This window comes from Oryza brachyantha, chromosome 5 (assembly GCF_000231095.2).
Source record: "Oryza brachyantha chromosome 5, ObraRS2, whole genome shotgun sequence".
Classification (NCBI taxonomy): Eukaryota; Viridiplantae; Streptophyta; class Magnoliopsida; order Poales; family Poaceae; genus Oryza; species Oryza brachyantha.
The window spans coordinates 17,627,655-17,695,114 of NC_023167.2; the positions used below are offsets into that span (position 1 = coordinate 17,627,655).

A 67,460-nucleotide genomic window follows, 5' to 3' on the forward strand; every position below is an offset into this window, starting at 1 on the left:
TATCCCAATGCTAAAAACAATTGAGATGATATGACTTAATTTATACCGTCTTGATATATCATCCTAAGGCTAAAAATAATTAAGATGATGTGGCTTAATTTACATCCTTAATGTATTACCCTAAGACTAAAAATAATTGAGATGATATAGCTTCATAGAGAAGATAATAGAGAAGATAGAATGACATTAACTTTATAGTAAAGTAGGGATATAAAATTATTTCTTTTTGCCTTTTATATTTAATACAAATATAACATCAATAAAGTGAGAACACGATTATATTAACCATACTTTTGTTTTAAAACTTATTTTAATTTACATTATTAAAATTAGCTTAAGCAGCAGGTGCAACTCACGGACTTTTTTCATAGCGTAAGCAAAAGCGACGAGAAGATAAAACTGCGGAAGTTGGTGAGAAGTTAGTAGCCAACGGTTGGCACCTGAAAATCGAGACCGTCCAAACGTGATCGAACGGTCACGGATAGCTCACAAGGTATCAGTTGGCGGTTTGCGAAATTACGTGAGCGCAAGGCAGAGGCGTAGAGCTTTCAGCGAATCTGGAGACCGGGAGGGGGAGTCTCTGACGAGGCCGGGCCCACATCTCCAGGCTCCAAATCTCTCTCGCCGCCGCCGGCGATGCCCGTGGCGATCCCGTCCTCCTCCTCCGCCGCCGCCGCCGCCTCTGTCGCCCGTATCCGGCGGCCGGTCCACCGCCTCTCTTATGTCCCGGTCTCTCCCTCTGCTACTACTCCATTCCGCGCTCTGTTCCAAGCCCGCGCCGTCTAGGCTCCTCTCTTCCTCTTCCTCGGCCGCCGCCGCCGCCGCCACCGCGGCCTCTTCTGGTGCACGAAGCTTCGGGGCGCATGGAGTCGTCTCCGCGGTGCTGGAGATCGTGGGCCCCATCCAGCTCCTCTTCCCGTCCTCCGAGGCGCGGCTCTACGTGCGCCTCCTCCGGCGCTGCGCGCGCGACGCGCTCGCCGCTGGCGCGGCCGCCGTCCACGGGCACGTCGTTAAGCGCGGCTTCGAGTCCGTGTCGCTCGTGTCCAACGTCCTGATTGATACTTATGCGAAAGGAGGCCTCATGGCTGCCTGTCGCCACCTGTTCGACGAAATGCCTAACAAGGACGTCGTGACATGGTGTACCGTCATTGCCGCGCACGCAAGCCGCGGGCGCTGCTTCGAAGCTGTTGCGCTGTTCAAGGAGCTCTTGTCCTCTGAGGTGAAGCCAAATCGGTTTATCATCTCATCAGTGCTGAGTGCCTGTGCCCGGTGTGGTGTCGTAGAGCAGGGGCTCATGGTGCATGGATTGGTGGTCAAGTCTGGATTGGGTGATGATAGATTTGTGGAGGTTGGATTCGTCGATATGTACGCGAAATGTGGCAATGTTGGCTATTCGTTCCGGATGTTCAGTGGAATTCCAGTGAAGAATTCAGTTGCTTGGAATGCAATGATTTCAGGTTTTGTTGAGAATAACTGTTTCATGGAGGCTGTGGAGCTTTGTCAGGATATGCATCGAGTTGGCATGGCAATGGATTTGGTGACATTGAGGGTAGTTTCTGGCATCACTGCTATTCTGGGAGCATTTGAGCTTTCTAGAAACATTCATGTTTATGCACTCAAAGCAGGGTTGGGAAGAGACAGTTTTATTGTGTCTGAACTGATCAAATCAGCTGGGAAGGCAGGTGAGACTCAATACATCAAGAAGCTTGTTTCCACAGTTAGAAGGCATGATACGTCTTTGTATACTTTGGCAATCTCAGGTTATCACTCAAATGGTTGTCAGGGTGAAGCTGTGAAACTTGCAGAGGTTCTTCTTTCTTCAGGTCTCAATTTAAGGGAAGGAGATTTGGTTACTGTGCTAAATATTTGTCAAACCAAAAAGGAAGTTCAACAGATACATGCTTACACTTTCAGAGCTGGAAATTTATGTTATACTAATGTTTGCAATTCTCTTATATCGATTTACTCTGAAATGGGGTCACTGATTCATGCGGAGTCAATCTTTAAAACTATGCAATCACGAGATCTCATATCATGGACTGCAGTTATGGCAGGCTGTGTCAAGAACCTACAATATGAAAGAGCGTTTGGTTATTTTTTAGAGTTAAGAAACTCTGGAGAATCATTAGATCAGCACTGTGTTGCTAATATCATAAATGCCTGTACAGGACTTAAAGACATGCACAAGGGAAAGCAGATCCACCTGTTAGCTCTTAAACTTGGGCTACTTCTTTTTGATTTCATCAGTGCATCCCTAGTAAACATGTATGCAAAATGCCATCACATTGAGGAGGCTGCTCTGATATTCTCTAACACATTATTTCCACGAAATCTAGTCATAGTCAATGCCATGATCTCTGGGTATTGCTGGAATTTCCTTCCACAGAAAGCTCTTCTACTCTTCTGCAGAGAGTATCATTCTGGTCTGCGTGCAGACCATTTCACCTTCTCAACTGTTCTGGGAGCATGTGCTGATATAGGAGCAAAGGAGGCTGGTGAGCAAATCCATGGCCATCTTGTGAAGATTGGTTCTGAATACTTGGATGTTGTCGTTGGAAACACTATCATAAACCTTTATGTCAAGTGTGGGTGCATTGCTAGTGCTTGTAGGTTTTTCCATAGCATGAGGAGTTGGAACATTAATTCATATTCAATGTTGATGTTGGGCTATATTCAAAATAGATGCAGTGATGAAGCTCTTCAACTTTTCTCCAAGATGCAATATAGTGGATTGCGTGCAAACCGTGTTACCTTTGCAAGAATCCTGAGGGGTTGTGCTGATCTGCGTTCTATTCGTTTGGGAAGGCAGCTGCATTCTTCCATTATAAAGATGGGCCTGGTTTCTGATGTATATGTGACACATGCACTTGTAGGAATGTACAAGAAATCTGAAGGTTGTGTGGAATTAAAAAGAAACTCTAAAGAAACTTTGGCTCCAGGACAGGATACCAAAGATCATTACGATCCCAAACCTAGAGATATAAGAAGCACACTTGAAGAAATTGGATTGTTCATGTTGGAAGAAGAGAAAGATCATGAACCTTTTTCTGATGCATGGAAAGTATACGGTAGTGCTGCTTCTGTGTTTGGACATGACCTTAGGACCAATTCTATCGTCGCCAATTGGAAGAATGACAGGTGCAATGAAAACAGGATTGTGCTAAATCATAAGAATGCAGAATATCAGGAAACTGGAGGTGAACCTGTTAAGTTGTTTGCGTTGTTACAGCAGGACAGCATAAAATCTGACAAATTCGTCCTGCTTGTCTTCACTGATAGTAGTCGTTTAAATACGAAGGGTGCAAGACTTTTCAATGCAGAACTAGTGAGACGATCTGGCATCGCACCATCCCTTGACTTCCCTCCTTGACAAACTATAGTGCAGTACTGGATCCATTGTTTCTGATGCAGCAAAGCTGAACTGTCATGTTTACAAATTGGGAAGGCATGCGAGAAAACAAACTATGAGTTTGCCTCAGAGTTGCTTCAGTAATTATTCCCTGATTCAATCATTGAACCTATGAACTTTGCAAGGCGCATTTCCTGGGAGTCTGGGACTTTCCAACTCGGTATCTCTTTGCTTACAGCATCTTTCAGCAAACCAAATTCTGCTTTGAAGTTTTTAAAAGGTTGGATGGCTTAGATGCATGGAAGAATAGATCAAGAATGCTAACCAGGTTAGAATAAAATTCTATCTTTCATTTTAATGGCACTTGATTCCAGCTTCTTCAATAGTGTGAGCAAGTCGTTCAGGCAGTTTCTTTCATGCAGGGGATGCCTACTCTCTTCAAGTATTCCAGAGGACACGTAGTCTGGGAAAAATCAGATTAAACTTTGATTTCTGATGTGAGTTAATGAACTTTAGTTTTAGACCTTTGAGAGTGCTTGAACATATGCTCACCAATACCTTGTACTGTAAAAAAATGATTGTCTTCAATTCAATGTGTTTAAAATACAAATTAGTTTCTCAAATAGTTGCTTTGCATGGTTCTATGCACTTCATTGGTCAGGGTGTCAGGCTATCTTTCCCACAAGCACACCCTTAGTTAACCTTTTTAATGAAATGAGAAGATACTGGCTGAAATTGTTGAAGACCTTGCATAGGACCTAGTAAGATTATCACGGAATACTAGTTGCAGGTTCAATCTTGAGCAAATTGGAATTGCAAAGGCTTCATATGGAAGAAATATTCTATCATAATTTTAATAATTAACCACGTTATTACATAATAATTGCTATTTGTAGCTTGTAAGATTATCACATCTAATGGCACGTTTTATTTCTATCTTAGCTCATTTATGTTTCCTTCTGACAGGTGCTGACACTGCACTTGTATGAAACGGGTGCTACAGTATACAGAAGAAATTCTGCGAATCTGTTCTTTTTTTCGCGATTGTGGCCATTGATGGAAATTTGACAAGTTCAATGTGAAATTGTAAGTGTTGGGTAGTAGTTATTGAACTTTTTACAGTTTCCACTCTCCTAAGTAGTATCTCCTTTTTAAAATTCTCTTGTTGAAAACAGTTTATTTCATTGCTAATGACATTGCCAGCATTTGCATTGCCAGATTGCTTTAATATATAGTATCAGATGTGTACTATAGTGCTTTCTGGTCTGCAGATCCAATTAGATGTCTAGATAAAAACTAATTATGTACAAGTTTGCAGCTTAAAGCGATACTCACCAAATTTTTCCTTTGTTTATATGGTAATGTGGCATTTGTATTTCTAACTCAACTTCAGTATTATTTAGTGGGACAAACAGCCAGTTGAACATCTTTTGAGAAAAAAAATGCTGATACCTTTTTTTGCTTGATCATCAGGGTCTGGCGAAGATACATGCTAAATCAGTTCCATCCAGTGAAGCAGCATTGTTTGTTCTCTGTATGTCTGGAGCAAGAAGCATCAAGCCATTTTCCCCTTATATCATCTTTACTCTCATGCACCCTTTTTTTCTGGTGCGACGTGAAATATAATGATACTCCATATAGAATATGAGCTAGAGTTTATAGAGGTTAGTGACTTCTGTACGAGGTAGCGTACGGCATATCCTGGATTCGTTTCCTGTTCAGCTACAGGACATTCTTCAAAAATTAGTTCAAGCAATAATACTGGGATCTCCCATGTTATCAGTCAACAATCCAACTAACCCAGGTTAGTCTTTTTTTCTTATCAGAACTTAGTATTATCTATGTTTCACATTATAATATCTTCTGGCACTAGCTAAATTTTATGGATGCTAATAAATCTGGACACATATATAAAACATATTCATTAATCTATAGATGAATCTAAGTAGCACCAAAGCATTTTATAATATGGAACGGATGGAGTACATGCCTAACTGATTTCTTCTGTAATATTTTTTTCTCTTAATCTTTTCCTGACACTGATATATCTCTAGCAGAAATTCCTTCGGCTGCTACTTTCATCATCCGACGTTGTTACAAAAGAAGCAGATCCATCAGGACATGCATTTGACAGTTTGGCCCTGGTTCATGCTGAAACCGATTGGTCCCATCAACTCGACGCGGTTATGAAATTTCAAGATGTAAAGCTGAACAAGATTGGGACATCAAACTTCTACAGCATCGCACCCAAGAGGTGCTACAAAGTGACTTCTTCTTCTTCTTCTTCTTCTTTTTTGCCACCATACATACAGTTCATCAGGCATTGGCCTCCAGCAAATGTAACCTCTTGGTTATTATAGAGATAAGGTTGCCAATTTTGCCACATTTAACTAACCTACTTTAGACTACTCTTAAGTCTGAACTTCCCGGCAATTGCAATTTTGATGTGAAGACAAGAGGGGCCCTGCGTTTCATGTGAGTGTGATTCGGTCAAATCATTTTTGCTCGATCTGATCAATCTTTTTAGCTGTGGTGTTGCAAATGAATGGAAGAGGAAACTCGTAAAGTCTTCAGTTTATTTTAAGACTCACTCGAAATTGCAAAGAAGTCCCACAAATCTGGCCCGTCGCTTTGAATCGGGCCTGGTCGCATCGGTGCAACTCTTAGCCAGCCCATCGCCTCCTCTTCACCTCCATTGATCGGGCCCATTAATTGGCCCGTTAATAAACCCTAGGAGAAATGGGTCTACGTGGGCCTCACCTTAGCGGAAAAGTTGGGGGATGCGGAGTAGATGTCTTGGTTGGGCTGGATTAGTGACGTCCCTCCATATAAGCCCAATCCGGCGTGACCCATGTATTTCCGGACCGCTACCATGTATGTTGGGCCGCAGCTCACACCTGAGCCTCACGTTAGTGATGATTTTTCCCTTGCCGCTCAGTTACATGAATCATATAAATCTGACAGTTCCACTAACAAAGTACTGTTTCCAGTGATTTCTCATAGCAAATGACGTGCCCTCTACCTAGTAAATTCTCCGGTAATAACTCAGTAGCTTAGGATTTGCATCAGAAAGGAAATTTCTGCCAACTAATTTTAGCAGAGCAACAAAATCATTTTATCCACGGTGCTTTCAAGACAGGAAGAAAGGTTAAAAGTTAAAACATTCAGGGACGAGCAAAATAGGTGAGCATTTAAAATTGCATAGAGTGTTCATTCATACATGACCAAGGTACATGGGTTATAGCCTCATGTTTGTAGCATCAATATTTGGTATTCCACACTAAAAAAAGCTGCTGTAAAATAGCAGCAATCAGCTACTCAGCTTGACAATTAAAATGCATGATTGCAAGCTGAAAATAAAATTTAGTATAAAGAGAAGGCATACCCTACCCTGTCTCACATTCATCATCCATGCAAATTACTTCAAGCATGGTGGGGAAGGCATACAGGTTTGTTTTCAAACCTATCTTCTTTCCTCTGTCATGTGAAAACCTTTTGTAGTTTCAACTCTTCAATGACCCAAGGTATCATCAGACTATAAGTATCAGTACCTATGTGGCTATGTTCTTTCCTGTGTTATGTGCAAGCCTATTGTAACTTCAACTCTCCAACAGCCCAAGGTATTGGTGCTTACCGGTCCTCCATTTGCTATGTAAGAATGGATACGGCCACTAGAAGAACCAAGAAGGATATAAGCGAAAATCTCACTGGCACCACCCTTTCTGAAGCACTTATGATCTGCACTGGAAATAAGCATCCTCCCTGTGATGCATTGATCGTTGTGATCTTTGCAAGGCCTCCAAAAGAACATGCCCTAACATCCTGATCCATTGTTTGGAAATAGATATTGAATGCATATGATATATTGCCATCATGGCTGAGACCATTGCAGGAGGATCCATAGCCCAGAGGTGTACAATCTGCATTTGAGCATGCATAATCTACAGATGCTGCCAAGTCTTTGTACTTATCCTTTGCATCCTTGTTGAAAACACACCACTGTGCTGGCAAGTAGTCCACTTCAATTCCAACCAGATTGTCTAGGCCATCTCCACTGAGATCCATAGAGAACTTTGGTTTTCCATCATAGGTGAGTAGTCCCCAGTGGCGTTCAAAGCGCCCAGGCAGTACACTCTTCTGGTTCTCATCAATCAGTGCAAATAGGTAAACTTCCATCCAACCAGGTCTAAGAGGTGTCCCAATATTGCCGACCATCTTCTTCAGAAAACCATCATAGAACCTCTGTGCATATCTGACATTTGCATTTTTGTCACCATCAGTTGGCCAGCCAACCTCTCCAACAACGACTTTCATGTCAGGCACGCCAGCCTTCCTGAGCGACCAAACAAGGGTGTCGAAGTTGGCATCAAACACATTGGTGTACACCATACCTTTGTCATAAACTGGCTTGCTACCACCATCAAAGAAGGAAAAATTGAGTGGGAAGTTTGGATTCTGGTATAGGCTGAGAAACGGGTAGATGTTAACAACAAAGGGTGCATCATTCATATGGAGGAAATTGACAATGTCAACCATTAGGGCATTGATATCCTTGCGGAAACTCCCAGCCGATGGCACTGGTTTATTCTCAGGAGAGTTGTAGACATCAGCATTGAGTGGGACAACTGCCTTTACCTGCTCACTTAAACGCAGTTTATCTAGAGCTCTTTGCATATTCTTGAGCGCAGGAAAGGTTACGTTGATTAGGCTGCCATTGTAGCTCTTTAGAAAAGGTTCATTCCCAACAGCCACATACCTGAGCAATAACATAACAAGTGTCTCATAAAAAAAAATAACATAACAAGTGAGGGTCACAAAGACCTACTATGAATATCCAAAAATAAGCAACTAGGCAACTACACTTAATATATTTTATATCAACTTAGCACGGTAATTACAAAATAAAATGCTAGAATGCGAAGTCACTGAAATCCAGAGAATCCCTACTGTTCTTCACCGATTAAAACCACAATTAATTTTTCAAAGTAAATTCCGCACAGTTTATGATTAAAATATTCTAAATATCTAACATACAAGTTCATTCAGGCTTCCAGGTTTCCGGAATGAACTAGTTCAGTCAACATCAAATCATCAATGGAAGTATATACACACCGCATACAGAGGGAGCATATATGATCTAAGCACGCTGTATTTCACAAATCAATCAAAGCATATTTCTCTAAAGCAACATGAAAAACGTGTTGTGATGCTATTGAATTTGTACAAACCGTGAGGAATACAAACTCAGCGTGGCAATTGGCAGTACCCACCCATATGCATGAAATAGGGAGCTAGTTGCATGATGCAGGATTCATGTGATTGACGGTATCCAAGTAACACAATTGTACGCGATGTCTAAGCACTAACACTCATGTCTTTCAGGTGACAGGAGAAACCTGACCAAGCAGGCAGCAACAACAGCACGAACCATCCATTTCGCATGAACCGCAGTATATACAACAAGTATGCACGTACATCTCATAGTGCCATTCCATCAGACGGACAACTACACGATCGTGGTCACACGCTACTGCACTGCATGGACATTGGTGGCATTCCATCGAACACTTTCCACGCGCCCTAACAGACATTCCATACACGCAATTCGCACGCGCGCGGTCAGAGTAATACGGATCGCCCTCGCCGCACGCGACACCAAACACTTGGCATGCAGCCGTAAACTACAGTACACACACACGGACACCCCGCGTCCCGCCGGCCGCCGCACCAAACCATAGCAAACTCGCGGAGCAAGCGAGCGAGGTAGGGTAGTACCCTATTTGTGCGATAACAGCACTGCCGCAGTGCGCGCGTACCTGACGTCGACGCCGGCCTCGAGGTAGGCGGAGACGTTCTGCTCGGCCCACAGGTAGGCGCGGCGCGGGTCGCCGGCGAGGTACTCGAGCTGGTCGTTGGGGACGGCGAACATGACCTGGATGCCGGTGTCGGCGAGCGCGAGGGCCGTCCAGGGGTCGGCGTCAAACATCTTCACGCGGTCGACGCCGTTGGCCACCAGCATGGCCACCACCTGACACGGGCTTATCGGGTGGGACATCATCGTGCCCCAGTTGACCCCCACGGCCGCGCGGCCCGGCCCGTCGCCGTACGCCAGCGCGGCGGGGCACGGGAGCAACGCCACGGCGAGGGTGGCCACGACCCAGGCCGCCGCCGCCGCGGCCGTAAATGGGCTCCGCCGTGCCGGCGCCATGGGAACCGGCGGCGACGGCGGAGGTGGCGGGGGATCGGAGCCGGAGAGGGTTGCGGCGGTGGGGTTTGTGTTGTCGCGGGAGTGAGAGAGAGGGTTTGTGGTTGCGGGGGTTTATGGTAAGCGTGTTTGGTGTTGCTTGCGGAGGAGCCTTGGAGGAGGAGCTGTGTCACGAGAAGCAAGAACAAGAGAGAGGCTGTGCTATTTCTCTCAGTTTTCTCAGTTTTTTTCCTTAAGTGAATACATTTTTTGAACTATTAACATATATATATATATTAAAAGAATATATAAATAAGCTCAATATCTTATATTTTAAAATAAATTTTTGATTTTACATTAATAATTTTATTGTTTACACATTAAAGAACTACCAATAAATTAGAAAATCTTTCATCACCTATCCTCTAATAATAATGATTCCCATATAACTGGAGGTGTATGACCCATGTAAGATCACGTTACGGACGGAGCACTGCCGCACTATGCGCGAATGGAGGACTAATGACGCGGACGAGACGAGCCGGTCATACAACTCCAGTCGTGCGTATAGCATTGTTGCTATCTTAAACACATTCAATCTAGCTGGCTCACATGTGGGGGCCACGTGATACTGTCGTGTCGAGCCTGCATAGAGAAGTAATATTTGACCTTTAAACTTAATGTTTCACCTTTTATATTATTAAAACACTAATATAAATAGTTAAAAAATACATATGATTCTTACAATACTTTTAGAGTAAATAAATCATTAAAAATCATTTTAATTTTTTAATGAAAAGATTTGTTGAAGTCCACATTCAAAAATCAAAGCGCCGTAATATAAAAGGGAGGGAATAAAGTTGCTTGTAATATTCAATTAAGCATTTTAGGGGATGATGTTTGACTTTTTAACGACATATTTATAAATAAAAAAATAATTTATGAATAAAACTTTTATTTACAAATCCTTTAGTCCGGGAGTTCTTTTGTTCTAAATTGCGCAAAAGATAGACCAATTAAGATAGTGATCCTCCGTTTCATAATATAAGACTTTCTAGCGCTGCTTAGATTCATATGGATACTATATAAATCTAGACATATATATAAATTATATACATTTCTCGATCGATAAATTTAGCCAAAACTACATTCTTGCGGTATGAAACGGAGGTAAGAGTAGTTAGGCATGCTCAAATCCCCGGGCCAAGCAGGCTTCCGGCCAGACCCGGAGAAAACCCGACTAAAAAGGCCCGGCCCAAGCACAATGATTCAGAAAAAACAATGACCAGCTAGCCCAATCCCTAGACTAATAATTTAACTATTGCAATAATTAATGGGTTACACCTCCGAAATTTTTTATTAAATAAATATTACTAAACTATCGGGCAAAATTTTTTCAAAACCGAATCTTTTGACTACGCTATTATCGGTGTCATGGTAAAATAACGCCGTCACGTAGCCTAATACACGTGGAATGACGTGACAATCTTGTCACGCTATTGTTAATGGCATACCGACAATGACGTGGCAAGCCGTTTTGCCAAGTGACGTGGCCTAAAAATTTATAAGGTGAAAATATTTTTCTCGGATGTTTAGTAATAAGATTATTTATTAAAAAGGTTTAAGAAATAAAAATCCCCTCGTCGGCCTCCCTCTTCCTCTTCCCGGATGTCCATGGCGCCGGAGCAGGAGCGGCGGCGGCGGCGGCAGGTCCAAGCCCGTGGTAAGCCGTCCCTTGGCTCCGTCGCCTCGTCGGCCTCCCTCTTCCTCGTATTGCATTGTGTACGTGGCCCCGCGGCCGCGGCGTGTAGCTTGTTCTGTGTACTGCTGCTGTTCTCGTTCTAGATGAATGATGATATTGTACTGTTGTTTTGGCTCTTTACTGATACGATTTGTAGCTAACTGATTCGTTTAGGCTAGGTAGATTAAAATCTTAAGTTTCACAATGGGAACAAACCGGATTTGTTCATGTGCAGTACACTCCATTATCATCATCCGTACCTCGCATAACCATGATCTGTGTTGCAGTTGAAGATGGATCGGTTGCTTCATTGTCTGGTAAACGGAAGGAATCGCCCTGCCAGCCGGAAGATGATAACCAAGGTGTCAAAAGAACGAGAAATCTATGGACCATGCTTACAGAGGTATACAGACAAAGAAGATGGTGCATAGGCCACCATCATCTACACTACACTGCATTTTTGTCAGTACTTTTGTTTGTAAATGCTGCTTTATCCTCTCAATTTCCATCTAAATAAAGTTCGGCCAACAATAAATCTTTTACATGTTTTCTCCCTGGACCCTGGATTTCCTTTATAAATATATATATATTTATAATATAAAACTTTCTTAGGTTGTTTATTTGCTTTCTAGAATCATAATTTCAGATGAAAAAGCTTATAATACTACTAGATTGCTGTTATGTATGAATTAATTTTAGCGTATCTGGACACTGTCAAATACCTTTATAATAACAAAAAAAAGTATAATGATGTACGCATTTGATGCAAAAGATCACATTTATTTTCTTTAAACAATTTTACAACCTATATGGTTCCTTTATATTTAGCAAATGCAAGGCAGCCAGTTGCAAGTAAAAATACCTACCGTGACTTCAACAAGACAAAAGAAAATGCTCCCCCTACCCATTTTTGTTGACGTTGTAGTTCACATTAGGGCATATTATTGTATGGAGCATTTCTTTTTATCTTATCAACTCAATATACTGCCTTCTTTTGTAAGTAACCAATATTTATTATATGCATGTAACCACGCTAGTTATCTAAGTTTCCGTAGGATTATGGATTCTGTTGTACAAGAAAACATCATCTCGCGCATCCTTGTTCAGTTACATTTACAAACGAAATGCTGAATTTTTCACCTGCTCTTGGGTTTTTAGGACATCTGGTATCATATACATTCCTTCTTGCCAATACAAGATGCTGCCCGTGCTGCATGTGTGTTGCACACATTTCTACGTTCCTGGAGACATCGTCCCAACCTCTTTTTCAGTAAGATAGAACTGGGACTGAATGGCAATTTGCTGGAAAGTGGTAAAGTAGTAAGGGAACTTGACGAAATAGTTGACCACACTATGAAAAACCACTCAGGCATTGGCCTGAGGACATTCGGGCTTAGTTATCATAATTCAATCGACAACTCTTACCTCGACCGTTGGCTCCAGATTGCAATTACACCAGCAATTGAAGAACTCGTCCTTACACTGTATCCAGAATACAAGGCAAAGTACTACAACATCCCATTCTCACTTTTGTTCAATAGGGGTGGAAGCTCAATTAAGCACCTTCGTCTCAGCTACTGTGCCTTCCGTCCAACCAGTGGACTTAATTGCTTGCAAAGACTGCATCTTTGTGAAGTGCGCATTACTGGGTACGAATTAGGGTGCCTTCTTTCCAACTCTTTTGCTTTAGAGCACTTGAAACTCACACGCTGCAAAGAGCTCAATTACCTCAAGATACCTTGCATGCTACAAAGACTCACCAAGATGACGGTTTTTGAATGCAAAGCATTGCAAGTGATTGAAATTAAAGCTCCAAACCTTTCAACCTTCGATTATGATGGTAATCTAGCACGACTATCAGATGGAGGTTTACTACCAGTGAAGAACCTACACTTGTCCTCCTATTATCAGCATGACATTATTCCTTATGCCTATGCCAAGCTCCCATCCACTGCACCAAATATTGAAACTCTCACCATGTGTTCAGCAAGAGAGGTATCTTACAAAACTTAAGATTATATCATCAGGTACCAGCATTCTGCACATAGCAATAGTTATACCTTGAAATTTAATAGATCTGGATATTGTTGCAGAGGTTCGGTATGCAAATTTCACCTTCCAGATTCCTCCACCTCAAGTTCTTAATGATTTCTCTTACCATATACAGTGGGGTCTTTTCCCGATCATATGATTATCTTTCTCTAGCTTATTTTCTCAATGCATCTCCTGTCTTGGAGACTTTCACTTTGACTGTAAGTGTTCTTTCCTTCTGGATAAAAGTAAATTTTAATGTGGCAAAAACATATTAATATATTTTCTATAATGGAACCATTTGTTCAAGTATGCATTACTTGTTCCTATGCAGGTATCACAGACCGTGAAGCATGAAATGACTTCTGCAGATTCCTCTCATCTGAGACAGATACCAGGACACTGCTATGGAAACCTCAAGAATGTGAAGATCATTGGCTTTTGCTCTGCAAAAAGCATGATAGAGCTGACTACTCATATTATTGAGAATGCAGCGTCACTTGAACGCCTTACCCTAGACACAATATGTGATGATTATGAAAATCCTGACAGACAATCTGTTCACGAAATTGGTGAGTGTAGTCCCATATATAGGCATATGATCAGGGAAGCCGAAATCGCGCTGTTGGCTATCAGGAGATACGTTGCGGATAAGGTGCCCTCTACTGTTAAGTTTGATGTTCTGAAGCCCTGCAGCTGGTGCCATGCCGGTAAAGTTTAGGTGTTAAATTGTGATTTGTGCCGATGTTGAATTATGTGGTGTTGCTTGAGTCGTGTGTGACTTGTTTCTTGCGCTACTGGATGCATCTTCTTCTGTATTAGGTCTCGCAGTACTACACGAGTTCCGCTTTCTCGGTGTTCTGCTGTCATGTTACCTGCACTATAGTTCAGTTATACCATAATCGACTTATAAAAAAAAAGTTATATCATAATCAAGGCCATTCTTTCATCTGACATGCTATCCTTTATCAATTGAAATCCACCGGAAACATGGATGCTCTGACAGTCGTGATATTTGTCTCCTTCCAGTTTTGCTACCTGCGATGATTTGCGATGATTTTTTTGTGACTGTACACATGCGGCATGCGCATGTTCACTCTTAAAATTTCATTCTCATTTCTGTTACATGTATCTCAATAAAATCCGTTTCTACAAACAGTACAGCCCGTTTGATAGTTTACTCATTGAACTAAAATTGATCGATCAAGCTTGAAGATTCTTTGTAATATCCACTATTCATGTTTGGTTTATTGACCACAAAATACTCTTGGCCTCATCTTTTCACTTTTGCATATAAGCTAAAATATGAATATTTAACCTTAAATTTAACATAGATTTTTAGGTTTTTTATCGTGGTTTATTTTTCAGCCTTAATTTTTAGATCGCTAAGAACACATATATAAATGTTTTATTCTTAAATTAGTTTTCATTTGCAAATATGGCATTTGCCCTTTAATCACCCTCTCTCATTCTTTAAGTAAGAGTTTACTTGAATGACCATTGCATTTGAGTTTATAAAAGCGGAGAACAAATTTATTTCACTTTTGATAAAGCAAATAGTATTATAATCTTTTTAACAGGAGGGTATTATGCCATTTACATAGCAGCGTGCCCCCAACTAGTACTCCTAAATTGCACCTAGGCCAAGTGGACAATATCTTTTCGTTTATGCTTATACTTATAATCTAAAATTTAAATTTTTAACTTTAAATTTGGAGTTGATTTTAGGGTTTTTTTCACCAAAGTTTATTTTCAGCCTTATCTTTTAGATCGTTAAGAATACATATATAAAATTTTTATTTATAGATTATTTTTTACTTGCATATACTCTCTCCGTTTCACAATGTAAGATTTCTAGCTTTGCCTAGATTCATACGAATGCTAATTAATCTATACATATATATAAATTATATACATTCATCAACTGATGAATTTAAACAAAACTAGAAAGTCTTACGATATACGGAGGTAGTATGTTGTTTGGTTTTTTCATGAAACAATCACCCAATCACCCCATATTTTCGCTTATGTTTACGCTTATAAACTAAAATTTAAATTTTTAACTTTAAATTTAAAGTTAATTTTAAGTTTTTTTACCGAAGTTTATCTTCTAACTTTAAGTTTTAGATCACTGAAAAAAAATATATATAATTTTTATTCATAAATTAAAATCCATACACGAGGGGAAGGGCGAGGAGGAACCAGACATGGAACACACGCCCTCAACAGGGCACAAGTTGCTATGCATGGGCACGGTTTTGTCCGAAATGGTGGGACGGCGAGTCGGGGACGATATGGAGAATAAAAGCTTCTCGCCACATCACCATGGTGCAAATGGCATTGTAGTTTTTTTATTGGTATGATGTGTAGGATGGATAAAAAATTAAAGCTATTTTACCACAAATATAGTATATTAGTAATGTAGTTATCAGTCAAATACTTATCCTAACAAAATAAAATATCCTATATTTTAAAATGGATTGACTATGACTTACACCTCAATTTACATGCAAATGTTCCCTTCAATTTATAATTTAAATTGGAGGATTGATGGAGGATTTTTTTTTCCATACTCTCTATTTGCGTGACCTGTATTATTAGCCACAGGGCCCACATAATACAAGAAAAAAAAATACTACTCGCACATTTTGAGGGTGAATCTGCAAAGTGGCCCAGGCAAATATACCGCCACGTAGGCAGCGAACTCGTTTTTATACCCGCCGCGCTGGTTCCTAGATCCCCGAAGAAACCAACGCACGCACGGGTCGCGCTCCAACGCCCAGATCCCTCCCATTTCCGGAAAAGAAAGATTCCGTGGAGGAAACGATGGTGGCGAGCGAGACGAGCCGCAGGGCGGAGGCGGCGGAGCGGAGCATCCCGGAGGAGGCGCGGCGCCTGCTGCACGAGCTGGCGGCAGGGTGGGACGACGTGGCGGACTGCCGGGCGCTGGAGGTGGTCCCGCTCAAGGGGGCCATGACCAACGAGGTCTACCAGGCGCGGTGGCCGCTGGCGGCGCCCGCCGCCGCCGGCGAGGCGGCGAGGAGGAGGAAGGTGCTGGTGAGGGTGTACGGGGAGGGCGTGGAGGTCTTCTTCGACAGGGAAGCCGAGGTGCGCACGTTCGAGTGCATGTCGCGGCACGGCCACGGCCCGTGCCTCCTCGGCCGCTTCCCCAACGGCCGCGTCGAGGAGTTCATCCACGCCAGGGTGAGCATCTCTCGGCCCTTCTCGTGCTTTGCCATCTTGTCTGCTTGTGCCTGCGGCAAGTAGTATTTCTCGCTGCTCTTGATTTCGTATTTGGAAGGTAGTTTGCTCTTTTTCGGTTATTCGTGCCGAGTTTCGGAACTTTGAACTGGTGACCTGAAATCTGAAAATGGGATGCATAATTTCGTTTGCCAATTGACATCGTGTTCAACATGCAACGGGGATTTCGCGTAGCAGGTAACACCATATCAATATTAGTAATCTGTCTTTCTTTGAAATGTTCTTCTGGTGATGACGCAGGGGCCGTTGTGATGTCGAAGTTTCAACATTGACCTTCAGAAACTTATGCGGGATTGTTCATTCACCCAATTTAATAGTGGCAGCCAACGATTTTGTTCTCTCGTTGAGTACACCACTGTGTGTGCATGTTGTATTTGTAAAAAGTAAAATATTCCTTTATTGATAGCTTCTGAGTTGGCAGGAAGCATATAAACTCAAATTATTTGGTCCTATCTTGTAAGCATCGCAAGGTGATGTCATTAGCTGACATCTCTGCTGCTTGGGGATGTCAAATAGCTGTACTATTTTGTTTTTCAATATCTTTTAAACTAGTTTTCTTGGTGAAAAAATTGTGCTTCCTTTACAAATTCCTAATTGCTTTCTTGATATCTTCTGAGATAATTATCGCCTGGCAGAATGTTGTCATTTCTGCTTGCTGAAGATGTCAAACAGCCGTGCTGTTATGTTTTATGGTCATCTATGAAATTGCTTTATTGTTCATCGTATTTATGGTTCAGTGATACGAATTATGGGAGAACAATCGTGTATAATGTATCTACCTCGCTTATTAAAACAAGCATGTATAATCCACCTTGCTGAACACTAACCCATAGAATTCTGTCCTCTTCGTTGAGCACAGATTGATTCATTCTAGAACAAATCTTTTGACTTAAAATAATGATTGAGATGCTAGAGGTCACTGAACATGGCGTTTGAACCTGATTTTCAGAATAAAGCTTAGATCCCGGCATCACTCTGATTAGTGATTACTTTGTTATATAGGGAAAAATTATGGCATTACCAAAAGAAATATGATGGGAATGTTGCTCTTTATTCTCAATATATTTCTTCACTTCGAATCATGTTCTCTTTTGTTGCTGGGAAGGACGATGCAGAAATTCGATGGCCATAAATATGTGAATAGGATGACATGTTAAACATAACAAAAAGTACTGATGCAAGTATTCCTTTCAGACACTCTCAGCTGCTGACCTGCGTGATCCAGAGATTTCAGCTATTATAGCCTCAAAGTTGAAGGAATTCCACAACCTTGAGATGCCTGGTCCAAAATCTGTGCTCATTTGGGACAGACTAAGGTATCACTTAATTTGTGTTCATACTATTTTTCTTTTCAGCATAGAACACTTGTAAAATGAAACATATCATCTAAATAAATACGAGCTGATAATGCCTACGTACATCTTCCTTAGGAACTGGCTCAAAACTGCCAACAATCTATGCCCCTCTGACGAAGCCAAGGAGTTCTGTTTGGGTAGCATGGAGAAGGAGATCGCTGTGTTAGAAAATGAACTTTCAGAGGATTGCCAGTGTATAGGATTTTGCCACAACGATCTCCAGTATGGCAACATCATGATTGATGAAGAGACCAAATCGTTGACAATCATTGTAAGTTCTTGCTCCATGATGTGTGTTCGATTCATCTTGTTATTTCATATGACACACATCTTGGTATTGCCCTATCATGACATTGAGTTGTATGCTACTATCCACAAGAATAAAGATTTCCCTTATGAAAGGACATGTCATATGCTGTCATGTCTGTTTCTTAACCTAAAACTTTATCTATATCCAGGAGAAATTGGAAAACATACAGATTTGATCTTGCTGGTTTCTCCTCATGACTTCACAGGACTATGAGTATGCAAGCTTTGGCCCAGTTGCTTATGACATTGCAAACCATTTCTGCGAGATGGCTGCAGACTACCATTCAGAAAGGCCTCACATACTGGACTACACTAAATATCCAGGTGTTACATAATAGTTGTCAAAGCTAATAATTTATAGATTGATGTTTTTTCTCCTTTTATCCATTGTGATCACCACATACTTACTTTGTCAATCCTTGCTTATCCACAACAGATAGCGATGAGCGAAAGCAATTTGTGCAGAGCTACCTGAGCTCTTCAGGTAAGCTCGGAGTTTGTCATTAACATCTCGTTCTTTGTGGAGCCGACCGAATTGGCAAATTCCATTAAGATTTGGAGAAAATGTTACAAATTGACAACGCAAGAACGGGGATGTTTTGGCAAAGCCTGTCAACATCTCGTTCTCCCTTGTCTGTTTCGCAAAAAAAAACATTACTCAATGTTCGGAAATCTCTAACAGGTGAGGAACCTGATGAAGAGAACGTCAATAATCTGATCAAAAGTATTGAGAAGTACACCTTGGCTAGCCATCTCGTTTGGGGCCTCTGGGGAATAATTTCGGTTGGTCTTTCTTACAGTTTCACTTGCCTCCTACTGTGTAAGCCTGAACACCGTGTCACCCATCATTACATCTTCTGTAGGAACATGTCAATGATATTGACTTCGACTACATGGAGTATGCGAGGCAGAGATTTCAGCAGTACTGGCTGAAGAAGCATTCAATCCTTAGCATGTCAGGTCGTTGAATAAGCACCTGCATCAGGTTGTATCCTCTGGTACTGGTAGCCACCAAACGCATGGATGTCTGTACATAGGATGCGAAGGGCTTAACCAGAGATCAGTGAGATCCAGGATTCTGTTGTCCTTTTATAGCTGTTGGGTTGTTCATAATCTGGAAGGGAGAGAAGTTAATAAACCTCAGGTCGTTTAATTTGTTGGCAGAAGATATGGTCACCTTTAGACTTGAGTGATTCTTGACTGGCTAGTGATGTTTTGTTTCTATGGGTATCATGGTATATATGATCACTCAATTCTCTGCCCAACCTTGCTTACAGCTTATTTGCTCCAACTGAAGAACAGAAGAAATTTGTGGGCACCCTAGCAAATGTGCATCAAGTTTTGTTTCTATGGGTATCATTGAACAACAAACGTGCATCTCTCTAGATAATAATGAATGAGGAACATAATCAATTAAAACATCGTAGATAATCTCACTTTGTTAAAAACATTGTAGATAATCTCACTTTGTTAAAAACGATGTAGTATACTTTTTGAACTGAAAATAGCTCGTGGACATGTGATAAATGTTTCCTATTTATAGTACAATCAATCAATATTGGATTTACATTTCTTTTCATGTAATATTAGGAGACAGATATTTGTTTTTACACTCATGAAAAACTTAAATTTTGAATTGCATGTATTTGATAGTTTCACAATCGTCATGTTCATTCGATATATACAAACATCAACAATTTTTCATTTAATATAAGGAGACAATAACTTTTATGTGACGTAAATCATATTTGCATGAAGTACTTTCCATTAAATTTATCTTTATAAAGTTTAAACAAATAATTTATACTAATGTTAGACAATTTAGATAAATTATTTAATTAAATTTATAGTTATAATGTGTAAACTTATTTTGTGTTGATTTTAATATTAGTGTCTGAATTTACTATTGAAATATTTTTGAAGTTATTTTTCAAACTTAGAAACTTTCACCTGCCATATGCGCTAACTTATAATTAATTTTACAGAACTACAATAGTCAATGTTAATCGGCGATTTGCTGCTATTTTGTCATAGTTTATTTAGATAAATAAAAAAATAATAGTTTATTTAGATAAATAAAAAAATACTTGATAAATAGACAACTTTAAATGTTTGATACATGAGATTGCTTAAAAAAGTTTAGAATATATTATTTGTATTATTAAAATCAGGGTCGTAACGTTAGCACTGTTATAATATACTACTCGTATGGACCCGAGAATTTTTTGAATTTTACTTATTAAATAATTTTTACAAATATAATTTTATATTTCAAAATATCACAAAACTAACATCTTGCCACCCTCTAGGAGGGTGGAAAGGTGACGTGGCAAATGACCACTCGGTCGCAAGGGATGATCGGAAACGGCGGCACGGCAAAGGGCGGCAAGGGCCTAAATGCAAAATTTGTCGTGTCGCCCGGGACTTTTTCGATTGAACCGCGGTTTGATACATATATGTATAACGTATGCAATTATTTAATCACAAATACTAACTTGGCTCAGTGGTCACCGTCCCCCTCTTCTATCTAGCTACGATAGAAGAGGGGGACGGTGACCACTGAGCTAAGTAGTACTATTGATTAAACAATTTCATATAATATACATATATGTATCAAATCACGGTTAAATCGCAAAATTCCCGGGCGACACGGCGAATTTTGCATTTAGACCCTAAATGTAAAATTCGTCGTGTCGCCGTTTCTGATCGTCCCTCGCAACCGAATGGCCGTTACATCACCTTTTCACCCTCCTAGAGCTTGGCAGGAGGTTAGTTTTGTGATTTTTTGAAATACAAAATTAAATTAGTAAATTATTTAATAAATAAAAATCAAAATTCAAAAAATTTGCACCCGACTCATTTTGGACTCGATGCTGTACTCCACAGCCCAGAAGGCCTAATCTCAAGTTCTCAACAGCTGGGCCCAGGCTCTCTCCCTTCTCCCTCCCTCCTCCTCCTACCTCGCCGCCACCGTCGCCGGCTCGCCGCGAGACTCCGCTCCCCCACCGCCGCCTTCTCCGTCCTCCGCCGCGGCACGCGGACTCCCTCCCTCCCTCCCTGGGCCGTCAGGATTCTCAGCCGCGCGGGGGGCACTGAACGACCGAGGCGACGTCGTTCTCCCCAACCGAATCTCTCTGGTCGGCTGTCTCTGCTACTGACGCTCTGCGGGGACAGGCGTCTCTGGTCGTGGTGGTGGCACCGGTGAGGGCGTTGCAGGCGATGGCTAACAGCGAGTACGAGTACGTGAAGAGGGAATTCGAGTTCGGTAGCCGCCTCCCGCCCTCTAACTGGATCGTTGTGCGCATCGACGGCTGCCACTTCCACCGGTACAGTTGCTCTCTTCGCCCGGTAGCATGTCAAAGTTCATTTTCACTAAGAAATGGTAATTTCAGTTTAATCTCTTTGCTTGATGCAACATGAACCCTTAGTGAACGCTAAATTATTGTCTTGTCCTGGCCTTCTGTCTTTTATTTCTTAGCCTGCTATTCTGCCCAACATTTACTTTTTATTTGTGATGATACGAGAAACATGGTGCAGAATGTAGATACTGGACAGGGAGTCACTATTGCCTTGGAATAGTTAACCTGTGTTGTCCTGTCCACTAATTTCAGTATACTCTTTGTTAGATTCTCCAAGATACATACCTTTGAGAAACCAAATGATGAGAACGCTTTAAGATTGATGAACGCCTGTGCCACTTCTATGCTCGAAAAGTTCCCCGACATAGTCTTCGCATATGGTGTTAGTGATGAGTACAGGTACAACATCTTCTCTCAAAGTTTTGTTTTGAAATTTGCAGAATCCTTTGTTTCTTTCTCCAAAGATAAATGAAAACCAGTAGGCTTGATTTTCCATGGTTTATGTAAGAGCTGCGCTGTTATAATACAAGTAGAAAATGCCTCCTGAGCTAATGAATGTGAATAGTAAATACGAAATGTCAAAACAAAACACATTATATTCTGTATATTTATTAATTTCTTACATCTCATGTTCGTCTTGCAGTTTTGTTTTTAGAGAGGAGACTGAATTCTATCAAAGGCGAGAAAGGTATCTTTGATATGTACACTTCTTTTTAATCATTATCTCAAATGGGTGTAGTGCAACATTTCATGATGTATTGATGTTGACTTTTTTATTGATAATTGCAGTAAAATTCTCTCTTTATGTGTTTCCTACTTTACTTCTATGTATGTGATGAAGTGGAAAGATTTCTTTCCTAATAAAGACCTGAAAGAGCCGCCATATTTTGATGCGCGAGTTGTATGCTATCCAAATTTAAAGACAATTCGTGATTATTTGGCATGGAGACAAGTGGACTGTAAGATACTCTCTACAATTAGCATGTTTTAGCATGAAAAATGGATTCCCTATTATATTTTTGCATCTTGCAATGATACTCTATACAATAAAACCGTTATGTATGTCATTTCATCTAATGTGGAATTATGAAGCTTATCACTACTGAATAATCAGTTATGTATGTATATAGGAGACTTTTATATCTGATTTCTTTGTTAAATAGATGTACTCAGATCAAATTCCTTTGTTTTCTCTTTTAGGCCATATAAACAATCAGTATAACACCTGCTTCTGGTTGTTAGTGAAGTCTGGGAAAACTGAAAAAGAAGCTCAACAAGCATTAAAGGTAGTCAAAATGTTTCAGAGAGTTTTGATATGTTTTGTGCTGTATTTGCAGATTGTTATAGTTTTATCATCTCTCTTCCATCTAGGGGACATTTTCAAAGGACAAGAATGAGTTACTTTCACAACAGTTCCAGATCAATTATGATGATGAGCCAGCTATGTTTCGAAAAGGATCATGCGTTTACCGAGATAAGGTAATGGTGACAATCAATCAAAACAACATCATCATAAATAATGGCCTTGCTTATTCTCAATAAAGTATTTATATATTCTCTACTCTTTAGTAAAGGCCATGATTGTTTCTTTTTTCCACTTTGGCATTAGAAATATTTCAAACAAGATTTTGAAACCTGTAATGAGACTTTAGTTGGCAAGATTTGCAGTTTTCAGATAACACATGGCATTGTTTGGTCATGTGTCATTATCTAGAATTGTGATGATAAAAAATCATGGGGATACATAAAATATTCTGATTGAACTTTGTAAGAAAAATGCACATGTAAGTTAGTGCTCACCTAATAGGATAATTAACATTTATGCAATCTGATGTAAATTATTGATCAAAGATTGTGATTCTTATAATATGATGTAAACTGCATACTGCCTTTCATTTGTGGGTTTGATTGTTGAACAAACTCATTAAGTTAGAGTTCACTTAATAGGATAATTAACATTTATGCAATGATCAAATATTGTGATTCTTATAACTTGATTGTAAACTACACTCTGCCTTTCTTATAACATGTTTTCTAAAATGTTTATTGTTGTTAAGTGCACTTCTGTATGCTAAAAGTCTTTGTATCACTGTAGGTAGAAACAAAGGTGAAGACAGATCATTGTGGAAATCCCATAAAAAGGACACGTTTAGTCATTACAGTGGCAAATGTTGATATCATAGGACCTGAGTTTTGGGAAAATCATCAGCACATTCTCCGAGAAGGTGAGTTAAGTTAGTTCTAGTTCTACATATATGCTTTTAGCTCTAGTCAGAATTCTGAAAATGTAAAGGAATCTAACCAGAGTGTTTGGGGAAAAGAAAAATGTAGGTATGAGTATATCAAGAAGTTTGACATCAACCACAGGCTTCCACCTTGTAATTGGACTGTTGTTTGCATCAATGCCAGCCAATTTGAACAGTTAGGAACCTCTTGTTTCTTTCTCTCTCTCTTTTTTTTTTTTTGAAAGCATGATGCAATCTTTTTTTACAGCTAGTGTCTTATTAAGATTGTTAGCTCAAATTGCTTTGTCAGATTCTCGTTGATCCACTCGTTTGAGAAGCCTAATGATGGGACAGCTCTAAGGTTGATGAATGCTTCTGCTTCTTTGATGATGGAGTCATTCCCTGACATTGTCTTTGGCTATGGTTTTGACAACGAGTACAGGTAGTATATACCTCCTTGAAAACCACTGTCTTGGAGCAAAAACAATTGAAAGAAATAAAACTGTTGCTTGTACAGAAAAAAAAAGTTGTCTTGGATAGCATATTAGCATGGCTTTCCCTTTGCTCATGAACTGAATTGATTTTATTTTAATTTAATCCTAGCATGATGAAAATATTATGTCTAATATGTAGTCAAGCTGTATAGCAAAGCTATCAATTTAGACAAATATATTTTGTTTAATCTGCATAAAACCCATCCATTGCGAACGGTTCTCTCACTTTAGTCTTATCACAGCTTTGTGTTCCAGGAGAAGACTGAACTATACCAGCGCCGGGAAAGGTAGTTACTAGCTTTATGCATTTTTTTATGCTTGTTCTTTCAACAGATCAGGCCTCTGATAAAATATTTGACCTTTGCAGTTTAATCCTTTCGTCATGTACTTCACGTTTCACCTCATTTTACATGATGAAGTGGAAAGAGTTTTTCCCCAATAAGGACTTAGTGGAGCCACCACACTTTGAAGCAGAACTTCTATGTTACCCAAAGCAAAAGATAGTTTGTGACTATTTGTCGTCAAGACAAGCAGAATGTAAGTCATTCCTGCTGAACACATATATTGACATAGTTACTTAATTTTCTTAAGTGAACTTCGGTATGTAATAATTTGCTCATCAACACTTTGTACAACTTTAATGTCGCATATGATCTTACTCAGACGTGCCATTTGCAGGCCACACCCGCAACCAATACAATACATGCTTTTGGATGCTGGTGAATTCTGGCAGAAGTGAAAACGAAGCTCATGAGTTACTAAAGGTCTTCTTTCATCATTTCCGTTTAAATATTCCCCACCCCCTCTTGATCCTATTTGACGTTCTGGTTATCTGCAGTCATAACTCCTTTTCTACTCTCTGCAGGCAACATTATCAAAGGACAAGAACGAGTTGCTTTTTCAGCAATTTCATTTGAATTACAACAACGAGCCAGCTATATTTCGGAAGGGTTCATGTACCTACCGGCAAAAGGTAATCCTCTTCCAAGCATTTGGCCTGTATAGTTGTGTTATTTCTGCTGGCTGAATTTTCTCACGAGAATCTAAACACATACGTTGCAAATGGCTATAGTTGGAGGAATCTGCAGGTGTGGAGGGTAGTGAAAATAGCACAACAGTGCGGTGGGATGCGATGGTAGCACATGTAGACATGGGGCCGGAGTTTTGGAGAAAGCATCCTTACATTTTAAGCATGTAACATTACTGCTGATAATAAGTTCTCATCAACCTTAACAGGTTGTCTTATCGATGTTGTATACTGTCCACACTAATAGGAAAATGCCTGGCCTCTTTTTATTGGTCAACCGCTCCTGTACAAACCTTATTAGTGCTCTAAGATGCAGATTCTGTTTAGAATCGTGATGATACATCTGTATCTTTCTGAATGAGATATTTTGCTCAAAACTGACAAGTGTTGCACGTAATTATTTACAAGATTTCAACTGTGTACAGATTAAACAATTCTGAAAAAAACCTACACAATTTTCAAAGAAACCTATACATTGTAAATCAATGCCATAGTGGTTATTCAGCGACCTTGAGCTGAAAATAGAGACTATACTATATCCAAAAAAAAACCAGCATGGTGGTTATTCAGCGATCCTGAGCTGAAAATTTGCCTGCAGTCATTTTTTTACTCAAGTTCTTTCTTCCTCCGTTACCAGATGGTACTCAACCTCTGCATCCGTAAATGTTAGAGCTTTCTGCAACTTTCTATGGCAGAGAACTTCAACATCTGCCGTGTAGACTGCAGTCACAGGACGGTGATCAGAAAGTTTAAGCTCTCCTCTCCTGTAGGAAATTAACCTGATTCCCTTTCCTCGTGAAAGAATCCTATCACACCTGAACAAGCAACAATTCTGATGTCTAAGCATGAACTTCAGTTAATCTCGTAAGGTTAATTATGCGAAAAGAAGGCGGTGCTAGGAAATCCAACATACCATGCAGGTGTTCTCCTCCCAGATTTTGGTTCATCACTTACATAGTTTTCTGAGTTAAACTCGTATTTGTATGTTGGAGGGAAGCTGACAACCCCTTCAGTCCAACCATCAAAAGTTCGTCCTTTGCTCAATTCTCTTTTTAGCTGTTACAAAGAAGAAAAGCTATGATCCAGAAATCTACAAGGGTAATGGATGCACCACACCATACAATTACCTGATCCTTCTCAAACAATCCATCCCAATCTTGCTTGGAGATAAATTCATGTGTTCTTTCATATGATAGGTTGATTCGGTAGTTGAGATCTCCTAACCAAATGATCCTTCTGAAAACAATGACATGGCTAACCATAAGAAATCAAGGGGAAAGATGGATATCATAAGCAAGACATCATCTTGAGTATGTCCAGTGATAAACGGTAGGTGCTGTAGAAGGATAAATTCTGGTTGAGCACACAAATTTGTTAACTTACTCATGGTCAAGTATTGCCTTAGGCATGCTAAGTCCAGGGAGTGGGTTAAAAACTGTTCTTCGGAGGATTTCTTCAACATCTGCATTTCTTTTCAGTTCATCACCATCCTTTTCTCCAGAAGTCAGGTGGCAACATACAAAGCAAAAATGTGTCTGATGTATAGACATGCTGACTGATATTGACCCCTGGAACATTCAAGAAACACATGTACACCAATGATTCGCAGAATAACAAACATGGTGAAACTAAAATTTTATGCAAACATATAGAGCAGATAAAAAGTACTAGAAACTAACACCAAACTGATTAACCTAGGTCTTCTTGATGAAACAATTGCGAATGGTTTGAGTGTTCTTGAACTGAATAATAAGAGAAGATTAAATTTGATACATGCCTTGTTGCCCATATAACCCATTGCACCTACACCGACAGTTGATACACTCAAATTCTGAATGTGCTTCCGCAAGTCTCTCCGAACCCATACTGAAAGATATACTCCTACCATCTGCTTGCTTACTATCCGCAGAAAATATGGCCTTTTACTTCTAATCAATCCATCGTCCCTGTTAACTTCAGGAGATAAATCATCATTGGAAAAATAGTTAAAATTCTTCTGTGTCGATTTCAAAGACACTGGAGTTGCTAGATCCTTAAGTGAAGTACTGGCCTGAAGATGTTGAGCCATCATATCCAATGGCTGTTCAGGACAAATAATTCCAAGCCTTTCTGAGTGACAGAGTAATTTGGTTAGCGTTCTTTGGTTGGTTGTCTCTTCCAGATTTGATGATCTGACTTTTCCATAACTTAACTTGTGGGGCTGATCAGAAGTCTTCACTGAATCCATCCTGCCTAAGTCCTTGCCTTTATGAAATCTTTCATTGGAAGCAGAACTGAAGTTTTCATATGTTTTATCATGAACTCCAGTACAGTTAATAACTTTATCAGCATTTTGTTGAATCAATGGATGAAGCTCCCCATAATTGTCACTATCAGACTCACTAAGCAACTCATCTTTCATCACAATAACATAATCTGATGGATTAAACCTTGATGGTGAAGGAGGATCACTGTGGCATTTATACTGTGGTTTATTTGGACAAATCTTATCCAAATTTTCACGAATGATTTGCTCCCATACTGCAATTGGACGGTTATCCTCAGCACCAAATATGTTTCCAGCATTTAGTGGAACAACTTCTTGAAATCTGAAAGATAACCACAAATTCTATGGCAATGAATTTTATATACACAATAATTAATCAATAGTAGTAACGCTGACAAAAGAAAAATAAACCAACATCATTCCATACAGAATACAAAAACAACAACATCAGCCGATAGTCCAAAGAAAGTCGGGTAAGGCTAGAACCAAATAGAAAAACACCATACCATAGCTAAATAATAAGAAAAGGTGTAACATAGGTGAATAGCTGCTTAATTGCGCAGTGTGTGGTGCCAAAATAATTCCAAACCATGATCCAGATACATTTTTTTAGGTTTCAAGATAAGAAGTGGTATGCCAGATTTGGCATTTCACTTCGTGTGGATATGTGGCATAAATGTTACCTTACAAAGTAGGGGGGAAAAGGTTTTGAACAATGATTTACCCAAAAACATAAATATCAGCTTGCTCCTCCTTATTCAACCATTCTTGAATGTTCAAGTCACTGGGTGGAAATTTACCTCCAACATTCCACGTCCCTACACAAATCCTGCATGTAGAAGAAAGTTTAGTTAAAGCATCATCACAAAAGTAGCATATATTATTTATTTCAGCCCGATAGCAATTGGGTTCAATTGTTAGCATTAACCTGACTTGTATGATACGAATCAGGTGGAATCAGTGGCTGACATCTCATTAATTAATTACATAATGACATAAGATGATAGAAAAAAATACTAACTAGAAGAACTAGGACCAAGAAAAAATGCCAAGATGGAGGCAACTCTATACAGCTATACCTGAGTTCTCTCGTGTCAATATAGTGAGCACGAAGGGTCTCTGATTTGCGCCTTCTAAGCCTGTAAGGCATAGATTTAATTTCATCACCTACATTGTATAGTTGATTGCATTAGCATATAAGGCAAACCTGCCATGTCAGTTTTATCAAACAAGTGCTTGTGTTGCACATAGGCAACCAATCAACCCTGCCTTACCAAATATAAGCAGTTAACGTACTAAATATGGACTCTAGAGTAACTCGAAAAATCACTGAAAGCTGAATGCTTGCTAATACTATTCAATTACAATTCATCCACTGTGACAGTATGAAATGTTTATTGATAAAAACGAGAAAAGAACTGTGTGCTATTTTATAGAAAAGTTTAAGGGGGTGTTTGTTTCTAGGGGCTAAAGTTTAGTCCCTAGTCACATCGGATGTTTGGACACTTATTATAAATAGTAATTGAATAGTATTAGCATCGGATGAAATGTAATTGGTTAGACACCAATCTATAGGCATCCTTACCCCCAGGGAAACTGAAATTCGAGACTACTACCTCTCATATTTAAATGATTACAAACAGAAGGTCCTTCCTTTCTGATCAATGAACTCAGATGTTCTGTCTATAAAATCAAACTAGCTTTTTACTGCCCAGGTTAGTATTTTACCACCATTATGCAAGACCATTCCCTTGTCTGGAAATCAACTAGGAGATAATTCATCTTGGAGGTAGAATATGTACAAGAAATAGACTTATTAAAAACTGAATGTGCAGATCTTTCGCAGGTCTCTTCAAAAAGAAAACAAAAAAAAGGTAATTTTATTACCAATTGTTCCTGCGCCAAGTCCACCTAATCTCCTCTCTTCACCATATGGTTTCTGGTCCATGTCTGCACAAATGGACATTATAAAGAAAGCAATCAGAATATGCATGATTTCAGATCAATGTGCGACTTAAGCTTGAGAAGAGTTATTGACAAAATGCATGTTATTATTCACTAAAAACAACCGCTGTAAAACTTCAATCGAAGGGATGCAGCAGTCATTAGATAGCGAAGTCAACTTGAAAGTAAGGTCAACTAGATAAGATGGTCACATTCCTTGAAGCAATGAGAAAAGGCTAGGAGGCTATCAGTTAAGCAAAAGTTGCATGGTTTTTTCCTCACTTTTTGCTACCCATTTTGCTCAAGCAAGCTTTGAAAGGATCCATAAAGGTATCATGTGTTTGCCAAACCCTTGAGCTCCCTGACCTAACATTCTATTCCTTAAAAAGTTGAATATACCAAAAGAAAATGGCTGATATGCAAAAGTACTAATCACACATCACCATGGAAATCGTTCTCAGAGATATTAATGATCATACTGAATTGCCGGCACTTGCAATGGCAAAATGATCAACTTACATACGAAAGTAAACATGACAACCACTAATTCTAAAGATGAAAACTAACCAGTTTTCAATATGATTTTTTTTTAATCTTCTAAAAAAAGAGAGTCAAACCACAAAGGCGTGTAAGAAAGAACTTCCACGATAGTACGGTGGTCTGCATTCCCCTAATTGCGGCTAGAATCAAAACAACACAAATCTGCACACCAAATTCTCCCCTTTTTCTTCTCCAAACATCAGCAAACTTGAGTAAAAGGATCAAATCAGAGCAAAATTGCGCGCAAGAGGCACAGGGAAGGAAGAGGAGGAGCCTGGGAGGCCGGAGTAGCTAACCTCCGCCGTCGCTGGTGCCGCACTCGTCGGCGCTGAAGTCGGAGTCCCCCGACCCGGAGCCGACGTTGAGCCACTTGCGCAGCACCACCTTGTGCCACAGCTGCAGCACACACCACCCGCAATCCACACCACAACACAGCGACATCGTCTCAGCCCACCTCTGCATAATCCCCTTTCCCACCGAGGAGACGAGAGACAAGAACAGCAAGCAAGAAGAAGAAACAGCAATGACCGATTTGATCCAAGAACACGAGCAGAGAGGGAAAAAAAATTCTGAAAATGCAAGGGAAGCCAGCTCCAGCTAAGCCAAGAACTGGTACCTGCTTCTCCGTCCTGCCCCTGCACCGCCTTTGGGACGATGCGGCCATGGCTGGCTCCTGGCGTTGGTGGCGTCGGCGAGCTAGGAGAGGCGGCGAGGCGGAGGAAGAGGACGCCATTTTCGCTGGCCCTGCGAAGAGAAGATGGCCTCTGTGCCTTCTTCTTTATGTGAAAAACTGGACCAATTGATTAGCCTTAAAATAAAATTCAGTGTGTCTCTTATATAATTATAAACAGTGTATAAGTACATGGTATTCGTGGGTGCATAAGTACATGGTATGTGCATGTGTGTATGTATACCAATAGTAATAATGATGATAACTAGTTAGCTATATCATTTTCATGTACCCCAGAACGTAGATTTTAAACCACCTGTCTAATCTAATCATATGGATTGTCTTTTTCTTTACATCGATTGGAGTCGTACCACAGGCGATCATCGTTTGGCTTGTTGAGAAAAAAGTGAATGATATATTTATAAATAAAAATATTTTATAAATAAAAATTTTATATATGTTCTTAGCGATATAAAATCAAAGATTGAAAAATAAAGTACAATAAAAAATAATCTATAAATAAAACTTTACTTATGTGTGCTTACCGCTTAGTGATATAAAAGCAAAGATTGAATAAAGCATAATAAAAAAATTTAAAATTTAATGTTAAGCATTTAAATTTTAACTTATAGAGTTATAAGCATAAATAGAATCAGAAAGATAAACATGATAGTTTTCTCCCTTTATCATTTTAGATTTAGCTCATCCGATACCAACATATTTCTCATGTCTTTCTGTTTTGCCTGCATGATAAGTGCATCATAGTTATTTCTCCAATACGCAAAAGACTTGGGCAGTACGATGAGTTAAACCCACAACGCAGCTAGTCCTAAGCTATCGTCGTCATCACCTGTTGCTCCAAGAGGGTCTGGATCATATGCAGTCATCACTAGGACCACAAGATAACGAATGCATGTAATCTCATCCTTTCATTTTTCCAGTAAATGATATAGACCAAATGATACAGTGGTATTACTATAGTTCGTGTGTAATGTTTTGTCTTCAATAAACAGTATCTGAATAAATCTTAATTCTTGCGTGCTATTTAGATGGTCGTATCTGCATAGGAACCGGATCCCACCCAGAGGCGTCTTGCCACTGTTTGGCTGGCTGTATCTGCTGTTTGGGCCATTAATCGATGCTGCTTTGGAAGGATTTATAACGATACGCATTGGAGCATTGCATCGTCGTGGCTGCTCCCAGATGAACAGAGCTGGAGCTTAGCTTGGACAAAGAAAACAACAGCATTTGAGGCCCATGGATAAGATGGAATTAATGGGCATTGTTTACCCTATCTACCTTGCATTATCCTGTACATACTTGGTATTATTCAGTGGAGACTACGGATCAGAGATGTCTTGTCTTATAATGTTTTTTTAAGTGTATCATCTACTGTAGAAAGATCTAGGATGATCGTTTGGTCTTTTTATGATTAACGTCAAACGAATAATTTATAAATAGAACATATATGTATTCTTAGTTATTAAAAAGCAAATATTGAAAAATAAACTACGATAAAAAAAACTCCAAATTTAATGGTAAGACTTAAATTTTAACTTACAAGCATGAACATAAATAAAATGATGAGGTTGAAAGATTTTTTTTAATTCATGAAAGTTTGAGCGTTTCTGTCAGCGTCTGGAATTTTTGGCTGCTATTTCTGTGGACTTGGATCCTTCACATGTTACTTCACCTAGGTTAATACGGTCCGGGGAGGTTGAGTACAAATACAAACAATGTTTGCCTAGTGGATTACTAGCAGATTAGTACAATTTGGATTCTGTCACTATGCAGTATTTTTTCATTCTGGGTGCCATGGAAATTGTTTTGGGTGATGGCTCACTGATCTGACCATATCACTATTTTTTTAATGATGGCATAAACATTCCGACCACTTCATCTGACGTGCACAAACCCATCATATAACTGAATACAAACCTCCAAGTTGGATGCTCTAATTTAATATTTTGTTGCGAATTTGTAAAATTATATGTCAGTATGCCATCAGGGTCTGAAGGTTCAGTTGTATTCCTCTGATCCTGTAATGTCAGACAAGTGTATTGTAGACTCTTGGTCCTCAGTAAATGGATAGGTGTTAGCAGCCGGCACTATGTCAGTTATTCTAATCTTTCTTTTTCTGGAGTTAGAGCATCTATAGGAGAATATCTAAAATTAATTTCTAAAATTAAATTTTGGGAATTGAGCTTTTCTATATCTCTAACAGGTTACCAAATACATTCTTAATATTTACTCATGCCTAAAATTACATCGTTTGTATCCTAAATTTTATGGCAAGAATATTGGTTCCTAATATTATGTCTAATATTTTTTAGATGAACTCAATACAAGTTTTTAAAAAGTAAAATATTAGCATTCTCTTAGAGATGCTGTGAGATTAGTCATGAATATTTTTTTTAATCTTTTCCGGATCAATGCTAATATTATGGCCCACTGTTGGCCAAAATTTGCTTGCACATTAGTAGCAGACATGCATTAATGTTCACCACTCAGGGGTGGTGCGTTTGCTGGTATCTGAATGGAAATCTATCATTTGCATAAAAGGAGAGCACATGGATTGTTTACTAGTGTCATGGATACCAGGTGATCTCCCCAATTTCGTTCATCTTTGAACACCTGAAATATCTTCCCAAATGTATTGGACACCATGAAGAATTTGCTTCTTACAGTTTGTTAATCTGATGACCACTACTTCCTCTAAAACAATTCGACCGGTTTCAATTTGTTGGTTAAGAGTCCCAGTCATCATCTTGTGTTTAATATCTGGTGTTGACAGTCGGGATGCATTTTTCTACATGAATTGTGGTGGAAATGTGCCACAATGCGCTGTCGAGTAATAATAGTGTTTTTTTGTCTCTACAGTTTGCTGACAACCAGTAATGATATTGGTTATGATATACACGTATATTAAAATGGTTAATTAGAGGTTTTGACATGCTGAGATCTTGATGAAAGCAGCTTGCCTGTAAACCACTTTGTTTTTGTGTTGAACCATAGGCTCATTATCTCCTTACACCTACCAAATTCATCATGTCTGGTCAGACAGACTTGCAATCAGCAACAACCTCGTTTTTCATTTCTTTATAAGCCAAAATTTAAATTTTTAACTTTAAATCTAAAGTTAATTTTAGGGTTTTTAATCGTAGTTTATTTTTAATATTTGCTTTTAGATAGTTAAGAACACATATATAAAAGGTTTTATTTATAAATTATTTTTATTTGCAAATATGACATTTGGTTTTTGTCTTCAAAAGCCAACAATGAGGACCGCCTAATCATATTTCCTTGTTATTGCATCTGTTCTATATTATAAGATTTTCAATCTCTCTATGAATTATAGACATTGTATACCGATAAATCTAGACACATATATAAAAACATATTTATTAAAAATAATTTATAAATAAAACTTATATATATGTTCTTATGATTAAAAAGAAATACTAAAATAAACTACAATAAAAAAACAAAATTAACTCCAGCTTTAAGTTTAAAAATCAAAATTTGGCTTATAAGCATAAGCATAAGAAAAAAAGAAAAAAAAAGAGGGGGTTTAAAACACCCAAACAGGTAAAAACCTTCACACAGGTGCATTGGTAAAATGATCGAGCTTGTCCGGGTTCAGCGCAGACGTGAAAGCGTCTGCAAGATGGGCTATTCCGATGGGCATCTACGACTACAGGAGCCTCATTGCCGCACAAAAACTGTTCACTAAATTATTTTGTAGTCAGTCATCGGCTTTTTGCCTCCAAGAGACAATAACACGGGTTAAAGTAAACAGGCGTAAATCATCCATACTCAAGCCAGAAAATGAACAAACTAGTCAGATCCCGTGCCCACATCCGGAACAGCCTCACTGGTTTTCTGGTTTTCCAATGTTGCAAGTCGATTGTCAAGAGCTTTGTAACGGGCGTCCACATGGTCTTGTAGACCTTTGACCTGAGAATATTTAAAAAGGTTAGATGCTTACTTAAACTCAACGAGAATCATGCGCGATAGAGTTTAAAATGCACATAAGTTTGTGCAAAGAAGGCAGGATTAGAACACCACATAAACCTCAATTTGCATAAATTTTGTGCAAATAAGGCAGGATTAAAACCACACATAAACCTCAATCTTACAGCTCAAACTAGTATTGGACTGCTTGATGGACCAAAGAAAAACATGAAAAAAGAACTTCTCTTATGAATATCCTCCTTAACTATGCCATGGTTGGAACTGGATGATTTTAGGTAACATAAGTAGCCCATCAGGCCATCAACCCATTTTCTTATGAATATCAGAAAAGCACATCGCCTCTTCTGATAAATTACACAGTCGCCATATATTTGCGTCTTACATAACAGTTTCCAGCTTCCACCTATGTGATTCTACCTTTACATGAGTTATCCAATCACTGCATACTGATATCTAGGCTAATCAGGCACAATGAATTATCCTAAAGTTCTCCCATATCCAATATTGGATTATACATATCATTTCACCTTTCTGACAAAAAGAGCCATTTCTCACTGAAGTTCTAACAAAATTTCACATGGGAACAAATCATTAGTAAAACCAACAAGGTTCTTGTTGACGACAGGAACACACCAGACTCAAGTTAAAATACTTAAATCTGCCCTTTTGTTTACTCTAGAAAGCCATTCATAGTTGCACATATATGCTGCAAGATGTGTGTCTGTGCAATTGAAATGCACAGTTGTTGCACTAACGAATGCCTATGCTAAAACAATATGTAGGATATAAAGTTCAATTCATGTTCAATCATTCCATGATATTAATATCAAATGGCATCCTAAAATTCACCACTCCACATTTTTGGAACACGAGGCATCATCATCCTGGGCATGTAATGAGTTGCCAACACACTGTTTTCAGATTAAAAATGAATAGAAACATCAAGGATTGGTGTTACAAAATTACGACATAGTTCAAGCAAACCATATTCAACAAACAGTTTTCCAGAATGTGAAGTTGAAGAAAACTACTGGCAAACAAATCAATAAGCTACCAAAGGCATAGTTTGAGCTCCCCCTCCTTAAGCATTTTGAAAACCTAGTTGCTTCTGTGAACAATGAACATTATACTTAACTCCCCCAACATTGTATGCTCACCCACCAAAGATGACCACAAGCTAAAAATAATTGAACTGCCACACGACCCTTGAATTTGGCAGGCCCAAATACCAAACCATATGAAGAAGTGGTGCTGGAAATGTTAACCAAGCCAAACTGTGAAACGGCATTGCTAGCTGAGCTACATTTTCATCAAACATCATGAATAGTATCTATCACCACAAACACCCCCACAAATATCACCAAACAATTGGGCAGGAAAAGAAATCAGGTTTGGTTTGCTCCATGCATGGTTTTGGCATCCAGTAATCCAGCCAATCCCCAATTCAGTCTGGAAGAGCACGCACGATCATATGATCTACAAATCAACAGCAGCATTCTCCACAAACGAATCACACGAAGATTAAATCGGTGATTGGTGAACACATAAAAAAAATCTCTCAGTAACGGCCCAGACGCGCATTGCGTATGCAAAGGGTTTACCCTAAATCCCCCTTCCCAGTTCCCACACGCGGCGTGCAGAACGCGGATGCAATCGGGACACAGGATTTCACTCCGAACCAAACCACCAACGATCAAGGACAGCGCGGATCCAAGATCTGGGTTCCTGGGAAGGACGCAACCAGGGCGTACGGACGGACCTGGAGGGCCATGGAGTCGTGGGCGAGCTTGTAGTCCTTGTAGAGGAGGAAGCCCCCGGCGGCTCCGGCGGCGGCCGCGCCGGCGAAGAAGGAGGCCAGCCTCACCCGCAGCATGAACCCCATCCTCCCCCTCCCCACGTTGTCGCGGAGTCTCTCTGCTACTCTCGCGTTGTTTGCTCCTTTCTTCTTCCCCTTCCTGCCGCCGCTCCGTGTTGCCGACTTCTTCGCCGCTTGCGACGGACGGCTTCGGCTTGGGCTCGCCCGCTCGGCTCGATTGACCTGCCTGTGTGGGTCCATGTGTCAGTGGGTTCCTAACTTTCATCCCAAATGCAAATTTTTTAATTTTAACTTGAAATTTGAAATTTAGAGTAGGGTGTAGGTTTTCTTTCTCAATATATATATATATAAATTTATTCATAAATTATTTTTTATTTTATAAATATAGTGTTTGTTTTTTTCAAAAAAATACAAACAAGCACGTCTTTGACCATGTTTGTTTGGATCCCTCTAACTTTTTTCCCTATCACATTGAATATTTGACACTAATTAAAGTATTAAATATGGAATATTAATAAAACTCACCCCATACTCTGGACTATTTCGCGAGACGAATCTATTGAGCCTAATTAGTCCATGATTAGCGAATGCGATGCTACAGTAAACATTTGCTAATCGTGGATTAATTAGGCTTAAAAAATTTGTCTGATGAAATAGCCTTTATTTATGCAATTAGTTTTTTTATCAATCCATATTTCATATTTCTAATTAACGTCCAAACATCCGATGTGATAAGGGAAAAAAAATCCCTGGATGGATCCAAACGGCCCCTTTATTGTCTATGGAGACGGTAGTGCTGGCGATAGTGGTGACCATGTGTGTGTGAATGATCTGATTGTTCTTTGTACTTATATAGCTCAGTAACTTGATTTTCCAAGTATGGTATTTTTTATTTGTGGTTTTTAGATAAAAGAATTTTTGTGTATTTTTAAACCCAGCATAACACACATACGATCGTATTTCAACCAATTAAAAATATTTCCTCAACAAAAGTTTTTTTCTATTTTCCAATAACCACTTATAATACGTAAAAGATGAATAGACTTTTTGTGTCGTTGGCGTAAAGGTAGAATGATCAGGCATAGATGTGATTTAATGTCACTTTAATACTAATTTATTTTTTGTTTAAATCTACAGTTTGGTAGTCTCCTGTGAGATACTATTGATTTTTTAGAAAAAATAAATAAAACCCAAGGTTCTTTAAGAGAATGCGACGAGCTTCATATGAAACTTCACATTCCATGGCTTGCACTGCTTAATACTCCTTGGTTATAAAATACGTTCATATCTAGCGTTTCATATTCCATGGAGCATAAGGTTGTGTTTGGTTAGGAGACAACGTACGATGGGTAGTGTGCAAACGACTCTACTGTGACTGGTTGGAGGGGTAAGCACACCGGTGGGTAGAGGAGGCTATGGTGACCTCGAGGCTTAGGAGAGTGATGGCGTGCGGTACATGGATGGGTTGACACGACTACCTTAAGACATGAATGAGTTCGTCGGTGATTGGGAGGTCGCCATTCGCTTGTCATAGCCTCATAGGTGAGATAAACTCATCTGAATGACTTGGACCCTTATCAGAAAAGAAATATTTCCATTTAGAGACCATTCCATCTCACATATTCCTAAACCAAACACCTCAAAAAAAAAAAGGTTTTCCTCATCGTGTCCTCCAAACCAAAGACACGCTAAAAAGCGATTCTATCTAAGTAGCCCAAGCCGAGGAGTGCTACGCTGAGAAATGGGCCGAAAGTATTGGGCCAACCGGGGAAGCTTACATTGGGCCGATTTCTGGATCGAAATTCAGGCCTGCCTGCTTCCGCGAAGACCCAAAATATCCCCCCGCGGTTCACGGTGGCCGCGCCGCGAAGAGATAACGGCTGTCCTGCCCAGCCACGCCCCGTGCATCCGCCATGCCGCCCCCGTCCCTCCTCTCCCTCCTCCCCGCCGCGTCCGTCTCCCCGCGAAGCCGCCGAGCCGCGCGGAGACCCCCGGCCGCGAGCCGCCTCCCCGTCCGCGGGGCACGAGCTGCCTTGCCGCTCCATGCCTCGTCTCCTTCCTCCTCATCATCATCCGGCGGAGACGGTGGAGGTGACGAGCTCCACCTCCTCGAGAAGCCGTTCCCTTCCCCCTCCGCCGATGAGGCTGAGACGGAGGAGGCCGCTCCGGCGCTGTCCCCGGAGGAGGCGCTCGCGCCGTTCCTGAAGTTCTTCCAGGCGAAGAGCACCGAGCCCGACGAGGACGACGAGGACGCCGGCTATGTGGAGGAAGATGCCGAGGAGGAGGAGGAGGAGGAGAGAACCAAAGCTGGGGCGGATGGGCGTAGTTTCATTTATTACGACCCCAAGCCTGGGGACCTCGCGGTCGGCGTTGTGGTCGGCGGCGACGGGAGGACGCTGGACGTCGACGTCGGCGCCGGGGGCGAACCAGCGCTGATGATGGCCAAGGAGGCGGTGCCTATGTCGGGGGAGGAGTTTGAGTACTTGGCGTGCGACATCGCATCAGAGGATGCAATCCAGTTCGCCGACGAAGGGAAGGTGGGAGTCGTGGTCAGCGGTGGGGACAGGCAAGGAGGGGTGAATGGTGGGAGGAACGGGAAAGGGAGAAGCTCGCCGGTTGTGGGCGTCGGCACGGTGGTGTTCACTGAGGTTCTCGGTCGAACACTTGGCGGGCGTCCGCTGCTGTCCGCGCGCCGGCTATCCCGGCGCGTCGCGTGGCACAGAGTGAGGCAGGTTCTCTATATCTCTCCTTTCTACATTGGTTGGAATTTGATGAATGAACTGATCTCTCAGCGATAGTTTGATCATTCAATCACCTTCTGAATGTTGATACAAATGTAGCCTAGGCAGAGTTTTGACATAATCCAATGCCAGACACTTCGACGTTCAAACACAACATGATACTATATAATGCTGTGGTCTGTGGGGACTAATTCTGAAACTCATAAGTTATTACCACCTTGTTGGCAGTGAGTTGAGCTTTCATAGAGTAATTTGTCTGTTCTTAAAACTCGAGATGTTAAAGCATAGTGATATATCTTACCCCTAAATTAACAAGCACTTAGGATGATCTAGATAAGAAGCATTTGAAAACATGTGCGATAAATAGGAGTTATTGGTATTGAATCGTATGGTTGTAGGCTCATGGCTCCTGTCTGCACTCCTGTTTGGCACAATCTCCATGAATGGGTTGGTTATGCTCTTACATTGCAGAACTCGTGTAATTCAGAAATTTAAGGTTTTAAAAATACTGAGCAATCTAAAGGAAACTTGTGCTATGAATAAGTACCACGAAAGTTTTACTATCCTGGTTGATATCTTGTTCGAATGACGATAGATGTGATTGTCTTACTGAATTTGCATCCTTAATGCACTTGTATTGGGATGTCTGAAGTCCAATTTAGAGACTGATGGCCATCTTTTTCTTCTTCTGAGTGCTCTTATATATGACTGTTTTCTGTACACATCATTTCCAGATAAAACAGTTAAATGTGCCTATCAAGGTTAAAATTTTTGAATGGAATGGAGGAGGTCTGCTGACAAGAATTGAGGTATAAGTTTACTGTACTACTCCATCCGTTTCATATTATAAGACTTTCTGGGTTTGTCTATATTCATCCATGTATCAATATATATGTTTTATATATGTGTTTAGATTCATACGTGTGCTAATGAATCTAAACAATGTCAGAAAGTCTTATTATATGAAACGGAGAAATACATTACAAGGTCCATTTTTATTTTTATGGCTAATACTTATTTCACCCCCAGGGGCTTCGGGCATTCCTTCCTAAACCTGAAATGATGACTAGACCAAGGAACTTCGTGGATCTAAAGAATCATGTAAGTACCGCATAATATGTAATGCCACTTTTTTCATCTCTAGGCAGTAGGCACCTGGAACCTGCATCATCCTGGTATAGCAGCATGGCTGACTGTTTTAATCTGTTTCATCAGTTATCTGTTAAGAACGTGATTGTCTTTCATGAAGAATAATTATCTCTCTATACAGGTTGGTAGACAAATCCATGTCTGCATTACAAGGATTGATGAAAAGGCTAATGAATTAATAATTAGTGAAAAGGAAGCATGGGTAAGTTGACTACATTGACATCTATCACACTCATTTTTTAAAAGATTTTCACTATCATATCATTTATCAACACTATAGATTATTGTATTAAAACGTTCAATTTCTGCTACACATTAAATTGTACTCCCTCCATTTTATGTATATGACGTTGTTGACTTTTATGTTCACGTTTGACTATTCGTTTTATTCAAAAGAATAAAATTATTAATTATTTTGTTATAATTTGATTTATTATTATAGGAACTTTTAGTATGACTTATATTTTTGTATATTTGAATAAAATTTTTAAATAAGATGAACGGTTAAAAGTATATCCAAAAGTCAACAGCGTTATAAAAAAATTGGAGGGGATATTCTATAAGCCCAGCAGTGCTTATCTTTATTTCTCAATTGTATTAGGCAATGACATACCTCAGGGAAGGAGCTCTTTTGCAAGGGACAGTCCGCAAATTGTTCCCATATGGTGCACAAATCACAATCGGCGAGACTAATAGAGGGTAACCTGTTTGCCCATTCCTATATATGCCATTTCTTCCTGTTTATATGAAATTCATTTATCACCCAAAAAAATCATATGTTCTAGTGTGGCTTACTCATATATCAGTTGTTCAGTTTGGCTCTACCCAATTATTTACAAGGGAATATGATACTATGTATTTCATTTTTGTAGCGTTGTTACGAGTCTTGACTTTACACGATCTAACTAACATCCTTTGATTTGGCCTTTTCAAAAACATCCTTGAATTTGATTATTGGAAGTAGAGTGAAACATGAGGTTTGACAGGTTACAGGTTTCATTATGAATACTCACACTGTGCCAACTAATGAGGGTTCTCCGCAGCATCTTCTCCTTTCAGGACACTTGCTATGCTTTCAGGGTTAGTTCCATGAAAAATGCAGAACAGAGCTGCTAAATATTATTGATATAAGCAGGCCATATAAGCTCAAGCATAGCCCTCACTGTAACTCAGTTTCACAATCCAAACTAGGTGTGATCTAGTATGTCTATCTGTTTGCCACTTTGCCTGCTATCATCTCAAGGTTGCTACTCTTTGATGAACTGGTTTGGATTGTGAACTGTTCTGCACTCCCTGTTCTTGGTAAAAATAAATTGTCCCGTTCTCAGTCCAGTAGAACATATATCTAGTCTATTCCGATGGCAAGCTTCTGAAATCTGCAAGTGGAAAAATTGATTCATAATGTTTTGCTTTTTGCAGTGGTTTGCTGCATATCTCAAACATTACACATGGCCAGCTGAGATCCGTTGGTGATGTGCTAAAAGTGGGCGAGGAATTGAAAGCTATCGTGATTAAATCAACAACCCCGGGCAGAATCGCTCTCAGGTACACCAATTAAACATGTAACCGCATGATTTGTTTTGTTGTGTAACAAGCTGTGTTCTGTTCACTGCGTCTACCCTATGCTTGGGAAAGTCTTTTTATATTATGTAGGTGGACATGCATACGTTTTTTGCATGAAGAATATAAAAAATATTAACAACATTATAACAAATATATCATTCTATAAACATATAAGTTTAAATTCAGTTAATATGTTTATACTAGTTTTAGTTTAATTTATTTGTTATTACTCTTTTTTTATTTGGCGTCGTTGACTTTTTAAGTGTATGTTAGACCATTTATCTTATTCAAAAAGAACATATAATTGTTAATTAATTTTTATTATTTGGTTTATTACTATAGAAACTTTAAGCATGAGTTATAATTTTGCATATTTGAATAAAAAATCTGAATAAGAATAACGGTTAAATGTAGATACAAAATTTAACTGCGTCAAATAAGAAAATAGAGAGAGTATACCTTATAGAAGTTAAATTTGAATTTGCACGTTTGTAGAGTGATATATATCATATTTATTTGTCTTGTCAATCTTTTTTGATTTTCTATAATTATTTAGATGACATGCAGGAAATGGTAGGTGACTATCTATGTGCTAAAAAACCATTCCTGTCTATGCTTGTCCATTGAAACTATTTATTTTCACTCTGAGCAGTACCAAGGACCTTGAGAGCGAGCCTGGATTGTTTCTTTCTAACAAAGAGGTCAGAAAATTCTAAAGTTCCTTCTCCATCTGAGCCAAGTTAGACTCATCACTTCGTCGGTGTTCAGGTTTCTCACAATTTCCATTTTTTTTTGTATGATCGCAGAAGGTGTTTTCCGAGGCTGAAGAGATGGCGCAGAGATACCGAGATCAAATTTCAGAGACGCATAAACCAACCGAGTTTGACTCTTGCGACGACGACACTGCTCCCTTTGACGACGAGGCAGTGTCTTTCGCGAACTGGAGGTGGTTGAGATTCAGCAAGTCTGACAAAACAAACTTTAACCCTCCTGCTGGATCGGAGATTTAGTACAGAGAAATCTGAAATTTCTTTTGTTTCTCAAGTCCATGGCTAAACTGCAGATGTACGTGATTTATTTGAAGAATATGTGATCCAGTGATCGTTAGTACCAGTTCTTATGCCACTTCATCGTTGCCATGGTTGGCGAGTTGCTTTCAGGTGATCTATTTGCATGGTCGCATGGATTCTATCGGATCACTTTCAAGAACTGTTGATGGAGGGGACAATATCACAACATGCACGCATTTGACTTCACGCTGTCACGCATGTTCGTTCGTGTGGCCTCGCTGTTGGACAGGTTATCCAGTTGTTGTCACCGACGCCTTGTATACAAAAAGTCGCCTCCATCGCAATAACACGTACGGGGTGAACGCTAACATATATTTGTAAAAGAAAAATAATTTACTTTAGTGATCTAAAATCTAAGGTTAAAAAAACCAGAAAAAACCCTAAAATCTACTCTAAATCTAAATTTAAATTTAATTTTGACTTATAAACATTTTTAAAAATAGGATCGTAAACACCAAACCTGCCGCCTTCCACTTGGGTACCACACACGTTATGGACGACTGATGGACGCACGACACGCGTTAATTCCGCCTATTTCAAAGACTTCAATCGAGCGAGATCGATGAACAGCCGGTGATGGAAGACGACGAAAAGAAGACGATCAGGACGACGGCATCATCATCCTTTAATCCCTTCGTCAAAACCAAAACCGACGTCAACTGCTCATCTTCCTTCCCGTCCTTTGATTTCGTCCTATATATCCATCCATCTTTCGTCGATCTCCCAGTCTTGTCATACATATTTTTTTCCGCTGTGATCGACAGCTCCTTTGCTAGAATGGATCTGCCAGTGCAACCACCCAGAGCTATCTCATCAATCAATGAAGATTAAAGAACACTTGGAGTATTACTCGTTTCTAGATGACGCTGACGGTTCAACTCTAAATTGAGGGACAAGTTTTCTGCTGTGTCTGTCTATGCCTGCCTTGTTAATTAACCTTACGAAACTGTGCATGATGCTGAAGCTACCTACGGCGTTGCTCTTTTATATGAACAGCTAATGACACCATTTTTGTTTAGATGAAAGCGAGACCTTAACTCTAGGCTAGTAGGCTTGTAGGTTTCGTGTTATAAATACCATGAGATTCCTCAAGTAGGAGAAGCTTCAGTTCAGTGACAGTGATGTGTTTCAGTGACAGTTCGTGTTATAATACCATATGTTTCATCTACTTCTACGGTTCGTCGGTCCTACGAGCCTTAATTAGCATCTACCCTTGATTTTTTTAAGATGACAGTACTTTGAGACCAAATTCCATTAATTCAGCTGTTGAATGTCACCGATCTATTCACAGCAGGCAGCGGCTAGGATTTGTGTACTAGAGTACCACTTTAGATCAGAACAAGCCAAAGAAGTTCCCTGTTTGGCTCTCGCTTGATTTGTCTCTGGCCTTTGTATGTATCCTGCTTCAGTACTCAGTAGCAGTATCTTCAGGGATACGGAGACAATAGTACCAGTACTTGCCACAAAATTGAAGTCCGGCAAATGACATATCTCCAGTACTCAATCCCAACTAAAAGTCTAAAATATAAATATCTCTAACATTTGAATTTTATTCTAAAATATAAGTATTTTACAGTATCCTAAAATATAAGTATTTTTTATCACTATTCCAATGTTGCTTATTATGTCAATCACTTCTTGTCCAAGAATTATATTTTACCTCGCCTTCCCTCTTGTCTACATATATTCTTCATTACTAAAGTATAATAGGATAATATAGTATTCTCTTATTGACCTTACCCATGCTAAATAACTTGAAATAGACCCATATATTTTGGCTTATGCTTATGTTTATAAGCCAAAATTTAGATTTTTAACCTTAAATTTTGAGTTGAATTTAAGATTTTTTCACCGAGATTTATTTTTCAGTCTTAACTTTTAAATCGATATGAATACGCATATAAATTTGTTATTCGTAAATTATTTTTTATTGAAAATATGCCGTTTGTTTTTTCGTAAAAGACCGAAACAATCATCTTATGATAGAGGTAGTACTCGATTTACTTCTACAGCATGACCAATTAGGTTGGGAGTTAGGCAAGGGATGGAGCAACATGGTACCACAATCTACCACTTGTTATAGACGGTGGCTGTCAAAGTTACTGCATGCACATGAGAGTTTGATCCGTAAATCCCTTTTGTGGCCAGCGCGAGCTTTTCCAACGCGAGCAGGCAAGTTCGGTCCCACCAAACTGCAGAAGGAGAGCTCTCAATGGAGTGCGTGTTTTGGCAGGCCACGGTGGGGCAAGAGTAAAAGACGGTCACAGAAAATTTAGACGTCGTTCACGTAAAAGCCTGTAATTTTTGACCGTTTCCGGCCTGTTGTAGCATCTATAGACGGTGATCATTTGGCTTATAAAGTGAAAAAGCAATCGATATATTTTTAAATAAAAAATAATTTATGAATAAAATTTTCATATATGTGTTATTAGCAATCAAAAAAGATGAAAAATAAATTATGATGAAAACTTCAAAATCTACTATAAATTTAAGACTGAAAATTCAATTTACCTATAAATATAAGCGAAAAGATGGGACCGACAATTTCATCCATTCTATTTTTTCTCAGCATCGTGTTTTCTATATACGCTGCTAAATAGTTGGTAGGTCGGTAAATATGATTGATTTCGGGAGTAGCAATTTATATTTTTATGGCATCACATCTTCCAACAAAAAAAATAGTCAAGTCGTTTTTACCATATATAGATTAACTACACTTATTATATTGTAATTGTACTATAAATTTTAAAACTTGTACTGTAATTAGATTGTAACTATCAATATTTACATTGTAATTTTTCTAATACAACACATAATACATACTAGGATTAAAAGTTATTCATTGTCTACTGAGCATGTTCAAAGGTAGAGCCTAGTACTTACCCTTCTCTCATCCATATCGGTAATACTAACTTATTTTATGGACATCCACATCGGTAATACTAACTTATTTTATAGACGTATATACAAAGGTACAGTCAAGTATGATTTCTTCGTTAATATCATAAAATATATTTTTATTAGTCTTCTTTCCTTTTAATATACTGAATGCAAAAAATTTCCTTAAATAAATACTAAGAGTTGACTCTAAGGTGTTGTTTGGTTCTTTAGTCCTGGGACTAAAAATTAGTCTCTGGACTAAAATCTTTAGTTTCTATTGTTTGGTTAGAGAGACTAAAAGAGACTAGAAATATATCATATATAGAAATTTTTGTTAGGGGCAGGTGTAAAAGGAAGTTTTAGTCTCAATAAGTACCTATGGAAGGGATTAATAGACTAATATAATTTTAGTTCCTTTTGGAGCATCTCCAACAGAAGGCTAAAAATTAGCTCCTAAAAATCATGGATTGGGGGCTAGCCAATAAATTTTGGGGTCAAAAAACATCCTCATCTCTAGCAGTGGCCCTATAATTGATTTCCAAAATTTTTAAAATGAGCCACGTTAATCTTTTGTCTCAATTAAAATCATTGGTATTCTACTTTAGAGTAAAATGCTGGATATAATCATTCTGTTTGTGTACATAAAAACTTTATGAGCTAGTATCTATTTGTTACAATACTTCAGTGTGCTACATCAATATATTTTTCAGATTGCAATCCACGCTGAGCTACATCATAGAACCCCTATTTAGATACATCAATTAGCAAAATCTATCAACCAGCCGTGAAGCTAACCGAGAGGGAGATGGCGGCAGCAGCCGGCCGGGATCGTTCCCAAGGATGACAAATTGTTGTATTGGGAACCCCATTAGAAGGCCAAAATTTAGCTCAAAAAGTACATGTGCTTAGGGATGCTAAAAGTTTAGGAGTGCTTTTGGACATCTGTTGGAGTGTGTTTTTAGTCTCTAATGCCAAAATTTAATTTTTGGGAGCCATATTAGTCTCTTGTTGGAGATGCTCTTAGTCCCTCATGTTTGGGTTTTTAGGGACTAAAGTAGACTAAAGTAAAGAGATTAATGGATTAGTCACCTAAAACAAATAGGGCCTAAGTTGTGCCGTGTATAACAATCATTTTCCTATCTCCTCACTTATCTTTTCTCTCTATCATCTTATTTGCTCGCGTGACAACGGAAAGAGTCAACTAATAATTAGCTTTATACATGCTCATAGGAGTGAAGATAGGAGAGCGAAGCATATTTACATATAGCTGAAAGAGAAATCACACAGTGAAAAAAGGTAACTAAAATTAAGCGGAAAAAGTGACGCCATATTCTGAGGAAACCCGTTGATTTTTGACTGATCGAGCGATGTTTTCCCCTGTTTCGGACGCTTTCAGCCCCACGGTGGAGAAGTGAATGCGATACGTTAGGGCATTTCTAACCTATAACACTAGATATAGTTTCTATAAACTTCCTATCATCGAGAAACTAGTACTAGATACTACTCTTCTAATACAAACATCACTATTCCACACTTAAATTTAATGCTAATTATCTCATATGATATTTTGGATATTGTATAGAAAACATGTCTCATGCAAGACGTAATTTTATTCTCTTTCCTCATTTATTTACTTGCTACATTATTTTTTATCCTATATGATAACTTATTTAATGCTATGGACACCAATCTAATCATTGGGTTAGGAATCCCTTATACCGCTCGATAGATCGCTCGTGCCGCTGTTGTCCCCACCACCGACGCCGTCTGCACTGTATCTCCGCGGTAGCGCGTGCGAGAGCAGCGGCCCGCTTTAAAAACGAGGCCACCGCGACATCGCCGGCGATTGACCGGAGGCGAACGACAACCTGAACTTAGAAAAATGCTACGCATAATATTTTCTTTTGATGTTACGATCAAACGTAACGATGAAGAGGACGAAAGATAACCGTACTGTGAGAAATTTGGTCTTATAAACATGGTATAAAAATCGTTGTACGTGTAACAATGCTGCCATTTTCGTTTGGAAGGAATTCAGAGCAAGTCTGTGGTTTTTTTTTTGTTGGTTGTCGCCCAAAATTTCAATGATTTCAACTCCAATCAGCGAGAAGTGATCGATACGTTGGCAGGTTGACCCTGCGTATTTCTTTAGACTGTATATATTTGGTCTACCTTTCTGTCAGGTGTTGGTACTGAGACAGTGACACTAGTTACACCATACGAAGCACAGCTAGCCACCGTCTCGATCGAATTCAATTCGTAATCGCTATCAGAATCAAGAAAGAACACCAGACCATTAATTCTGTCAATTGGATGGATGCATGCATGCAGGCCACACGAGATGGCCTCAGCATTACGTTACCTTTCGGAATTTGATAATTTTGAACCGCTGGTCAGATCAGTGCGAGAAGATTAAGTCTCACGTGCATGTGATTATATTAATGTCTCGCGATTAGCACTGCAACTAAGGCATTCCCAACCCATGACACTAGTTATGGTTTCTATAAATTTCCCAAAACTAGTACTAGACACTGCTTTTCCAATGCAAACACCACTATTCCACACTTAAATTTAATACTACTTATCTCACATGATATCTTGGATGTTGTGTAGAAATCATGTCTTGCATGTCTCATGCAAGACATGGTTTCATTCTCGTTCCTCATTTATTCACATGTCATATCATTTTTCATCTTCGATGACAACTTATTTACTATGGACACCGTCCTAGTCATTGGGTTGGGAATGCCCTAAGGTCGGGCAAGTCAAAGCCAGCTGTAGGCATGCCTGCAGAACGCTGGCCCGATAGTTCAGTAGTTGCCGGGTCCTTGTGTGCCTGGAGCCGAATTGTAGTATCTTGCTACAAGAAACTAAAAAGTAGTCTCTAAAAGTTTTATAGCCACCGAGTGCTAGACTGTTTGGAGAGCTAACAGATTATGAAGCAGCTATAAGTAAATTAAATAGTAAATGGTATGTTTTTCATTGCTACTTGCTAAGGATTGTTTTCAGTCTAAAACGATGGATTCCATGTGATTATTCACAGGAATTCATACTTTCTGAAAGTATAGATTTATGTCGTCCATCATTAGTTGTATGGAGTTTATATAGAGTGATCACATTAGCAACACATGAATACGACGATGTCATCACACATGCAATCCTACAAGAATTTTCTAATTGAGTTGGGACACTCCACGGGAAATTCACATATTTTATAGATAAAATATATTATCAAATAGAGTTGAGAGGAGAGATAAAGAGATATGATGCATTAGGGCGAGTTTGAAAGAGAACAAAGAAAGCAGTTTTAAAAGCATGCTCATTGAAAAAGAGAAAGATTTTTCTTTCTTTTCGTTTGTTTCTATCACCAAAGGAGCGATGCTTAAAATTACCGAAGGAAATCAAAACCAATAAGATTTTATCTATGTTTGAATTCCTCATAATGTGAACAAAATAAAGGATTCATATGGATTTTTTTCTAGCCAAATCGTTTAAATCAAATTGCTCAACACGGAAATAAATCCTACATCCTCCGTCCAAAAATTTAAGCATATATAGTATTTCAATATTATCCCAAAATATAATTTTTCAGTATCTACGATTCTATTTGTTTCACCAATCACTTATTTAATATTTTTCTATTCTACTCTCACTTACCCACTTATCCTTATATTTCTCATTATTAATGAGTAATATAGTCTTTTATTCTCAACATTGATCTCTACTGAACAACATAAAAATGCTTATATTTTAGAGCCAAAACAATATGAAATTTCAGTACTACAAATGTTTTATGAATCAAAGGGCCGAACTAAATTGAGGACGCGAGCGGTGGTGACGATGAAAGTCCAACACACACAACCGGTAGTCACAACAAAACTTTATGGCTCTTTTGGAACTCATGATTCGAAAAATACATGATTTAGGATGTCATGTTAACTTATTTCTATGGAATTCTAAAATACATAAGTTACTTAATCATTTTGTTTGGTTACTTCATATAAAAACCATAAAAGAATTAACAACGAGAATGACAGAAAGGGAAAATTTCCAATTAGGTTTAAGCTCACTGTAGATTTTCTTGAAATTTGCTATGTTTTTAGTTCATTTCATTTCATATGAATTCTAAGTGGTGCATTCCTTGAGTCCAAAGGAGCCTATATAATTTACTTCTAGAGGATTTGTATACCTCACAAAATTCCAAAGGAATCCTTACCATTTCAAACCAACAGAGCGAGCGTCAAACCGTTTCCTCAAAGGCGTTAATCACCACGCATTCCCCGGTGACATCCGCGGCGCACGCACGCACCGCGCCCACTGACATGTGGTCCCGCCTCGCGGCACGGCGGGTGGGGACGGGCTGACAGCTAGCCGGTTAAAAAAGACGGGACGAGGCTTCCCGCTTTTCCCGGTGAAAAAAGGTTCCCTGTAGCACCCACCACCACCAGACCAGCTGTGCAAAAAGGCTCTCACTGCACACTGACAGTGGGCCCCACCCCCATTATTTTTTCCTCGGCCTGTTCACCTCACCCCACCGACGAGCCGCACCCGCTCATTCAAAGCAAGCGCGCCCCACATGTCAGCCTCTGGGGAACGTGAGGTGGGACCCGCATGTCAGTGATACAGGCGGGGTACCAATACCGGGACGCGAGGCGGTTCCGTTGGTCGGTGGGGCCCACAGGCTAGCTCAGTCATCAGTTCGTCACACTCGTCGCCTCTTTTTTTTTTTTCCCTCTCTCGCTTTTATATATTTTTTTATTTTTTTCCTTCTAATTTTATCCGCTTCAGTGCTCGCGTCTCCTTTTCTTTTCTTCCTCTCGCCGCCTCCTCCGCTGCTCTCTGAGAGTGACCAGTAGCCTCCCACTCTTTGAGTTCTCCCTGCGCAATGGAGGCGTAGCGAGGAGGAGGAGGGAGCTAGGGTTGTGGGCCGCCAACGCCGCCGCCGCCTCCTGCTCGTCGTCCCTCCGGTGAGCCTGCACACTCCCGCTCTCAGATCCGGCCCGCCGCTGGCGCCTAGATCTGTGGTTGCTTGGCGGTGTAGGCGTTTGCTTCTTGGTGTGGGCTTGTGTGGATTCGGGGTGGTGGTTGCGTGGATTTGAGGTTCTTGGAGCTGCATTTCGTGGGGGAGTTCCGTGCGAGATGTGTAGCCGTCGGTTTGTTCTTCGTTTTTTTCTTTGTGGGATTTAATTGGGTTGCTATGAGGGCTTGCTTTCGCTGGAACCGCAGTGGGAAAAAAATCTTGGATTTCGCTGCTTGCTGCGGTTTTCGTGTGGTTTTTGTTGATAAAAATGGGGTTTTGGGCGTAGATCTGCGAGCTAAAGCGCGGTCGTATTGCAGGCTCTGAACCCTACGGCGTGCGGCAGTGCGTCGGTAGGCTCCAATGGGGAAGTCTCCGGCGAAGTGGATCAAATCCGTGCTCTTCGGGAAGAAGTCATCCAGGTCCGGTTCTACGAAGGCGAAGGATTTATCGGTATGGTTTACACCTCTGGTCTTCGCGGCAAATACTGTTGTTGCAATAAATTTCTTTATTAATATAATATGAAGTTAAATTTATGGAATTGAAACTAAATAGTAGAGATCTGCTGTTGTAATCAAATTTATTACTTTCCATTTGCAGAAGGCCTCGAACAACAAAGGGTATGCTGCTGCTGGGAAGGAGGTTGGATTTGAGAGCTCCCCAGTGATATCGGAGCCGGTGCTTGTTACTCCTCACAACAATGAGGACGTGCAGGAGGTGGGGAGGGCTGAGAATTCCAGCTTGCAGGGTAAGGTGGTGGCGCGCGACGTGAATCAAGATTTGGAGAAGCAAAATACAGCCGTGTCTGGTGCATCCAATGATCCTGAGAGGTTGAGAGAAGAGCAAGCGGCCGTCAAGGCACAAGCTGCCTTCCGAGGTTATCTGGTAATGATCTATCTGCCCCCTTTTTTCTGTTTCGTCTAGCTTGCTGTGATGTAAAATTTCCTTGTGGCATGTAGTTCGACCATCTACTAAGGAATCTGGCCGTACCTTGGATTTTTTTTTTTGGAATTATGCATCCTAATTTAGCATGGTATTGGTCCAGGCACGTCGGGCATTCCGTGCATTGAAAGGAATCATAAGACTTCAAGCCCTGATTCGTGGGCATCTTGTAAGGAGGCAAGCTGTTGCAACTCTTCACGCAACATGGTTGATTGTGAAATTTCAAGCACTTGTCCGTGGTAGAAATGCCAGACTTTCTACTGAAAATCAAATCGACTGGAAGCTTGTGCAACAAAAGTCCGCGGTAATTTTTTTTCTGATCCTGCTTCATTCAGCACCTGATTAATACGTTGTGAATAATGCATCCTTTCATTTTATTCTGTTTTACCATAATAATCTTATTGGATGGAGGCACGCCATGATTGTATCGGTGCATGTTATTTTGGGAATCTTGAACTGTGGAATAATGGTGAAACAATGGTTGTCAACAATTGGTTCTGTGTTGTTTAGAGTGGTGGAAGTATGTTTTGTCTATCATGTTAATGCTTCTGGTCCAACAGGAACCAATGGCATTACAATGTCAAATGGAACGTTGTTGTACAGAATCTTGCATATGTTCATGCATCGTTTTTAATATGTTTTGGAAGCTTGTGAGAACTGACAAATTTGACCCTCTGGCAAGATATGCTAATTGTACGGTTCTTGCTTTTTTTGCAGGGCGGTAAATTGGATGCGTGGAAGTCAAAATTATCTTCAAATGCATTTGCTCGTAAGGTAGAGCTTTTCGTTGCTCAAAATGTAGTCTTTTTTTGACATAGGAATCTTGAATCTATGCATTAGCCTGTTGTGATTACCTCACAAAAGTGCATATCACTCTTTTGTTGTCTGTTTGTAGATATTTTCTTCTATTTGTGCTAAATTTGTCTTTGTGTATATGTTTGTAGCTTTTAGCGTCACCAATTCTGGTAGAGGCTCTCCATTTTCAGTATGATGAGATCGATCCAAATTCAGCTTTCAACTGGTTGGAGAGATGGACCATAGGTCGTGTCTGGAGGCCCATTTCACATCCAAAGAGAGCTGCTGTTGCTGATGCCAAGCCACACACAAGGAAGGCCAGTTATGCAATGGAAACAGAGTCCGGGAAGTTGAAGCGTAATTCTCGGAAGAGCTCTGCCGCACCAGTTGAGCCCCCTCAGACAACTATGGCCATAGAAACTGAAAAATCCAGACGAAACCCAAGGAAATTCACTAGCTCTGCGGCTGATTCGGTTCCTGATAGCCAGTTAACTGAACTTGAGAAGGTTAAACGTAACCTTAGGAAGGTAACTAATTCTATGGCTGAAGCATCAAAGGTATCTACTCCTGCAGGTGAAATTCCTGAACGTCAAGAGGTCCAATGTGAAAAACCGCTGCGAAATGCGCAAGAAGTTCCAAATTATCCTGAGATCCAAGAACCTCACAGTGGTAATCTGTTGGAAGATGCTAAGGCAGATATCCTGGTACCGAATGTTCAACCTGAACCAGAGGTTACTACTTATCAAGTTGCACCTGAAGAAAAAGTTGCTGAACCAACTGTTGCTGCACCTGCAGTCGAAATTATGCCGCTGCAGGATATTCACAATGAAGAAAATGCTTTAGTAGATGATATGGAACAGCGATCCAAAGAAGAACCTCTTTCGACTGAGAGCCTTAAAAGCAACAAGAGGAGGTCTTCATTCTCAACCAAGATAGAATATCCAGAAAATGGTTCAAAAAATTCACCTGCTGTTCCTAGTTACATGGCTGCAACAGAATCTGCAAAGGCAAAACTGCGGGGACAGAATTCACCTAGACTTAGTTCTGACTCTGCGGAGAAAAATGGTTTCACCAGGCGCCATTCCCTCCCATCCTCAAATGGTAAGTTAAACTCACACTCGCCGCGTACGCAAAGGCCGACCCATGCTGGTGGCAAAGAGGGAGTGAAGGCTGACAAGTCTATGCTGTCATCAAGAGATGCAAGTGGTAAGTTGTAAACAAGATATCTGAATATTCGTGCTTGCACTAATATCATTGTGCCTCGCATTATAATGCGTTTAACTTAGCCTTCAACTCTACATAGAATGTATTTGGATATGAAGAGGAATTTGAATAGTATTAGGAAATTTGAATAATCTAGAAGAAAGTTGACAGAATGAGCCAATTTCCTGTTGCGTGCATCATATCCTATCAACCTTATTTTGCTTTGCATAATAAACGTGAAACATCCATGCTTCCTTCACTCACATAGGTGGGCCCTGGGACACCAACATCCCTTTTGTTATATAGACGTGTGAATATGTACATGAGCTTAGCTTGGTTGTTCAAACAATGAATTATAATAGCTCATCAATACGCGCACTAAAATAGGTACTCGTAGTAGATATAGTGAGCCTTCTGTCAGTTTCACCTGACATCCAAATATTGAGTATGTAAAGGAATAGATGAATCACATCTTACACACAGACCACATTGAGTTCCCAATGATAGGTGCCCTGTGGCTGTAGTTGCTTCTATTTCTGTTCCTGTCATATACAGTGACCCCAATTCTTCTGTTGCCTTTGTGGATTTGGTCATTGTCTGCAGTTCATGTTCATTTTCCATGTATGTTTGAAATATTTATATATATATATATATACAGAGTAGTGTTGTTTAGCTATTGTTACAATCCCTAATGTTCTTTTTTTAAAACTACAGAAAGACCAACCAAAGCTGAATGGAGACGCTGACAGGCAATCGATCGAGCACCAAATCCTCCTGTTAGGTTGCTCAACATTCGGGGGGATGATTATGGTGATGTCTTCTGCAGTTTGATCCAATTGTTTTTTTTTGCTTCTGATGATGTAAAAAAAGATGTTCTCCCCATCCGTGACAGTGAACCAGCTGCTTTGTCGTGGTTTGTATCTGGTGCGATTTGACTTATTTCTATAGGGTTTTTTTGCGTCCTTGCCTTTGTGATGTATAGCTGAAGCATTTCTGGTTTGCTTTTGGTTTCCCTGCCTCCTCGAGACACCCTGCCTGCTTTTGTTGAGCAAGAGAGCTGCTGATGTTAGAGAGAACTTGTTGGATTGAACAATCTTATCATCCCATTTGGACATCTCTTCTGCCTTTGTTTTACTGACCAGCGAGTGCCATTCCATTATACGCCGCGTGTGTACTGTTCTTCTTTTCTTCTCTGGCATCCCTTTTCATGTCAAGCAATCCAGTTGTTTTACATGCATTTGGGGTGGTAATGGGCCATCCATTTTATCAACAAAATTTAAGGCCGGGTTTAAAATAGTTTAAAAATAAAATTGTATAGATTTTTGAGTTAAATTTTTTAAAGAATTAAATAAGGTCGTGAAAGAATCATTAGCGCCTATTCCCATCCCTACTTGCATTGCATCGCCAATGTACAAGCTCATTTTAGGCCTCTGAGATGGAGAAATTTCAGAAGATTTTCATAGAGATCAAACAAATTCTCTCGCAAGTGGTTGGGCCAGAATCGAGCGGGCTGTAGGGCGTTCCATGTCATGGACTCATGGGCTTCCTGGTTGCTTGCTTGCAGCCCGCGGAATTTTGTACGAATCTCTGCGGAAATTTTAAACCAAACATTTCAACTTGCGCATGAAGTTGAGAATAAAAAACATCGCTGTACAGATGTTGACGCCCGTTGTTTTTTTAATGAATTTTGTATGGCTGCCCTCGTGTGTCTCGCCGTGGTGCATGTTGACTTTAATTTGATTCCCATAACACGAGTAAAATATAAATGTGCTCATCAATCATCGCGCATGGAGTTTTTTGGTATCACTAGTTTGCAATCAATCAACCACTCTCTCTGTCCTTAAAAAAAATAAACTTCTGAAACTAAAAAATTAAAAATATAAATATTCAGATTTCTCAAAAAAATTAGAGTGCATCGTATTCACGATAAAAATATAGTAACAGATAAGTAAATTTTGTTTCTGTCCGATTTATCTACTGGGCTCAACAATATATTATAATTTAGTGTTCTGTTATATCACAAGTAATTTACTAGTATTAATAAAAGTGAGATTTTTTTTAAAAAACTTAAAAGTGAGATATTTTTAGGATGGAGATAGTATTCTAGGAAGTACAATAACAGACTATAAGTATATGTGGAGGAGTGAAAAAAAATAAAAAAAATAAAGAGTATTGGCTCTTATGCAAGAGATGACTCTACTTAGATACATGCATTAAATATATAATCGAGAAAAACAAATAAGAGAAAAATATTGAAACCAATCCTATAACTAGTCAATCAACCATAAATAGGACGCATTCGTCTCAGGGAGAGTGAATGTTAGTTATCCAGTATGAAAAATATAGTAATTGATTAATGCATGATTAATTATAAAAATATAAAACAAATTAATATAATTTTTAAAACAACTTTTCTATAATTTTTTTAATAAAAAATACACCATTTAGCAGTTCGGGAAGCGTGCGTGCGAAAAATAAGAAAATCGGGTGGTGAACGCAGCCATAGTAGCTCTATATTGGCTTATAACTACTAGTCAAGCGCTAATGTTGAACTTGCTATAGGTCATATTTAGGGAGGTTAAGATTCTAAAAACAAGTGTGAAGCTAGTTTCCCACAATCTTAAAAAAAATGACTTTTTTTAGCTTTTGAATGTTAGTTTATTTTATGGATTATATACCTACATATTCTCAGAAGTTGAGTTATATTTTGTGAAATTTATGTCTTTTGAGGATTATGTGAGAAGCTGCACATGTTATTAGCCCCCAAGCGTGACTCTAATCTGCGAAGACAATCATGGTATAAAACTTTTATATATATATATATATATATATATTTAAAGATCTAAAAACCAAGTCTAAAAAATAAACAATGTATAAATTTTGATTTATAAGCATGAACATAAGTAAAAAAGATAGCTATAAGTTACTCCTTCCTGTTCCCCTTAAACCGCGGCAAAAAGAAATTGACTGCGAAAAAAAAAAACCCACGGAGAGCACAGCACCATCTTTTTCCTCAAGAAAGAAGGCAAAAATCATGTCGCCATTCGCCCACCACGCAAAACCTTCTTTCCAAGAACATCAGCACCAACAAAAGTTCGCCCTGCGCAACAATTAAACCAAATTAAATTATTTTTTGGCACCTTCTTTCTCCGCAAGAAAAAGGCAAGGCGAGCGCGAGGAGGGCGGGTCCCATCCAACGGCGGAGGCCAGCGCGAGGCGCAGATCTGGGCCGTCCGTGGCGCATCGCCACGCCCTCCTCATTCCTCAACCCCGCCCGATAAATTGAGAGGGACACACACCCTCCTCCTCCGCTTCACCCCCAAATCAAAAATCCCCCCCTCGCATTTTTCCATTTTTTCCTCTCGCCGCCTCGCCTCGTCGCCATGGCCGCCGCCGCCGCTCCCCCCACGGGCCCCGGCCTCTACTCCGAGATCGGCAAGAAGGCCAGAGGTCCGGCATGCCGCGTTCTTGTTTCTTCGCGGGGGGTTTCTCGTCGCCCCTTTGCTTGGTTGGTTTGAGCATCTTGGTTGCGCTGACGCTGGCTCTTTCTTGTGCGATTTGCAGATCTCCTGTACAAGGATTACCACACGAACCAGAAGTTTACGCTCACCACCTACGCCGCCAACGGAGCTGTGAGTGCTCCCCCCCCCCCCCCCCCACCTCTCTCGACGCCTTTGTTCTTTGTGTTCTTGTGAAGTGTTCTTGCTCTGTTATTCTACTAGCTGGTTTGGTTTGGTTTTCTGCGAGTAGGTAGTTGTTGGTGGCAAGCGTACTTGGGCAGTGGGTGTGGGTTAGGCAGAGGTCAAATGGCTTGGTTTAGTTTATTTGTGTAGGCGTGTAGTTGGGAGGGTATCTGATTCTCGCTTGGTTTTAGGCTGGGTGAGTTCTTTGTCGCTGATTCTGCAGCTTTGTGGTCTGTAGGTTTAGTTACTTGTGATTTAGGATTTACAGATGGATTTTTCTTGCGCAATACCTCATGATTTTGTGTGTATGTTTATTTCCGTATTCTAGCTGTGGATGGTCTCTTCACGCAGTCGTTGGCATGTGCTGGCAGATTTAAGTGTGGTTGCTATTATCACTACTTGGAGTAGTCTTTAAGCTTAATGTGTCATGAGTATGTAGAGTTCTAGTATCTGCAAGTGCTTGTGATGGCATGTTCAAATGAAGTTTTTGTACGGCTAGCTAAATTAATTTACTTCTAATAATGCTGTTTGGAAGTCCATCGTTGCCCCAGAGTTCTTTGTTTTGAGTTTTTTTTTGTCAACTTAGATGAACTAAGTGTATGTTTCCTTATTAAGTAACTATTGCAGTGGATTTAAAGCTACATCTAGACTAGTAATAATGCAGTTGGAGTTTAGGATATTTTTGAAATGTGTTAGTTTTTTTGGTCTACTATGAAACTGTTGATGAATTTATTTATACGTTGGTGTGTGTCAAAGTGTAGTTTGTAACCTTGGTAAGCAGTGCATGTATTTAGTTCTCATGATGTATGCGATATTTTGTATCAGTATTTGTTATTCATTTCTGTAGATCAAGTCTGTTCTCATGGTCACATGGTACTACTGGCCCTGTAGTTCTTATTTTCTGATAGATCACTCAGGCTTACCATGTTAGTACATTTTTGACTTATCTCTAGTGCTCTATCTTAAGTCTGTTCTCATAGTCATGTGTTGGTGGCCTTATGAACCTGGTATTTTCGATGAAAGATCGCTGAGGTTTACTGCAGTACTTAACTTATGAAACTAATGTTTTGGACTGTTTTGTATCATTCTGTAACTACTTAGCATAATCTAGCTGCTATAGTTCTTTACTTTTATCTCTGTTATGATGTTTTCTTCTCAACCTCCTGCTAAAATTTAGTAATTGTAGTATTGTATGTGAAATTTCCCCAAGATTGTAATGAGTTATGTCTTTTTCCTGTCTTGTCTAGGCAATCACTGTTGCAAGCACGAGGAAAGATGAGGCTATGTCTAGTGAAATTCAGAGCCAGCTGAAGAACAATAATGTGACCGTGGATGTGAAAGCAACTTCAGACTCAACTGTACGTTCTTTCCTTGTCTTCTCTCTCTTGCATAACTTATCTATTACTTACTGATTTCACGTGGCTACAAGTGACTGATTAGTTGTCTCTTTTGCCAGTTGATGACTACATTCACAGTCCATGATCTGTGCATGCCTGGCACAAAGGGAATTTTATCCATTCCTTTCCCCTATCAGAAATCTGCCAAGGTACATTTCATTGCTTTTCTAGCTTGTCCAATGTGTTGGATCTCAATTTGAACTCTGTATATTCTCTTCTACGTGTGTGGTTTCAGGCTGAAGTCCAGTACTTGCATCCCCATGCTGGCCTTAATGCTTGTGTTGGCCTGAGTGCAAATCCTCTTGTTAGCTTTTCTGGTGCATTTGGAACTAGGGCTTTTGCTGTTGGTGCTGATGTTACATTTGATACTGCGACTGGGGACTTCACCAAGTACAACGCTGCATTGAGCCACACTACTGAAGATCTCACTGCGTCACTGCTTCTGTAAGCATGGTTTCATCCAATTCTCTGGTGTATTTATGCTTTGCTAATATTCATATTGTTGTCTTGGCCCTTTACCTGTTGTTTCCTGAGTCCTGGGCCCTCGGTAACATTTTTTGGGGACTTCCTTGGCAGTTTGCTTAGTATCTTCTGTGTCATCATCTATATGCTAGTTTGGACTAGTAGTAGTGCAACAAATTACCTAATTAGATTTTTCTTCCCAATTGTTAGACTTTGATAGTAACAATAGCGATCTGCAAATTTCAGGAACAACAAGGGAGACAGCCTTGTTACTTCCTACTACCACAGCGTGAGCAAAGTCAGTGCTGTTGGAGCAGAGCTAGCTCACAGCTTCTCGAGCAATGAGAACACTCTCACCTTTGGAACACAGCATGCCCTGGATGAACTCACCACCGTGAAGGCACGCTTCAACAACTTTGGCTTGGCCAGTGCTCTCATCCAGCACGAGTTCAGGCCTAAGTCGCTCATCACCATCTCCACTGAGGTTGATACCAAGGCCATCGACAAGAGCTCAAAGGTCGGGCTTTCCCTGGTCCTCAAGCCCTGAGGTTGTCTGCTTTCTTTGTTTTAGGATGCTAGCTTTTGATATCAGCAGCTCAAGTCCATTGAACAAAGTTTGGACAAACTTGTAATCGGCTTAAACTTTGGTTGCCTCTAGCCTGTTTTAGACTATATTGAGGGTTTCTGTTACCAGTCAATCTTTCTCAGTTTTTTTGGGTTATTTGCGGGCACATTGCTGGGAAATCATACCCTGAAATCTGAGTGTCAAACTCTTGGGTGACATTCGTCACGTCGTTAAGTTCACCCTCTGAACCAGCTGCAAAAATCTCTGTTTGATTCTACGCTATATTTGTCAAACTTTCTATTTTAATCTTGAATGCTTCTTGTGCATCATAAGGTGGCATGTATCTGCTGTGGTATTCATGAATAATTTTAGTCAGGATTTAAGCCTGAGGCCGAGCAGATACCAAACATCAAACAAACCATTTTTTTTTACTACTGATTACTCTGTTATTCAGTGCAATGTTTGGAAAGTGTTAGTGGACCAAATAATCTTAGTTCTACATGTCAAAAGGGAAAAGGGATGTTGATTTTAAGAGTAACAATTTATACAAGATATCTTATGGTCCCCAACACGAGTCACACGATGCTATTGCATTTGCATGCTTCCAAAACCATCCCAGGCCGTTCTCTCGTCATCGCCAAAACACGCGACGTCTCCTTCAAATCCAGCACTGCTAGCAGCATGGACACTTCCTGATGAAAGCAGATCACACATTTCAGGAGCAGCATCTCCACGGAAGAAGTTGTGGTATTCATAGCCTTCCGCTGGATGGGCACCCAGCTGTTCTCTGATCTCGCCTCCATTTCCTTCGCCTGCATCAGAGTTCTTCTCAACCAGCTGCCTGAACATGGATGACTTCAGAAGAAGGCTGAGTGCAGTGGATGAGCCTCTCTTCCTTGAGACACTGGGAGAAACCATCATGGAGGCTTCCTGATTACTACTACTACTGCCACCATCATCACCACCACCACCACCACCACCACCACCCAGTGGTGCTGCATTGTGATCTGAGATGAAAGGGTTGCTGTGACTGTGAGGGAGCATCACCATCTGGGTTTCCACTGGGAGGAATTGGTGATCTGCAGGTATCTGCATTGCAAGAGCTTCAGGGTTCATGGCGACAGGAGCAGGGGCTGGCTTTAGCCATGTGATGTATGATCTCAGGTCGAAGTTTGTGACGGCGTTTACGCCTTTGTACTCGATCGCGGCGATGTCGTAGGCACGGGCAGCCTCTTCTTGGGTGCCTGAAGGAGCATTCAGGAGGACTGGTGTTGAGTTTTGGATGCATTTGCAGGAGAGTTCACAAATGCAGAATAGAGCCAGATTTGTTGTACTTACTGTAGGTCCCTAGGTAGAGGTACTTGTTCCCGAAAACCCGCCCAATTCTGGCTTCCCATCTTCCGTTTTGATGATGCCTGAAAGTATTCAGTAGCTTAAACATTCAGTGACAATTGTATTTTTTGATATGTTGATGGAGAGTACAATGCGTTTTTCTGTCCAAATATACCTGGCAACCCCTCTGTACTTGGACACACCTCTTGAAAAGCCACTGCTCTTCCTGGCATCAGTTTGCATACTTGTCAAATTTCACTGAACCTCTAAATGAAGAATAGGAGACTGAAAAATTACAAAGATTTTGATGGCACCTCCTTAGTGATGCAAGGTACTCTTCCTTGGTAAGATTCTCCATTATCTTCAACTCCTTTTCATAGTCCATTACCTAAAACATATCAAATGAACCAACTCATATGTTGTCATTCACAACTTTGTGCCTAGTATGGGGCAGCTTGCTAAGCAGCTATTCTCTTATACCGGGAAATTTGTATAAGTGGTTGGTCCCCAGTATTTTAGAGCAGCAAGGTCGTAAGCCCTTGCTGCTGCCTCCTCCTCATCATATGCTCCAAGATACACTAATTAGAATCAAAACAACATGTCCAGCATCAATCAACTGATCCATAGCATATAGCTATGAAAGAAAAGTACAATAAAGGAAATCAAGATCACCTACCCTGTTTGCCCTTCTTCCTCTGTGTAGGATTCCAGGAGTTCTTGTCCCACAAATGTGCTTCGAAACGACCTGTCCATCTGTGCCTGCATGACAAGATATTCTTGTGAGAAACGCTCGGGTGTCTTCCGGCTAGCTCCACGAGACGGTGGGCTAGCCAACCTAGGTTCGAAGCCTCGCTTCTACCTATACCTATTTAATCGATATTAAGTTCTTCCCTAACATCCAAGTTTTACGAGATGTTCTTATAATCTCTGCATGTTCTGAATCTGTTACAGGGGTACAAGAAATTTGCAGTGTATGTTGTTGTCTACTTGTTTTACCTGCTAACTCCACGAAACCTGGAGCTCCTCTTAACGGTGATGCCTGACAAGGACGTCTTGCCAATGCCGCTGCCATTGGTGTCGCCGTTGATCGGTGCAAGCAAAGACGGCTCCCTTCTCCTCCTCCTGACAACCGGGCCCACCTCGGTGCCGCCATCCGGTGCATTGATAGTCATTGCAGGAGATGATCCCGGGTAGTTCTCAATCTCACTCTTGACCATCATGATGCTATGATCCATAGCTGATAAGTACTACAAAACTTTTGTCTTTTGGCCTCCAATGTAACCAGCTGAAGTACTGAATGAACAGTAGAAACACTGAAGCAAGAATGCAGCTTTGAGCTAAGGCGAGACGCTACTACTTGCCAGTGTGTATGTATATGTACCGGTTGCATTGGCTGGTGACAGTTTTTGTCATCTATTAGACACAAGGTGTTGATGAATCCATGGCTAACGAGCTTCCCTAATTACTATGACGAGTTTTTGTCCATATTCCAGTTTGGAAACATCGTTTTTAACTTCAAATGTTTTTGTTTGGTGGCGGCCGTGAGATGTGTAGAATCGGGTGCAATTTTTTTGTTTTTTCGCGGTTTTCTTGTGAGCATATTTGCGTTTCAGACAGGCTGCAACAAGAAGCCAAGTATTTAATCCCATACGAGTCCACGATAACGTTTTGTCGCCTTGCTGTGGCGAGACAAAACAGCAGCTATAGCTGAGAAACCTGTGCCTTTTTTCTCGCCTTGTTTGTATCTGCGTTGGTGCCTTGGTGGAGAAAGTGATGCCTTTTGCCGCTCATGAGCTCGTCTTCAGGCTGAGTCGGCGACGGCGAGCAGCGGAGCCGCGGCCGTTGGAGGGTTCGAAATTGGAGAGTGCTCGGCCCAATTACAGCAGTTGAAACTGGACCAGTTTGACACGCTCAAATATGGAGTTAGAATTCTATCGAACGGCCCAACATTTGAATTAGCCAGCGCCGTCCACCAGGCCGCGGCCGCGCGCCGGCCGGAGACCCCCTGTCACCGGCCGTCCGGCCACGCGCTCTGCCGGAGCCTGGAAGCCACGAACTGCCGGCTCCGCCGCCCTCGCCCTTTCGCCTGCGCCCGGTATGGTGTGTAGACTCAGGGGTGGAGACAAATTTAAAATTTATACGGTAATTTTACATAATTCTAAAGGGGTGATAGATTAGGTCTAGAGCTCCAATCATAGCTGTTCTAGGCCTAAGTCTGTCCCGTTTATACTCTGCCGAAGGTAATAGGGTAGGATGGTATAACATATTAGCTCCATTTCATAATAAGATTATTTTTATCTATTTAGTTTACTTTAAAATAAATTTAATTTTAAGTAATTATTGTTTTGGAGCTTATAACAGTAAGGAATAGATGTAGAAATAATAATATTGAGATTTGATAAAATAAATGTTATTATAGTTTTTTAACTTATGTATTACTACCTCCGTTCCGAAATAAAATCATTTCAGTTTTTTTATACAATGTTTTGACTCTTCGTCTTATTTGAATTTTTTGCCATTAGTATTTTTATTCTTACTAAATGATAAAATATGAATAGTACTTTATACATGACTATTTTTTAAAGTTTTTTATAAATTTTTTAAATAATATGAATGGTCAAACGTTGGACACGGAAAAATGAAAAATAAAATTATTATGGAACAGAGGTGGTAGTATATATGGAGCCGCCCGCGCATGCTCTTCAACTTCGCTCTCGCCGCGCTCTCACGGCGTACGTCTCGCGGACGCGGCCGAATTCAGCTTGCAGAAACGAATTGAGGGATTTTGAGTAGCAACACAGAAATCAGGGAGGTAAAAGGGATTCGTCTGGTCTTGTGCGCAGAAACAAAGACATCTAGACACAAAGGTAATCAGGCAGCAACGGGGTGGTGGCGCAGTTGTCTAGCGCGTAGGTCTCATAGCTTGTTGAGTTATCCTGAGGTCGAGAGTTCGAGCCTCTCTCACCCAAAAAAGAGTGATGAGGAAATGCTCCCGTGACGCACCTGGGTTTCGTCACATCTATCTGATTACCAGATGTTAAAAGAGCCTGTCTGAACTCATTATTTTTTTTTATTAATACCCCATCTTTTGCTAAAACTTACGCGTCTTTGGAGCCCGCCTTCCCTTTCGCCGTCTGTTTTTTTTTCTTTTGGCAAATATCAGGGTCTTGTTGATCAAATCCAACTAGGCTCTGTCTACTCTCTAAATTTTTTCCTAAAAATGTCACATCGAATCTTTAAACATCTAGATAGAACATTACATATAGATAAAAAATAAAACTAATTACACAGTTAAGGGAAAAGTCATGAGACGAATTTTTTGAGCCTACTTAGTCCATGATTAGCCATAAATGCTACAGTAACACATATGCTAATGATAGATTAATTATGCTCAAAAGATTCATCTCGCAGTTTTTCAGACGAGCTATAAAATTCGTTTTTCATTTATGTCCAAAAACCTCTTTCCAACATCCGATGTGACACCTAAAAATTTTCTTTTCGCAAACCGAACAGAGCCTAGGTCCTGAGAAATGTATTGGCTAGTTTGAACTCTACCAAAATGATGTCTTCAACTCTACCAAAATGATATCAAAGTCTCCGAAAATACACTGCAAAAAAGAGTAACCCGCAACAACCAGATCTTTCCATTTTATTATTATGCTCTCGGGGTTGATGTAACACCGCACCTCTAGTTGCCCAGACGAGGCAAATTATTCAGAACAATGCCCTTTATTCCTACTGAAAGTGCCTTTCTACTCCAAGCTAACTAGCATTGACGATAATATCATTATGTAGCGGAAGGTAAGGCCCAGTTCTTAGGTAAGGGCCCAATGTCATATATGATCTCCCTGTGGCAAGACCAAACGAGTTTAATGGCTTCTGGAGTTCCGATCCCAGCACCTCTTGGATCACCAGCAGGTCCAAACCTGAATTACAGAAAAGAAAGCATGTCAACTTATTGGTTATGGACTATGGTTAAGAAGGAATAATGGACTATGGTTAAAAAGGAAGATGGCAGATTCCAGTTTCTGATCTTAGCTCACCAGTGGTTCTGTGGAGCACCAGTAGTCCTTGCTCGAATGCCAGCGTATGTCGTCCCGTTAACTGATCTCCCAAGTACTTCCTGAAAACCGGAAGGTGTCTGGTAAGTTGCTGTCTCGCTGAGCCGAGGGGATTAAGTGTTTTTGGAAAAATTGCCATGTGAATATCGCAAAAAAGTATTGCTACAAGATGGCTTGGCAAATGTTCAACCGAGTGAATGGATATGGGTGAAACACTCAAACAGAGATGAAAACCAACTTACCTGCAGGAATAAAGGGTTGTTTGAAACAACTGCAGCTGTCAGATGAGCATTCATCCTTTCACAGGCCTCCAATACTAATTCAAGCTGATCATCAGAGTATTCTGTAACCACCTGTGGAATGAAGCCAGAATAGTTCAGTACTCCCTCCATTTCATATTATAGTTTACTTTGGGTTTGTCCTAAGTCAAATCTCTTCAAGTTTAACCAGATTTATAGAAAGAATATAGTTACATTTTTAACAAAAAAATAATATATTGTAAACATATATTCAAGATGGATTTATGAGACTAATTTTGTGTTGTAGATGCTATAGTATATTTTTCTGTAAATTTCGTCAAACTTAAAGAGCTTTAACTTAAAACACCCCCAAAGTGACTTATTATAAATTCTTTAGACATGCCATGATAATGTATGCGTGCAAGAGATAAACGGTAGGGTAACAAAACTTGTGTCAAAGCGAGGCCATGTTATCATTAAATAATGTTGTATTCAATCATAGTAGCACAATCATCAAGAGTCTCTTACCTGGAAAGGACCAAAGATCTCCCTTGTCACAAGCTCAAAGTTCCCACTTTTAAGGATTTCTGATAGAGGAACAAACACAGCAGTTGGTTTGAAGGCACCGTATATTTCTGGGATAGAGTGGTTCTCAAGAGGTTCACCACCAAACAGAACCTTTGATCCTGGTATTTTGAGAAGATTTTTCATATGCTCTATCATGCTTGACGTCGTAACCTGGATGACAAGGAAAATAATATTATGGGAACCATAATGTTGTTCATCTAGGTGTGCAACCACATGAACAAATTATAACAAGCAAAAATCAGTGTAGAATGGCTCCATGTTATTAAAAAATATCATTAGCATGTTATTAAAGTAGAGCTAATAAAAGTGGTTTGATATATAGGTCTTAGTTATTTTTTATTTCAAAAAATAGGAGAAAGTTGGTGGTGGGGTAGGTGACAGATTCACCACCACCCACCACCAACACTTCTACTCTTTATAAGACTATAGATTTGTTGACCTTTTGGTGGGACACTTGTGTTTTGCAAGGATCAGTTCCAGTTAGTCCTTTTACTCTTATAGACACTTTAATGTTTGAACCTCCAAATGTTTAAATACTAACAAAAATCATATCAAAACATGAAGATTATTAAATACTACCTCCGTTTCATATTGTATGTCTAGATTCATTAGCATCCATATGAATCTAGGCAATGCTAGAAAGACTTACATTGCGAAACGGAGGGAGTAATAGGATGGCTAGCTGGCTACTGATTTACTAATTAGAGATGTTCACTCACAGTAAGGACTGGGCCAATGGTCAAGTCTTCAAGCTTCCTTCTTCCAGAAAGATTTTTCATTTTATCAAGCAGCCCACTGGAAGACCAATTCTGCAAGTTACAAGAAAATTAACGAACAGATTAAGAGGATATAAGAGGCATTGAAGCTTCCAAAGCTTACACAAGAATAAAGAACAAATTATCTTTTCCTTTTCTCATGAGCACGGGACCTTTTCCAAAACCTAGTGTTGACAGTTGGATAAGTTACTCAGTTTGGAAGTACTGAAGTTATCAATAATTTGGTCCATAAGAAATGATCAACCCATCAAGAGAAACAAAGGCTGCGTTCGTTTAGAGTGGAGAGGTGGGTTAGTTATCCGGCGCGGAAAACGTAGTAATAGATTAGTACATGATTAATTAATTATTAATTATTAAAAAATATAAAATAGATTAATATGATTTTTTAAAACAACTTTCCTATAGAAAAATTTCGTAAAAAATACACCATTTAGCAGTTTGGGAAGCGTGC

At 40.0% G+C, this 67,460-nt stretch overlaps 12 protein-coding genes across 14 annotated transcripts in view; 7 read left to right on the forward strand and 5 right to left on the reverse strand.

The window, feature by feature from the left end:
* The first annotated feature begins 508 nt into the window (after positions 1-508).
* LOC102711438 (pentatricopeptide repeat-containing protein At4g39530-like) lies at positions 509-5,834 on the forward strand. The gene is made up of 5 exons (XM_006655462.3): positions 509-3,677; positions 3,772-3,846; positions 4,316-4,435; positions 4,823-5,153; positions 5,407-5,834. Exon 1 carries the CDS (start codon positions 722-724, stop codon positions 3,368-3,370), a length of 2,649 nt encoding a protein of 882 aa, XP_006655525.1. The 5' UTR covers positions 509-721; the 3' UTR covers positions 3,371-3,677; positions 3,772-3,846; positions 4,316-4,435; positions 4,823-5,153; positions 5,407-5,834.
* Positions 5,835-6,518: 684 nt separating this feature from the next.
* LOC102711706 (glucan endo-1,3-beta-glucosidase 8-like) lies at positions 6,519-9,435 on the reverse strand. The gene is made up of 2 exons (XM_006655463.3): positions 9,166-9,435; positions 6,519-8,105 (listed from the first exon to the last, which is right to left on the reverse strand). Exons 1-2 carry the CDS (start codon positions 9,405-9,407, stop codon positions 6,998-7,000), a joined length of 1,350 nt encoding a protein of 449 aa, XP_006655526.2. The 5' UTR covers positions 9,408-9,435; the 3' UTR covers positions 6,519-6,997.
* Positions 9,436-11,207: 1,772 nt separating this feature from the next.
* LOC102711982 lies at positions 11,208-14,236 on the forward strand. Its single transcript, XM_015837189.1, has 5 exons — positions 11,208-11,256; positions 11,568-11,677; positions 12,433-13,269; positions 13,368-13,526; positions 13,640-14,236. Exons 1-5 carry the CDS (start codon positions 11,208-11,210, stop codon positions 14,024-14,026), a joined length of 1,542 nt encoding a protein of 513 aa, XP_015692675.1. The 3' UTR covers positions 14,027-14,236.
* Positions 14,237-16,068: 1,832 nt separating this feature from the next.
* On the forward strand, positions 16,069-19,647 carry LOC102721928 (probable choline kinase 2). The gene is made up of 7 exons (XM_015837401.2): positions 16,069-16,509; positions 17,761-17,882; positions 17,997-18,192; positions 18,437-18,554; positions 18,667-18,714; positions 18,913-19,013; positions 19,094-19,647. The coding sequence occupies exons 1-7, from the start codon at positions 16,132-16,134 to the stop codon at positions 19,196-19,198; spliced, it is 1,068 nt and encodes a 355-aa protein (XP_015692887.2). The 5' UTR covers positions 16,069-16,131; the 3' UTR covers positions 19,199-19,647.
* A 1,616-nt stretch (positions 19,648-21,263) lies between these two features.
* On the forward strand, positions 21,264-25,516 carry LOC102722215 (tRNA(His) guanylyltransferase 1-like). 2 transcript variants are annotated; one of them, XM_015837778.2, is made up of 14 exons: positions 21,264-21,556; positions 21,857-21,988; positions 22,233-22,277; positions 22,379-22,548; positions 22,790-22,875; positions 22,961-23,068; positions 23,685-23,814; positions 23,911-24,010; positions 24,107-24,256; positions 24,551-24,595; positions 24,676-24,845; positions 24,987-25,072; positions 25,174-25,281; positions 25,381-25,516. In XM_015837778.2, exons 1-14 carry the CDS (start codon positions 21,450-21,452, stop codon positions 25,504-25,506), a joined length of 1,563 nt encoding a protein of 520 aa, XP_015693264.1. In that variant the 5' UTR covers positions 21,264-21,449; the 3' UTR covers positions 25,507-25,516. The 2 variants fall into 2 exon arrangements, with proteins under 2 accessions (XP_015693264.1, XP_006654704.1); XM_006654641.3 differs by having other exon boundaries at positions 21,265-21,556; positions 24,125-24,256.
* Positions 25,517-25,706: 190 nt separating this feature from the next.
* Positions 25,707-30,901, reverse strand: LOC102722495 (type I inositol polyphosphate 5-phosphatase 1-like). Of its 2 annotated transcripts, none has more exons than XM_006654642.3 (10): positions 30,702-30,901; positions 30,382-30,541; positions 29,489-29,551; positions 28,681-28,768; positions 28,326-28,430; positions 27,113-27,923; positions 26,719-26,903; positions 26,463-26,571; positions 26,249-26,391; positions 25,707-26,150 (listed from the first exon to the last, which is right to left on the reverse strand). In XM_006654642.3, exons 1-10 carry the CDS (start codon positions 30,816-30,818, stop codon positions 25,946-25,948), a joined length of 1,986 nt encoding a protein of 661 aa, XP_006654705.2. In that variant the 5' UTR covers positions 30,819-30,901; the 3' UTR covers positions 25,707-25,945. The 2 variants fall into 2 exon arrangements, with proteins under 2 accessions (XP_006654705.2, XP_015693263.1); XM_015837777.2 differs by having other exon boundaries at positions 30,382-30,553.
* A 3,471-nt stretch (positions 30,902-34,372) lies between these two features.
* On the reverse strand, positions 34,373-36,745 carry LOC102722771. Its single transcript, XM_006654643.2, has 2 exons — positions 36,490-36,745; positions 34,373-34,712 (listed from the first exon to the last, which is right to left on the reverse strand). Exons 1-2 carry the CDS (start codon positions 36,610-36,612, stop codon positions 34,593-34,595), a joined length of 243 nt encoding a protein of 80 aa, XP_006654706.1. The 5' UTR covers positions 36,613-36,745; the 3' UTR covers positions 34,373-34,592.
* A 1,676-nt stretch (positions 36,746-38,421) lies between these two features.
* On the forward strand, positions 38,422-43,252 carry LOC102723056 (protein PIGMENT DEFECTIVE 338, chloroplastic-like). The gene is made up of 8 exons (XM_015837385.2): positions 38,422-39,278; positions 40,022-40,096; positions 40,317-40,388; positions 40,558-40,638; positions 41,038-41,135; positions 41,856-41,981; positions 42,652-42,700; positions 42,806-43,252. Exons 1-8 carry the CDS (start codon positions 38,460-38,462, stop codon positions 43,007-43,009), a joined length of 1,524 nt encoding a protein of 507 aa, XP_015692871.1. The 5' UTR covers positions 38,422-38,459; the 3' UTR covers positions 43,010-43,252.
* A 7,495-nt stretch (positions 43,253-50,747) lies between these two features.
* LOC102699507 (protein IQ-DOMAIN 31-like) lies at positions 50,748-55,062 on the forward strand. Its single transcript, XM_006654645.3, has 7 exons — positions 50,748-50,916; positions 51,287-51,419; positions 51,567-51,851; positions 52,012-52,212; positions 52,626-52,682; positions 52,853-53,909; positions 54,621-55,062. Exons 2-7 carry the CDS (start codon positions 51,330-51,332, stop codon positions 54,650-54,652), a joined length of 1,722 nt encoding a protein of 573 aa, XP_006654708.1. The 5' UTR covers positions 50,748-50,916; positions 51,287-51,329; the 3' UTR covers positions 54,653-55,062.
* A 2,162-nt stretch (positions 55,063-57,224) lies between these two features.
* Positions 57,225-60,290, forward strand: LOC102712263 (mitochondrial outer membrane protein porin 2). Its single transcript, XM_006655465.3, has 6 exons — positions 57,225-57,356; positions 57,471-57,538; positions 58,837-58,947; positions 59,046-59,135; positions 59,222-59,430; positions 59,695-60,290. Exons 1-6 carry the CDS (start codon positions 57,290-57,292, stop codon positions 59,993-59,995), a joined length of 846 nt encoding a protein of 281 aa, XP_006655528.1. The 5' UTR covers positions 57,225-57,289; the 3' UTR covers positions 59,996-60,290.
* A 308-nt stretch (positions 60,291-60,598) lies between these two features.
* On the reverse strand, positions 60,599-62,580 carry LOC102712541 (AP2-like ethylene-responsive transcription factor AIL5). The gene is made up of 7 exons (XM_040524390.1): positions 62,342-62,580; positions 62,022-62,200; positions 61,826-61,923; positions 61,660-61,733; positions 61,521-61,571; positions 61,352-61,428; positions 60,599-61,257 (listed from the first exon to the last, which is right to left on the reverse strand). Exons 1-7 carry the CDS (start codon positions 62,578-62,580, stop codon positions 60,599-60,601), a joined length of 1,377 nt encoding a protein of 458 aa, XP_040380324.1.
* Positions 62,581-64,966: 2,386 nt separating this feature from the next.
* LOC102712818 (delta-1-pyrroline-5-carboxylate dehydrogenase 12A1, mitochondrial) overlaps positions 64,967-67,460 on the reverse strand; it is a 6,173-nt gene continuing 3,679 nt past the window's right edge. The window contains exons 11-15 of the mRNA XM_006655467.2: positions 66,953-67,042; positions 66,174-66,383; positions 65,649-65,759; positions 65,389-65,468; positions 64,967-65,271 (exon numbers count right to left, since the gene is read on the reverse strand). Coding sequence (XP_006655530.1) covers positions 65,133-65,271; positions 65,389-65,468; positions 65,649-65,759; positions 66,174-66,383; positions 66,953-67,042 — 630 coding nt within the window. The 3' untranslated portion in view covers positions 64,967-65,132. The remainder of the gene's footprint in view (positions 65,272-65,388; positions 65,469-65,648; positions 65,760-66,173; positions 66,384-66,952; positions 67,043-67,460) is intronic.

Coding starts and splice junctions, on each gene's coding strand:
- LOC102711438 (XM_006655462.3), top strand. CDS start 722: ATGTCCCGGTCTCTCCCTCTGCTACTACTCCATTCCGCGCTCTGTTCC.
- LOC102711706 (XM_006655463.3), bottom strand. CDS start 9,407: ATGATGTCCCACCCGATAAGCCCGTGTCAGGTGGTGGCCATGCTGGTG. Junction 8,106..9,165: donor GAGGCCGGCGTCGACGTCAG/GTACGCGCGCAC, acceptor GTTATTGCTCAG/GTATGTGGCTGTTGGGAATG.
- LOC102711982 (XM_015837189.1), top strand. CDS start 11,208: ATGGCGCCGGAGCAGGAGCGGCGGCGGCGGCGGCAGGTCCAAGCCCGT. Junction 11,257..11,567: donor GCGGCAGGTCCAAGCCCGTG/GTAAGCCGTCCC, acceptor TTGCAGTTGAAG/ATGGATCGGTTGCTTCATTG. Junction 13,270..13,367: donor CCATGTGTTCAGCAAGAGAG/GTATCTTACAAA, acceptor ATATTGTTGCAG/AGGTTCGGTATGCAAATTTC.
- LOC102721928 (XM_015837401.2), top strand. CDS start 16,132: ATGGTGGCGAGCGAGACGAGCCGCAGGGCGGAGGCGGCGGAGCGGAGC. Junction 16,510..17,760: donor AGGAGTTCATCCACGCCAGG/GTGAGCATCTCT, acceptor TATTCCTTTCAG/ACACTCTCAGCTGCTGACCT. Junction 18,715..18,912: donor GAGCTACCTGAGCTCTTCAG/GTAAGCTCGGAG, acceptor AATCTCTAACAG/GTGAGGAACCTGATGAAGAG.
- LOC102722215 (XM_015837778.2), top strand. CDS start 21,450: ATGGCTAACAGCGAGTACGAGTACGTGAAGAGGGAATTCGAGTTCGGT. Junction 22,549..22,789: donor GGCATGGAGACAAGTGGACT/GTAAGATACTCT, acceptor TTTCTCTTTTAG/GCCATATAAACAATCAGTAT. Junction 24,846..24,986: donor GTCGTCAAGACAAGCAGAAT/GTAAGTCATTCC, acceptor TGCCATTTGCAG/GCCACACCCGCAACCAATAC.
- LOC102722495 (XM_015837777.2), bottom strand. CDS start 30,818: ATGGCGTCCTCTTCCTCCGCCTCGCCGCCTCTCCTAGCTCGCCGACGC. Junction 28,769..29,488: donor ACTTGGCGCAGGAACAATTG/GTAATAAAATTA, acceptor TATACAATGTAG/GTGATGAAATTAAATCTATG. Junction 26,572..26,718: donor AAGGCAATACTTGACCATGA/GTAAGTTAACAA, acceptor CATTGTTTTCAG/AAGGATCATTTGGTTAGGAG.
- LOC102722771 (XM_006654643.2), bottom strand. CDS start 36,612: ATGGGGTTCATGCTGCGGGTGAGGCTGGCCTCCTTCTTCGCCGGCGCG. Junction 34,713..36,489: donor ACGACTCCATGGCCCTCCAG/GTCCGTCCGTAC, acceptor AAATATTCTCAG/GTCAAAGGTCTACAAGACCA.
- LOC102723056 (XM_015837385.2), top strand. CDS start 38,460: ATGCCGCCCCCGTCCCTCCTCTCCCTCCTCCCCGCCGCGTCCGTCTCC. Junction 39,279..40,021: donor CGTGGCACAGAGTGAGGCAG/GTTCTCTATATC, acceptor CATCATTTCCAG/ATAAAACAGTTAAATGTGCC. Junction 40,639..41,037: donor TTAGTGAAAAGGAAGCATGG/GTAAGTTGACTA, acceptor CAATTGTATTAG/GCAATGACATACCTCAGGGA.
- LOC102699507 (XM_006654645.3), top strand. CDS start 51,330: ATGGGGAAGTCTCCGGCGAAGTGGATCAAATCCGTGCTCTTCGGGAAG. Junction 51,852..52,011: donor CTGCCTTCCGAGGTTATCTG/GTAATGATCTAT, acceptor GTATTGGTCCAG/GCACGTCGGGCATTCCGTGC. Junction 52,683..52,852: donor CAAATGCATTTGCTCGTAAG/GTAGAGCTTTTC, acceptor ATATGTTTGTAG/CTTTTAGCGTCACCAATTCT.
- LOC102712263 (XM_006655465.3), top strand. CDS start 57,290: ATGGCCGCCGCCGCCGCTCCCCCCACGGGCCCCGGCCTCTACTCCGAG. Junction 57,539..58,836: donor CCTACGCCGCCAACGGAGCT/GTGAGTGCTCCC, acceptor TGTCTTGTCTAG/GCAATCACTGTTGCAAGCAC. Junction 59,136..59,221: donor CCTATCAGAAATCTGCCAAG/GTACATTTCATT, acceptor GTGTGGTTTCAG/GCTGAAGTCCAGTACTTGCA.
- LOC102712541 (XM_040524390.1), bottom strand. CDS start 62,580: ATGGATCATAGCATCATGATGGTCAAGAGTGAGATTGAGAACTACCCG. Junction 61,924..62,021: donor GAGGAAGAAGGGCAAACAGG/GTAGGTGATCTT, acceptor GATTCTAATTAG/TGTATCTTGGAGCATATGAT. Junction 61,572..61,659: donor TACCTTGCATCACTAAGGAG/GTGCCATCAAAA, acceptor AACTGATGCCAG/GAAGAGCAGTGGCTTTTCAA.